General features: G+C 54.8%; 1 protein-coding gene across 8 annotated transcripts; it reads right to left on the bottom strand.

The window, feature by feature from the left end:
- Positions 1 to 13,927: 13,927 nt before the first annotated feature.
- TLE3 (TLE family member 3, transcriptional corepressor) lies at positions 13,928 to 61,280 on the bottom strand. Of its 8 annotated transcripts, none has more exons than XM_045810616.2 (20): positions 60,194 to 61,280; positions 59,522 to 59,622; positions 58,948 to 59,011; positions 57,876 to 57,920; positions 40,128 to 40,190; positions 38,214 to 38,318; positions 29,865 to 30,069; positions 28,346 to 28,362; positions 24,611 to 24,730; positions 23,769 to 23,819; positions 22,919 to 23,071; positions 22,385 to 22,526; positions 21,627 to 21,826; positions 20,810 to 20,886; positions 19,932 to 20,181; positions 19,442 to 19,689; positions 18,586 to 18,733; positions 17,696 to 17,846; positions 16,939 to 17,015; positions 13,928 to 15,945 (listed from the first exon to the last, which is right to left on the bottom strand). In XM_045810616.2, the coding sequence occupies exons 1-20, from the start codon at positions 60,215 to 60,217 to the stop codon at positions 15,838 to 15,840; spliced, it is 2,349 nt and encodes a 782-aa protein (XP_045666572.1). In that variant the 5' UTR covers positions 60,218 to 61,280; the 3' UTR covers positions 13,928 to 15,837. The 8 variants fall into 8 exon arrangements, with proteins under 8 accessions (XP_045666572.1, XP_045666574.1, XP_045666573.1 ...); XM_045810618.2 differs by having other exon boundaries at positions 21,642 to 21,826; XM_045810617.2 differs by having other exon boundaries at positions 22,394 to 22,526.
- Positions 61,281 to 70,046: the final 8,766 nt, after the last annotated feature.

Here is a 70,046-nt window from a genome sequence, read left to right as displayed (position 1 = left end):
CTAAAGGGCACTTGAAATACCTTACCGAGAAATCCTCCAAGAACAATCACGGTGACTTGCTCTGCGGGCTGCCTCCGACAAGGGGACTCACAAACCTCGCTCCATCTGGATCTGGAGAGGGAAAGGGGGGGCCAAGGCCAAGGACGGGGCCAACTCCTCCCATAGAGCTTGGCTTTAAGGCACTAAAGCTTCTACTTGTGAACGGATTTTAATATGTTGGTGTAAAAAAGTACCATACTCCATCATGGAAGGAAAGAGACGGCGTAGAGCCATAGTGCTTAGCATACACTAAGTCTCAAGAGATGTTAGCTATAAGAATTATTTATGGGACACCTGGGCACCTCAGTAGGTTAAGAGACTGCCATCAGCTCAGGTCATGATCCCAGGGTCCTGGGATCGAGTCCCGCATCGGGCTCCCTGCTCAGTGGGGAGTCAGCTTCTCCCTCTACCCCTCCTCCCTGCTCATGTGTGTTCTCTCCCTCTCCCAAATAAACAAATAAAATCTTTTAAAAATAATTATGTATTATAAGTATGATTTATTTATTTATTAATTTATAAATACAAGGATTATTTATTTACAATAATATTATCACACAGTAAAAATGAATGCCCCCTGGAAGAGTGCAAGGAGCAATCGGGTGACCCCCACGTTGGTCATCTTGGACGTGAGACCAGGGCCTCAGAGGGGAAATGTGGCAAGGTGAGACTTGCCCAAGTTACGCAGAAAGTCAAGGATGGAGCTAGCCCTGCCCTGCCCCTGCCCCAGGAGCCATGGCTGCACCCCATCCTGGCCTCGCTGTCTCTGGGGAGGGGGTGACTCGTGTCAGTCACAATAGAGCCTCCTCCCTCTGCCCTTGCTCAGGGAGGTCTACCTGCATCAGCTCCATTGAGAGCCAGGAGAGACCAGGGCCACACCTGCTGTCTGCGGGCCTTGCTGGGAGGGACCCCAAGGCCACTGGAAGGGACAGAGCATCCCTGGGGAGGGGGGCACATCCCTTTCCCCCTCACATACCCATGGGGGCAGCGACTTCCCTAAGGCCTCTGACTCAGAAGGGACAGCAGCCCCCAGGGCCATGTGAATCAGGGAGCGTCTCTGGTCCCAAGGCACCCCCATGGGGGCTTGAGGGCTACTTTCCCGGAAGAGGCCCGGTCCCAGCGCTTGCTTTCCCTGGATGAACACTATCGTGTTGAAATGAGAAAGAACATTCAAGTTCTGGAGCTAGTTTTGCTTTTCTATCGGGCGCCAGGGGGCTAGGGAAACTGTAGACAGAGGGGTGTTTAAAATCTATTTTATTTGTATCCTTAACAGGGGGCCACAACAGACTAAGACACAGCTGGGTTTGAAAGAGGGGGACCCACTTACCAGCTGCTTGAGCTTGGGAAGTCCTGCAAGCTCTCTGAGCCTCAGTTGCGTCCTCCGTACAATGGGGTGATTGGGCGTTAGGCATGGAGTTGCCTATGGCACGGGAGCTGAGGCTTCTCCCTGCACTTAGCACAGACTTCAACGCACAGTGATGGCTGGGGGGGGGGGGGTGAGGGGCGGAGGCGGGGCGGGGGGGCAGCCGCTGTAACCATTTGCCTGGTGAAAGTCTGAAAGAATATTCGCCAAAATGGAAGCGGGGGGTGGTGCTTATCACCGAGGGGCAGGATTTCAGCCCCTCAAGCCCAGTTCTTTGCCTTTTCTTTCTGCTTATCTGCGTTTTCCAAATATTCCACGACGTTCCTGAATTCGTTGTCCTTTGAAAATGGTAATAAAGTGCAAAGCAAACGGGCCGCCCGCGGCGGTGTGGGGCGGCTGGGAGCCTGGGAGCCGGCCCGGGAGCCTCCGGGACGCGGCGGGGGGCGACGCCCCCTCCCCGGCGGCGCGGACCCCCCACCCCGGCGGGGCGGGCCCGGCGCTCGCTCACTCGGCTCACGCCCGGCGCAGACAATGCGAGCACACAATCATTCATTATAACTCAATTACAGTGATTAAAGCTGGTGGCATGCAGAGGCAGGAGGGAGTGTTGCCAACAAAATTTACACTCCGTGTCATCAGCGAGAGATAACAGCAGCTGACGCGGCCGCTCGCCTCCCCTGCCATCTGCTCAGCGCGGGGCCGCTGAGGTTCCGAGGGCCGCGCGCAAACGGCCACCGCGCGCCACTGAGCCACCGCCACGCTGCCCCCGGCGGAGCGCGACCGCGGGGGATGCGCCTCTGCTCTCCCCACCCACACGGCGGCCCAGAGACACCCCTCCCCCCCCAATCTGAAAAGGGTGGGGGGGCAGCGATGGTGCGCGCTCTTCGGGGGCTGTCTGGGTTTTGCCCCCCCGTGTTCCAGATGAGAAACTGAGGCACAGATGCCGGAAGGATTCCGTACAGTAAGCCGGGAAAAGAACCTAAGCTCGGGCCTGCCCTAGCTCTCCTGGGGACGATGCAGAGAGGGAGGCTGGGAAGTTGGGGGTCACTTGGGACTGCAGGCAGATGGGAGGGGCCAGGCTGAGGACTGAGACCCTGGGGGGCCCAGAAGGAGGCAAGGATGGTGACAGGAGGGCGCATGGAGACAATGCAGGTGACATTGGGCACAGGGCAGGGCCGCTGGGGGAGAGAAGGGGGCAGGAGATCATCACTGATCAGCAGGCAGCAGACCCGGACATGGTGAGCTCTGGTTGAGGTGACCAAGAGGGACAAGAAGGAAGAGGGAGGCAGAAGTCCATGACTGTGGTCTGTGCCACCATGAGGCAGAGGGGTGGGGAGGACAGAGCCACTTTTCAACAGGCAGCAATGACACCAGTCATCCCAGAACACCAGGCCCCCAGCTTTGTCAGCCAGAGGAAACAGGACACTTGTGCATTAGCCCAGTGAGGGGAATGAGGAATGTGGGAGGTAGAGAGAGGCTTAGGTCTGTCTTCCCCTGGTTTTTCCTTACTCTCTCACCAAATACATTTTTCTGGGGTTGCACACCTCTGAGGCTGCAGTCACCATGGTAGCATCCACACTGCTCCCTGCCTGACTCTCCCACCCCCAAGGCCTGCCCAGTGCTGCAACTAGAACTCGTTTCCCAAAGCTCAAATCCCACCATAAGTGTCCTTTGCTAAACTGCCAGCAGCTCCTTGGCTTCCCCAGGACACTTCTTGACCCCTCAGAGGCTTTCCCTTGAGCCTCTGTCACATGCACCCTAGGGCCTTTGCACCTGCTAGTACACAGATGCGCCGTCCCTCCTCCTCTAGCTCCCTCATCCCACTTGTCCTTCAGAGCCCAGCTGAAACATCCCCTCCTCCAGAAAGCCATCCCGACCTCAAGGCCAGGTGGGCACCCTTCCTCTGGGCTCCCATACCCCCCTGCTAGTGCCTTTGGTGCACTGAACATGGAATATTGGGGTCATCTGGGGACAGGTCCATTCCCTACCTACAACCCTGACAGTAACTTGGGGGCAAGGCTTGGGTCCTAGTCCTCTCTGAAATCTTGGGACTGACTGGATAGATGCTGGATGTGGGGGATGGGTACATGGCCCAGGCATGCGCTGATAAAATGGCTGCCTCTGGAGGACTGGCTCAGGAGAGCACAGAGCCAAGCCCACAGTGGGGCCAGAGATCAGTGTCCTCAGAGTGGAGAGCAAGAGAGGAAAGGAGAAAAGACACAAGCTACACCCCCAGCTAGGCCTTTCCCATATCCCCTGGGGTCCCCCCACCCTAGTCCAGGCCTGACAAGCTCACTCTCCACTCCCCAGCGCTGGCTCCCGGGCCGGTCCGATGCAGCAGGGCTGACGGGCCGGGGTCGGCCTTGGTGATGCTGACCGCGGAGGCCAGAGAAGGCAGAGATGGGGGCCACTGCCTTCTCTCGCCCGCACATCACTGACCAGGCCACCTAGAGCGTGGGCTGTGACCAAGCCCAGAACACGGGGGAGCACAGTGCAGGGGCGTGGTCCTGGCGTGGCCACACCCAGCTGCCCTAGAAGCACAGTCCCTGGAATTCCCCTGTGAAGAACCGAAAGAGGAAGCCGCGACGGGTGGGCGAGTCTGCCACGCAAAGATGCTCAAAGTCCACAGCCTGGTTTTAGTTTCAATCCTGACTCGGGGCTGTGTGAGGTTATTCATTCGTTCATTCAGCAAACAGAGCTAAGCACACAGGGGGCCTAAGCCAACTTCTATCATAAGTCACTTGTGCTGGCTGGGCCTCAGTTTCCCCATCTGCATTGGGGGTATTAGACGAGCTCCAGTTTCCCAAAGTGGGGTCTGGGGGAGGATTTTTTACGTAAGACAAAGAGGCACATTAACAGTCATTGACTCACAGCAGGGAAGTTAATGCTTTTCCTCTTCTCCATCAAGGTTCCGATGAGATCCGGGAGCAAGTTTCATTTCGGTGCTGAGGGGTCCTCACACCTCTCAAATACTGCTTCACCTCCCTGTTGGTAACAAAGAGGGAGTGAGAAGGACTTGAGGCATGGCTAGCAAGCTTTGTTCTCATTGCCTTTAGTCGTATGGAGATGTTTTTAAAGGGGGGCGATATCCATTTAGGATGATGATACAAAGTTTCCCTTTTAAAATACTTACATTTAGCCTTAAAAAATGAATTTATTGAAAGAGAAACTATGAAGTCACTCAACAGGCTGGTGGGTTTAGTTAACCGGGGCAAATCTCCCTAGATGATAATTTACAAATAACTGGCTCTCTTTGATCCTTGGGTCCAGGGACCTTGCAAGGGTAGCCCTGTTCGTGTTGGGGGACAGAACTGTGACCTGACAGCTGTGGCTCCCGGAACTGGGCCAGCAAGGCCAGGGGAGGGAGCCCCACCCTGATAAAAAAGGTGATGGAGAGTTAAAGGGTCGAATCTTGGGTGACATGGGTGCTTGGGGCTTCCCAGGGACTAGGGAGTGCGTCCCCCAAACAAGCCTGAATGCAAATTACTTTCCGTTGACAAACAAGCTGATCTCTGCATGCACCACAGTTGACAGAGGTTTCGAATGGTGCTCTGCCGCTCTGCCGCTCTGCCGTGAGGGGGCAGCCGCTCTGTGTTCTGAAAAGTGACTCCAGCCCACCAGCTCCCAGCCTCCTCCCTTCTCCTCTCACTCTTACTGTCTGCCCTCCTGCATACCTCTCAGGGGAGACACTTGGAGGTTCTCCAAGGAGTAGACTCCAGCCCCAGCACAAAGATTTACAAAATCTTCAGCCATCCAGGAGCAAAATAGTTCAGCACTACAGAGAGGCAGGCAACTCTGGGACTACTGTGTCAAAATGCCCTTCCTTCTCTCAACCTGCAACTCCTATGCACCCTTAAACAGCCAGGACAAACCTGAGTTCTGAAAGTCTTCATGGATACTTCCCTTTCTGAGCCTTGTGAAAGGTGCCCGATCCTTCCTTCTCACAACTCTCACAACATGCTCTCCAGGCCAGTATTTATTAATAACATTGTTTTATCATTGTTCCGATCATTCGAGTTTGTTTTACTGACTTGAGTGCATTGTTTGAGGGCATGGACCATTTATCTCTAGATCCCTTGTCCTTAGCCTCCAACACTGGGTACGCTCTGTCTGTTTCTGTTGAACTCATGGATGGGTGAATAGTCTTGGCTTAAATTTCCAAGCTAGTTTTCAGATCCCATTCACATCTACTTTTCTATTTAAGGAGAGGAAAGTTTTCCTTGAAAGCATCGTTCTTTTAGGTATTCAGTAACTATTTATTAAGCAGCTAGCATGTGACAGTTACTCTGCTAGGACCCAGGAATACAGAATGAATCAAACTTGATCTCTGCCCTCAGGAAGTTCACCGTCAGGTTGGAGCATGAGGCGAACAGCAAATGGACAAGAGAAGGTTTTGAATGTCGTCACTTAGATGTAAACCACTCAGAATTTGATCCACTTTGTAAGAAAATTCAGATAGAAGATCAATGAGGTGAAGTGAAAACATGCAATCCTGAATTTGAATTAGAAGTATCAATAGATTTCATGATGTATTTTATCTTTAACAGATGTAAACACACACACACACACACACACACACACACACACACACACACACACTTTTTAGCTCTGCCACTGAAGGGATCTAAAAACAGTGACCAATCCATTAGCACCAAGCACCCCTAGCCCCCAGATTATGGTCTCTAAATACCACTTCCCAATAAAAGGCACTAGGGCTCCTTGGAGACATGGCTGACTCCAGATCTAGGACAGAAAATGTCCAAGATGAGTCAGGAACATTGTCTTAGAAAGAAAAATTATCAAAAGCTACCAAAGTCATATCAAAAAGACTCAGGAGGCATATTGAAGAGGATGATTTGAGAAACAATAAGGATAACTCCACTTGACTGAAGCCTAAAACGTATGTTTAAATCCACAAGTTCATAATGTTATTTAGAAAAGAAAGCCCTTACTGGTCAGCTGTTGAGGATACTAACTTACTACTTTAAAAACTGGCAAGTAAAGCAAATGAACCAAACATTTATCCTGCATTTAAACTATACTTCGAGATAATCATATGGTTGATGAGGGGCCGTTTCTCTTTACAGCAGCATTCAAGCAAATAGATGGAGGAGTGACAGAATTAAAATATCAGCATTTTGTGGCCCCTAATGAATCCAGGAATCTGAATGGTGATCATCAGTAACAGCTAATATACAAAAGGAGAAACATCTAGATTGTACATGCTTCCCCATGGATCAGTGAAGTATTCTTGACCCCCGCCCCCCAAAATTAAGCCCTGAGTTAATCAAGCTCTAAGATCTAACAATTTAACAATCAGCCAGATTCAGACTGAGAAGCTCTAAGGACAAATAATTTAGTTTCTTAATAATTAAGTGTGTGTGTGTGTGTGTGTGTGTGTGTGTTTGAGAGAGAGAGAGAGAGAGAGAGAGAGAGAATGAGATGTGAAAGAGGAACCTAAAAAACATATCAATTATAGTTGCTTTGTATAAACCTTACTTGGACCCTAATTCAAATAAACAATTTTTTAAAAAAATTCTGAGACAATTGAGGAAAGTTGAGTACAGATTGGGGATTTGATGACATTGGAAATTATTGTTCATTTTTTAGGTGGGATCGTGGCATTGGTTATATTTTTTAAATAGATCTTTCCTTGTGGAGATATTTAAATATTTACTAATTAAATGTTGAGATATCTGGGATTTGCTGCATAATACCCCACTGGTGGTGGTGACCAGTGGAAATGGGTGAGGTAGATAAAACAAGATTAGCCCTGAGTTGGTAACTGTTGAAGCTTGATTAATGGGCACAGAGAGAGTCTCTATACTGTTCTACTTTGTATCTGTTTGGCATGTCTCACAATGAAAAGCTAAACTAATTTAATTCATGTTGTCTCTGCATGAGATAGTTGCCCTTGCACCCCTACAAAATCATTAGAATCACAAACATCCAGGCTGGAGAGGAGCCAAGGATTGCTTATCCAGCCTTCAAGCATCAGTCCATAGACGAGAAGACCAAGTTCTGGAGAGGCCCAGAGATATGGCTAAGATAACATGGTGACGTGAGGGCTTTGCTCCTCCGCCACTGGGCATGTGCACCCCCAACCCAGCCCCATCCCCCCGCCTCGCCCCATGAAAGGTGGTTTCTTATCAGGTCCTGAGTTGTCTGGCTTTCTTCATTTGATCTCTAATTATGAAATATTCCAAGCATATAGAAAAGATCAGAAATTAATATAACACTACTAAGGTCACTACACAGATTTTAAAAATGTGAACATTTTAACATTTTCTTCAGATTTTTTTAAAGGTAATAAAATGTGATACGTATAGCTGGACTCCCACCTGACCCTCATTTCCCTTCCTTCCTCCCTCCCTCCCTCCCTTCTGTCCTTCCTTCCTTCCCCACAGATAACCATTGTCCTGGTAGCATGGTGTGTTCTTTCCACTCATGTTTTTATATTTTGATATATATACTCAAATTTAGAATTGTTTTATATTTATATTTGACATAAGTAGTATCATAGCATATATTTCCTTTTGCAACTTGCTCTTTTCACACAACATTGTGTTTTTGAGATTGATCCAAGTCGATACACAAAGATCTAGCTCATGTATTTTAATGCCCACATATAATTTCATTATAGGAAAAAGCATAGATTATTCTTCTTTATCCATTCTGCCAGTAATGGACAGGCTCTTTCTAGTAGTTTCTGCTACTTCAAATCATGGGGCAATGAAAACCTCCATGTACATCTCTTAGCACTTGTGTTTAAGAGCTTCTCTAGGGGACCTACCTGGAAGTTGAATTAGCAGGCCACAGGGTTGTGTTGCTTCTACTTTGCCAGCTATTGCCAAATGCTCTGCAAAGTGGGTGACGTGAGCGTGCTCCCACAAGCGGTGCTTGACAATGCTACTCCTTCGCCATCTTGGTGGAAGCTTTGTATCATTAAACTCATCAAAGACTCGCCGATCCAATGGGAATGATTGTTCTGTTCCCCTTTGGTTTGTTTCTGTTTTTGTTTTGCGGTTGTTGTTTTTTAATTTGCTTCTTGATAACGACCAAAATGGGACATTTTCACATGTTTCCTGGCCATTCGTTTCCCTCTCCTGAGAATTACTTGTTTCTGTCCTCAACCCATTTCTCTGGGTTGTTCACGCTCAGGTACTGACTTGGGAGAATCTATTACGTATTCCAGATACCGCTTCTCTGTCCGTTATGCATCCTGCATGTACATTTTTTCATGACTTCTAACTTTTTCATCTCTTGCCACGCAGGTGTTTAAAATTTTGATGTAATCAAGTCGATCTTTCTTTTTCTTCATCATAGCTTTTGGTTCCTGTGTCCTGTTCAATAGTCCTTTCCCTCCTCAAACCACGAAGGCTGTTCTCCAATATTTTATCCCACGTATTTGAAGACTTTAATTCCACTAGTTTATTTTTTTTTTTTAAGATTTTATTTATTCATTTGACAGAGATAGAGACAGCCAGTGAGAGAGGGAACACAAGCAGGGGGAGTGGGAGAGGAAGAAGCAGGCTCATAGCGGAGGAGCCTGACGTGGGGCTCGACCCCATAACGCCGGGATCACGCCCTGAGCCGAAGGCAGACGCCTAACCGCTGTGCCACCCAGGCGCCCCGCCCCACTAGTTTATTTTTGGGTAGAGTGTGAGGTAGAGATCCATCTGCCCTCCATAAAGGTGGGCTATCGTTCTAGAACTACCCGCAGATGCTTTTCTCCACTGAGACAATACCACATGGGTCATAGTTGGATTCTTATTTACATGGGGGTCTATTTATGCACTTAATTCTGTTCCATCGGTCTGTTTGTCTATGCAGCGCTAACTCGCTTTACAGTAAGTCTTGGTCTCTGGAGGACAAGTCCTCCTTTCTTATTCCTCTTCAAAATTATACTTGCTATTTTTTGGTCCTTTAGTGTTCAGATAAATTTTAGTGTCAGTGTATCAAATTATATAGAAAACATCCTAGTTGGATTTTGTTTAATATTCCATTACAGGGTTCTGGAAAAGACAACATTTGAAATAAAATTGGATTTTCCCATCAATGAATATGGTATAACATAGGATCCATGTAGTTCTTTTCAAAAATATTTCCTTCAATAAAATTTTATATTTTTCTTCATAAAGGTCTTGCGTAGCTTTGCTAAGATCTATTCACGGGTAGGTTCTGTTGCTACTATAATTGCATTTTTTTCTTTATATTACATTTTTCTAATTGGTTATTGCTTATGAATACAAATGCTATTGATTAATGAATGTTGATCGTGGATCCAGCAACTTGACAAAACTCTCTTATTTGTTTTGTTTATATATTTTCTACGTTATCTGCAAATAATTACAATTTTGGTTTTTTTTTTTTTTTCCATTTCACTCATTGTACCTTATTCGTTCTTTTATTTTGTGTTATTACATTGGCTAGAGCTTCCAGAACTATGTTGAATAGAAGCGGTAATAATGATTATTCTTGGCTTTTTGCTGACTTTAAACCAATGCTCCTGAAACTTAACCACTATCTGTTATTGGGCCACTGGTCTGGTTTAGCTGTCCATTGTCAGATTAAAGATATTTTCTTTTATTCCTAGTTTGGTGTGTTAGGAAGAGTCATGAATGGGGATTGAATTTTGTAAAATGTCTCATCTGCTCCTTTGATTGGTAAAACGAAGTCTTCCAGGTGTGCTGGAAAACAGTCTGTGCTCTTCAATAGTTGCTCTAGGGTTCGATGGCTCAAGCTTGGAAATTATGCTGTTCCAATCTTCTACATCCTTATAAATTACTCTTGGCTCGATCTACCAGTTTCTGTTAGTGGATGTAAAAGATTCCTCTTCCCCCTTCCCCTTCCTTCCTTCCTTCCTTCCTTCCTTCCTTCCTTCCTTCCTTCCTTCCTTCCTTCCTTCCTTCCTTCCTCCCTCCCTCCCTCCCTCCCTCCCTCCCTCCCTTTCTTCTTTTCCTTTCTTCTTCCTTTTTCTTTCTTGGCAACCTAGTAAAATTGTTTCAGTTTAATTTTATCCACCACGTCTCAGTGTCCACGTGGTTAAAGGGAATCCTTATTAGCCTGTTGTTTCACTTGCCAGAATTGAAAATTCCAGATCTGCTGTTTTTCAGATCATGTAACCTGTTGTCAGCGAACGCTTGCACCCGGCAGCTATAATATCAAGGAAAGACAAGGCCCCAGCCCCATCTGACTTTCATCTGGCCTCTACAGTCCAAGAGGTCCCAAGAGACCACTACTGAGCCATCAACCATGCCCCGTCTGATCTGCCTGGGAGAGAGCTGAGTCGAGGTCAGGGAGAGCCCACCGTGGAGTTTTCTGGGCCCTGACTGAGGTGCCCTAATGGACACGAGGAAGGTCTGAGCTGGGCAGGGGTGGGGTTGGGGAGGGGGCTCCTTTTCTTTCACTTTCCCTCCTATACTCTTCACTTTGAGATCACCGATCTCCTCCTCTGCCCTGGGATCAATCTCTTTCCCATCTCTGGCCGAGAAAGTTCTGCGAGGGTAAGCATTATGTCTTATTGATCTTTGCATTCCAGCACCTAGGACCATGCCTGTCATGTTAGATTCTCACTACATAAATGTTGGTTGGTTGGTTGGCTAGATGGGTGGATACAAGGGTAGTTTGACAGATGGGTGGATGGATGAGTGGATAGTTGAGTGGGTGAGGGAGGGAGGGATGGATGGATAGATGGATGGGTGAGTTCTAGGTTCTCAAGGGTGGAAGCTTTTCTGGGCTACCTCTTTTTTTCCTCATGGAAAGATGCAGGAGCCCTCATCCTTGGAGTCCAATTCTCTGAACATCATTCAGTCCTGCCCTGCCTGACAGTATGCTAGGGATTTAGGGGAGAGACAGATGTGATTTGGGTGACTCATGGTGAGTCTCTTGCTCTTTCTGGGCCTAATTGTCCCATTCATAAAATCAAGGGCTCAGTAGAGATACCTCTTCAAATACAAAAGGTCCAATTTTCGTGTCACGTTTAAAAATGTTGCATGGGTACTGGAATAGAGAGTGCATTTTACATGGCTATCATAAGAAAAATGAAATGGTGCATAACCATGCAAATTTTTAAAAGATTAATCATGTTTGTTGGCTCTACTTCACATAAATAATGTTCATTTTCAAGCACTGTGTTCTTGGGAAAAAAAGTACACTCCATCATCATGAAATATTTGATGGCCAGCTTCTAACATTGAGCGTTCTTGCTAAGGATCTGTCCAGCAGCAGAATCCAGAGATCTGTAGCTCTGTACCTTCTCACAGACGCTAAGATTAGGAGAGTCGCAGCCTGGGCTGGGGTGGGGCAGCTTCGGGGTGGGGAAAGGGGACGGGCAGTGACTCAGAGAGGCCAGGTGGCGCGGCCTGGTCAGCTGTGGCTTGGGATGACCTGGACACTTGCACACAAACTCATGTGGACTAAAAGCATGAACCCGCCTTCTCACAACCATTCCCTCCCCATTTTTAAAAACAGAGCTCCTTGCTTTGAGCAATGGCAGAGTTCAAAGAACTCCAGAAGCCAGTTCACGTCTCAGCTTCAGTTATGACCATCCAGATGCCCTGCTCCCGGAGAAATCAGATAATCTCAAACAGGGGAAAGTTCGTCATTTATTCCAGGACCACCCTGGGCCCCGTTAGTCCTGGGCGCTGCTCTCCAGGGAAGCTAGTCGAGCTGGGCAGACAGACAAGTGTGGTGAAATGTGCCCAATGCCACGGTGGACGGGGCCTGTGTTTCTGCAGGGAAAGGTTAGGGGTGACTTTGAAAATAGTTATCAAGGCCTTCTGCCCCTGTTGAGGAGGAAGCAGGGGAGACCTGGGGGTACTGAGGAAGGGAGGTGGGTCGTTGGCTGTGAGTGGGCCCCTCGCCTTGGACTAGAAGAGCCCTTCACAAACGCCTTGGACTAGAAGAGCCCTTCACAAACGTACAAGAGCCGGAGAGATCAGTGGAGGGGCCGGTAAAATGGAGATTCGGCGGCAGCAGGACTGAGCTTTGAGGTTTCTAACAAGCTGGGTGGGGAGTGGAGCGGAGTGGTGGGTGAGAGGTGGAGGAGGCGGCCCGTGATGGGGCCGTCTGCGTGGAGAGGCTTGGCCAGCTGGTGTAAGGGACAGTGGTGGTGACAACAGACGGGAGGCGAGGGGCTTGCAGCTGGGGCCCGGTTGTGTTGCCAGCAGCGCAGACACAAATTCGGGGCTGTGTGGTCTCCCCACCCTCGACTGTGAGCGTCCGTGGTTGGGACCAGATCTTGGTCGGCTCTACATCCTTGACCGTGCTCAGGACATCTGGGTACAACAGCCTTCCAGAGGTTGCTTCCCCCCTCAGAAATGGTCGTAGCCGCCTCTGCTAGGGCAGGACTGGACATGAGCCTTCTCTGACGGACGTGTTGCTCTTCCTCTCCTTGAGGCCTGCGAGCCCAACTCCTATCTTAGCACCGGTGGGCAACCCCCGGCGGGTTTGGGTGCATGCAGAATCTTCTGGCCAGTGCCCCCCATCTGGCCCTCTAGCCTCTGCTTCAATGCTTCAATGTGGACAGAGGAGTGTAATGTTCTAGCACAGTCCATGCCACCAATACGGAGCTGCTGGCCGCAGGGCGGCCTCACATCAGCATTCCTCCTACCTGCTCGACCTGCTGGAAGCTTCTCCTCTAGGAGGCTGGGCGGACATCCCTCTCCAGCAGTTCAGCTGTTCTTTCTAGGCTAATAAAGACTGTGCTTTATTCTAATGGTGACTCCTTTTTAAAAGGTTAAGTCATTCCCTTTTTTGTGTAAAAGGACAGTGGGCAATTGTGATGCAGGACTTTGACCAAATGAGCTGGAACCCATGTTAATCCCCAGTTTCAGAAGAGGTTTCTCTACTGGGTGCAGGAAATCCCAGGGCCTAGGAAGCACCCTAGGCCAGCCCTGCCTCCCTGGGGGCACTGGCCTGCCACACCTACCCTACCCCTTGTGCAAAATCCCCCTCCGAAAGCCTTCACACACACACACACGCACACACACACACACACACACACACACACACACACACACACACACACCATTGGGGACTAGGTCCCCCGCATAACATCTAACTTGAAATTAAGACGGTGAAGGGTTTCAGAGTCCAGATGTTCAGACACTTTACACGTGAAGTTCTTCGCATTTCGTTTTTTGCCAAAACGTTTTGCATGGACGGCTGTCTAATAAGACTCTGGCATAAATCTGCGGTCCTCCCCTCAGGGAACTTTATCCTGTGCATGCGTCCAGAGGAAATTCCAGCTCCCACCCACCACTCCCGGCGTGGAGACTGGAAAGCGGCCTTGGGAAGGCACGGAGAACACTCCCCTCACTGTCCTGCGAGATCAGACTTTTAGGGGTTGGGGGCAGCGTGCACAGGAAGTGCTTGAAATGAGAAGAGAGGAAGGGATGACAAGGGAAATCACCCAGAATCCAGGGCATGCGGGTGACAGTGGCCCCCTGTCTTCGGTGGGAGGACTGACAAACAAGTGGGGGCGGGGGGGGGGGGTAGAGGCAATTAAAACACAACAATCAAACCAACCTTTAAATAGCAACTTTTAAAAATATAAAAACAGCTCATTACAATGACTTTTCATTTTTTTTTTCTTCAGGAATCAACTTTCTCCTACCCTCACCCTCCCCTGTGGCTAGAGCCTTTAACGAGACGCGGCAGATGCCCGTGGAGACCCAGAGAAAGGGAGAGGGATCCTCCAGAAGGCCCCTCCCCAACCTCAGAAAGGTGCAGGGCGCCCAGCCAGTCTCCACGACCTCTGGGTCACGTCCGGGAGCCGCTCGTCTGGAGCAAGATCACTGAAGACCAGCAGTCTCCACTGGGCCCTTCCTTCCTTCTCACCAGACAGAATCGCACATTACAAAATAATCCATAAAAATGCAGTATCAAAATTATCTTCCATATGCTACATCCATGGAGAGCCCACCACCAGGACTCACATCGGCCTTTAGCTTTTCCTTAAAAGAAGAAGAAGAAAAAAAAGACCAAGAAGAAGAAGAAGGAAAAAAAAAAACCCAAACCCTAATACCTCGGAACATTTTGGTACCAAAAAGTGGTACCTGCAGGAGATGACTTTCTACCTGTAACCTGTTTGGGCTCCGAAGAGAGACTGAAAGCCGCAAGAAGTCGCCACAGTGCCAGGACCGGTGTCCCCACCCGACCCCTGTCCCCTCAGCCCTGCGGTGCCGCCTGGGTGGGGCCGCGGGGAGACCGTCCCTTCGGACTCACAACCCTGCAGGTTGATTACACTTTTCCCCTCTAGGGAGAGAGAAGGGGGTCAGAGCCAGGAAAGGGGGAGAAGGCATTTTATAAAGGACATTGATTCTAATTCTTTTTATTCAAATAAAAAAAAAAAAAGCACCCACATCAGTTGCTATTTTTCTCTGGTAGCTCCCTGAGCTGAGTTGCTATGCTTTCCTCTAACTTTTTGTCCTTTGAACGTGGTGTCCGAAGATCAAGAAGGGCCAGAGACGGAGTTCCTTCGCGCCTCCATCTCCCATCACCATAACCAAGTGCGCGCCAAAGAGAGAGCGAGTGAGGCGAGAAGGAAAGAGCGAGCAAGAGTTGGACCCCTGAGAGAGAGGAAGGCGAGCGCAGGCGGCCACAGAGAACCCGACCTTCGTCAGCCTGCCTGGCACCACGCAAGCCTTGCCCAGCCATCCGTGTAGCCCGAGTGGGCCCGACAGGCCCCGGGCTGCTCCCAAGTCCACGGCGAGGTGCGCTCATCCCAGGGGACCTCCTCCCCCCCCTCCCCCGCCACCGGTCAGTCTGGTCACCAGCTGCAGCTCCCTTCCTCTGCCCCCTCCGCTCCCTCTCCATTTGGTTCCCCCTCCCGGCCTCCCCTTCCCAGATGGGGATGTCCCTTAAAAAAAAAAAAAAAGCCACCACCACGAGTGGGTTACAAATACAGCAGGCGAAATACACGGCTAGCGTTTTCGGTGGGAAGGGGCCTCCTCCCCCACTGACCAGTCCAAGATAGAGGAGTCTGTTATTTACATTTTTCACAAACGTTGTGCGCTGCACAATCGGGAAAATGAGATCCCCCCCTCCCCCAGCACAAACACGTGGTCCACTCTGGCATCCCCGACCCGGGGCAGGGGGACAGAGCAAAAGAGAGGGGAAGGAAAGATGGAGATTCACGAGGGGGTCTCTGGGGGGCTGGAGCCCCAAGCCTCCAAAGAAATCTACTTGTAGCGTCTGCCAGGGTTGTGGACGGGGAGGAGGAGAGACATCCGTCGGAGTCCGTGAGACATGGGAGTCCATGCCCAGGGGTCCAGACCGTGACGGGCGCGCCCTCTTGGCCTGCCGGAGCGCAGCCCTGGACCGCTCGGCTGCCCACCGCTGGCCTCCGCCAGCCTCGGGGCCCCTCGCGGGGTGGCCCTATCACCGCCGAGTCTGTTTCTCCCAGAGTCTGACAGCCCTGTTAGAGTCCTTGTTTAGTAGATGACCTCATAAACCGTGGCCTTCTTGTCACCAGAGCCTGTTACAATATATTTGTCATCCGCCGAAATGTCACAACTCAAGACAGACGAGGATTCCTTGGACTGCAGGAGGAAGGCGAGGACAGGCAGGAAGGGGTGGGGAGAAAAAAGGCAGAAACTCACTTTCTTGGTACCCAGCACGATTTCCGCGCTGTGTCACACCCCCTCTGCCGGCCCCGGGGCTCTGACCCCGAGTGAACCCAGCAGGGCCTCCCAGCGCAGCCTGGAGACACGCTTTCAGGGACAGATGCCCCGACCTCCAGCTTTTCCACCGGGAAAGGCTCGTGAACAGGGTCCAGGGTGATCCTGGAGTTGTAAAGCTCCAAAGAGCACTGCAGCGCGAGCTTCTCCGTGGAGTTTACAGATAAGAAGGAGCACTTCTGACCAGGGCGTGGGCATCCGCGGGCCACAGCCTCAGGCTGCCGAGCTAGGGAGGGGACCTACGCCCAACCCGAAGTGTCCAGTGTAACTAGGGAGATGCTGGGGGTTTCCATGCGTGACACGCTGCCCGCCATACATTCCCAGCACGGATCCCGAAAGTGGCTTGTGGGCTGGGAGCACAGGAGCACCGTGTGTGTGTGTGTGTGTGTGTGCGCGCGTGTGTGTGTGCGCGCGTGCATGTGCTCAAGACGATGTACAAGTGAGAGCTGTAGGTCGGAACCCAGATCTTGAAAAATTATGAAAAGCCTCTTCCAGCTCTCCCATCTCTTTCCAGATCCTGCCCCCTCACTCCTTACACTGAGGTGTTGAGATGAGACACAAACTTACTGGAACATCAGGTAAACACTGTTCTGATAAGAGCTGCCCAGTGCCGCTGAAGCATACCGGCCAGAGCCAAGACCACGACTTGACTCCCCCTTGTTCTAGAAATCCTACAAGAAGCCCTGCTTAAAAGCCCTCGCCCTATGGGTCAGACGCCACCAGCCGCGGTGTGTGTTCCACTGATGTGTCCCAGGCCTTGGCTCTGGGGAACCCATCCCGCACCCGCATCAGGTAGGGCCTGGAAGGGGCCGTCCCCATTCCCAGTCCCCGGGGCAGCCGGGCGGTGGGAGGTACCTGGAATATGCTGGCTCCATACGGTGTCCTCCAAGCGTTGAGGAGATTGTCCTTCCCAGTGCTCACGAACCACTTGCCTGCAGGCGGGAGGCAAGGGAGCGTCAGCTTGTGGCTGGCTGCCCTGGAAGGCAAGGCCCGCCCCAGACACGGCCGGCTGCCATGGAGACGTGCCGCGAACTGCCAACCGGGCCTTAGTTAGACTCTCGGCTGGTGAGGGGCATTTCCTAAGCGAGACCCGTAACTGACTCCCGGACATGGCAGCCCGCTCTGCCAGGGCTCTGCCCATGCTAGCGCACTACTGCTCCCCAAAGCCTCGCAGGGGCCCCAGGCCACCCCCGGAGAAAGACCCCCTGGCGTGCAGAGAGGATGAGGCGTGTCCAAGGTGGCACAGCCAGTCAGGGGAGAAGCAGGTCCGACCCGGGGCCGGCAGCCACCAGCGCCCGCAGTCTTAGCCGCCTGCAGGAACGGCCTCGAGGCTAGCGTGCCGTTCCTCTGCCCCGGGCCTGCAAGGACTGGCTCTGGCCTGCTGCCAGGAGCGCTTGGTCCCCGTGGCCGTATCCACATCCAAGGGACATGGATGGGGGGTGGGGGGGAGGGTGGGACACGACAGTGGTCGGGATCGGGAGGCTGGATTCCAGGACGTGGCTGGCTCGGGGGCTCTGCCTTGCTATCAGCTCCGGGCCCCACCTCGGCGCAGAGGGCAGGGCGGGCTGCCCGGGCTCCCAGCTCCCCGGGCTCCCGGCTCCCCGAGGCTCACCGCAGTAGGCGAACTTGAGGGACAGCACGCAGCTCTCGTGCAGGTGCAGCTGGTACTTGTCCGGCTTGGTGTGGTGCAGGACCTCCACGTTGCTGCTCTCCATGCCCACGGCCAGCCACTCCCCGGTGGGGCAGTAGCCCAGTGAGAAGATCTGAGGGGGTGGGGGGCAGACCGGGCTCAGCTCCTCTGCCCCCCACCCCCACCGGGGCCCCAGGGGCCCACCGCTCCCACTCCCATCACGTCCCCACCTGCCACCTGCGAGGCAAAGCCCCCTCTCCTCTCCCTCAGCCCCGGAATGCCTTTCAGGGGTGAGGAAGTAGAGGCTCAGAGAGGTCGCTGACTCTAGAAAGTAGTGGTAAAGCCAGCACTCCAGCTCAGAGATGGTACAGGCATTTTACTGTCCAAGTTACTCTATCTCTGTGACCTTTGCCTTTCCTTAAGAAAAAAAGTAAACAAAATGCTAAAATATTAAATATGTATGGCTGATATATTTAAATGAGTGGAAAGTAAGGCTACCTAACATTAACAGAGTATCTTCCAGGAGCCGGGCTATGGCTAAGGCTTTTAAGAGGGATCGTTTCAGGTGCAGACCTACGAGGCAGCTACTATTGTGCCCATCCTGTGAGGGAGAAAACCAGGGCCAGAGTGTTCAACAATAGAGAAGCTGAGAATCAGATCTGAGCAGTTGGGTCAAGTACGTCCAACTGCAGGGCCTTGTCGATTCCAGTCTACTGCTGCCTCCTCCAGGAAGCCTTCCGAGGTGGCTGAGGTTGGTTAAAGGTCCATTTGCAACGACCACCTGTGAGGGCCCCGCGTCCCCCGACCCAGCCACTGGGACCCCAGAAGGGAAGGGCACATGCTGCCCTGGGGGAGGGGAGGAGCGCACACACCTGCGAGGTGAAGTCGTGCTGCTGCAGCTGCCGACCCTCGCGCAGGTCCCAGGAGCGCACGGTGTTGTCCAGGCCTCCGGTCCACAGCTTGGTGCCATCATGGGAGATGTCTATGCAGCTGGCCCCGTCCGTGTGGCCCTGGAACTGCCTACGAAGGCCAAGCAGGGAGACGGGGTGAGCCCTCGGGAACCACTGACTGCCGAGGCCAGCTGTGTCTGAGCAGAAGAGGAAACTGAGGCCCAGCAGGGGGTGGACCATGCACCCACGGGGCTCTGGTGAGCCCACAGCAGAGCGGGGCCCGGGCCTCCTCCCAGCCCCACTCCAGAGTCTCCGGCCCGGGCCGTCCTCCTCCTGCTGGCTATGGGACTGAGACCACACGCAGCTAGATGCCCCAACGACCAGCAAGGACAGCCGCTGTGCACCGACAGCCGACTCTGGGGTATGCACGCTGCCCTGCACTGCGCTCCCACTCCGAGGGCGGCCTTCACCACGCCTGCTTCACACGGGGGACACAGAGACACAGGAGCGGAGTGCCCGGCACAGGGTCATAATGGGGGCAGGATTCACACCGGGCCGCTGCTCCCGAGGCCCTCCTTCCTCAGTTCTCTCCCTCTGCTTGTCTCCAATGCTCGGAATTCCACGCTCCCCTCTCCCCAGAGCCTTGTGCAAGAAGCCCTCCATTCCCTGCCCACGCCGAGCCCCTGACACACGGCAGGCCAGGCCGTCTCCTCCCCCGGGTGTCCTCGCCCGCTCTGACGTGGCCACCCCACAGCCGGGAGCGCCTCGGAAGGGTCCCCGTTACGAGCCGCGCAACCCTCCCGAGGACGGGGCTCCCCCGCTCCTCCCACAGCCTCACCTGACCAGTGTCTGGTTATGCAGGTCCCACACGGCGATGTTGCCATCGCTGCAGCACGAGAAGCAGACTTTGGCGTCGGGGCTGATGGCCAGCGCGTAGCAGGCAGGAGCCGAGGACGTCAGCTCGGCCTTGATGCGGGGTGTGGGCGAGGCCAGGTCCCAGATGGTGAGCGTGCTGGCCTCGCCGCCCACGATGAGCGTGCGCCCATCGGGGAGCAGCTTGCAGGAGCGGATGTAGTTGTCCCTGTTCTGGAGGCAGAAGGGGCAACGTTGAGCTCTGCCCACCCCTCCTCCCAGGGACCGGAAGAATCACACCCCGCGCCACCCCGGCTCACATCCCGCCGTCTTGGCGCATTCCTTCACAGACCCCGGGAAGCTTGGTAACATCTCCACTTAAGGAAGGTAAGGAAACCCAGGGCTCAGGGGTCAGCCAGCCTGCTCGGCTGCCCCTCCCCCAGCTAGAGGAGAGGCCTGCGGTACTGGGGCCTCACCAGGCAGTCCAGCTGGGAGATGGGGCTCTTGCTGCCCGGCTGGCTGATGTCCCAGATCTTCACGCAGCCCTTGCCGCCTGTGTAGACGTGCCGCGTGGGGTTGCTGATGGTCACGGCGCACACCACCTCCCCGTGGCTCAGTGTGTTGATCTGCCGGGCGTGGCGAGGGATGCCGGGGCCTGCCAGGGCATCGTGGGGGAAGGGCACGGGCTGCATCTGCCCGTCTGCACTCACGTGGAAAGAGTACGCGCTGAAAGGGAGAACCGTCCCTTCCGTCAGCCCCAATCCTCTCAGTTCCCACGAGTCCTGCCCAGGTCAGACGGCACCACCCCGACTGGCCCACCTCGGGGCCCAACTCCCCAAAGCTTGGGGAACCCAGTCACCCCAACCTCGCTGGCCTGGCTCTATCAGGGTAGGGGACTGCTTAACATCCCAGCCTTGACGTCTGCTCCTGCTCTCAGACTCCTGGCTCCAGACCGCGTCACTAGGCCCACATGTGCCTTGGAACGCCCTTTCCCACCATCTATAAATCCCCCGGGTTCGGCTTGAATGTCACCTCCTCCTTTACAAGCCTGGGGGTAACAGGGAGGGAAAGAGGCGTGCCCCCTAGGCCGCATCATGGAGTGCACGTCGGAGCCGGGGGTGAGCCGGCACAGTCTGCCTGCTGTTTTAGGCCTCTGTGGGTGCCACCGGGGGTGCTTCCAGCGGCTCAAACCCAGAGTGTGGCCAGGCAGCCGTTTCCTGGGGCTACAACCTGGTCTGTGAGTACCCTAGAGGGGCAGACACCTTTTCGAGGGGCGCTCCGCCAGGGCCGGGCATAGGGGCGGGGTTTGTGTGCTTCCCCCAACCAGCATGCAGCAAAGCACAGCCAAACTTACGGTTTCCCACCAGGAATGGAGGCGAGGCTGGAGGGCAGGCCGGTGGCCCGCATGGGAGGGTGAGGGTCAAAACCAACCTGTAAGGCAAGACGGGCCAGCCCTCAGTGAGGGAGGCCGCCACACGGCCCCCGCCCTGGCCTCTTCCTTCACCACTCCCTAGGTCCTGCCCACAGCGCTGCCTCTTCAAAACCCAGAACACAGAGCAGAGCCTGTTGTCTCAGAGGAAAAACAGGCCCGGCCGGCCAGGTGTCTTGCCCAGGACAGTGGCAGGAACAGGGTGCCAGTCCAGACCCACCAATTCGGAGCTGGTATTCTTGACCCCCACACCCTCAGCTCTCCCTGCTCCACAAGGCAGAGCTGACGCGGCCCCACTTCATTCTCTCCCCTGGTGTCCAGTGGGCCCGTCATAGGGAGAGGCGGCCACCCAGGAGAGGAACCGTCTCCTGGAAAAGAACCCCTCTCTGCTGGCCCAAATCTGATCTCACTCTTGCTATAGCAAGCAGCCTCATTCACCGAATCCAGGCTACATGCAAGTCACTGGACTCCTTTTGGGATTCCCATCCCCACACAGCCCAGAAAAAGAGAGAGCAAGGAGCCCCAATTCCCAGATGGAAAATGACGGCCTGGGTCGGGGAGTGCTGAGTTCTATGAGGTCACATGATGACTAATGGGCCAAGTGGGGGTGGGGCCCCAAAGCCTACGTTCCTTTCTTTTTCTAATAAACGCTCTGCCCCAGAGGCAGCTGCCTGACAACCCCCACCAGCCCCCCACTCCTTGCCCAGTCCCCCCGCCAAAAGGAGCCAAAAGGTCTACGTACAGCTCCAAAGCTCACCATTGGCGATCGGCCATAGGCGGCAGCGGCGGCGGCGGCAGCCGCACTCATCTGTGGTGGGATGTTGTGGAGGCCGGCGTAGGCGCTAGGGCTGGTGAGCGAGCCGTTCATCTCGTGGTGGCTCATCATGGCAAAGGGGGCCGCGTAGGAGCTGGTGATGGAGATGGGCGTGCGCAAGGCCGAGGCTGCAAGGAGGTGGGCGTCAGCCGGAGGCGGAGACCCTCAGGGGGAGGGGGCCCACCCCTCCCTCCGGGATGAAGCTCAGGCCACCAGGATGCCTCCCAGCCCAGCAGCAATCCTTCCTGCACTCGAAAGCTGCCTGCTCGAGGCAGTCCTCTTGGATTAAACCCATCTAACTGGGATCCTGGTCTTCATGGTCCAAAAAGGTTGAAGCCGAGATGTGCCCACCTCCTTTTATAGGGCAGAACACGGGAGGCCCAGAGAAGGGGGTTGTTGAGAGTGTCACGGAACTATTGACACAGATGGGGACAGACCACGGGTGTCCTGACCTGTCTGAAGCTCCTTCCACACACTGAGTCCAACAGTGGCCCCAGTAAGCCCTTGCCATCAGTGTTGACACACCAGGTGTCCACATCTTCCTCAAACCTGACCACGGAGTGCCCCTGGAGGCAGGCCCTGCCCCACATACTGCCTGATGCTCCGGCCTAGCTGGGCAGCTCCAGCCCTAGCCCCGGGCAGACCCCACCCCTCCAGCGCGGTCGCCCCAGCCCCATCGTGCCTACCCATTATACCTATCGGGTCCATGCCTGGAGGTTTGCCCGGCATCGACCGGAGCCCTGGGGTCGTGCTGGTGCCTGGAGTCGGGGCATCGTTCCTCGGAGTAGGTGTGTTGGACTTGAGCCCAGGCGTGGAGGATTTGTCATTCTGAATAGGGAGACATGAAGATTCCTTTCTCTCAAGAGCTGGGCATTTGGAGCTGGCCACGACACCCAGTGCCGGCTCCAGTTCTGAATCTTCTGCCCAACAACCCCTCAATTCTTGCCCAACCTGATCTGGCAGGGACCGTGGTGATCATTCCCATTTTATAGACCAAGTAACCAACTCAGAAACGTTAACTGGTAGCACAGGGCCCAGCCAGTAGGTGGGAAAGCCAGCATTTGAACTGGAACCAAACCCCAATCCGTGTTCTTTGTACTCCACCCCCCCGCCCTCCAATTTTGACCACTCCAGCTTGTCCCTTCTCCAGAACCTTCTCCCTCCACCCCCACCTGCCCCAGCCCTCCGCTTCTGTGGCGCCAGTGGCAGACCCCACATACATGACCAAGGTCTTTGGTCTTGGAGGAAGGTGTGCTGCTGGAGGAGGCTACGGAGGCGGGGCTGGTGGGGGCATCCTTTTTCAGGCCTCGGGCCTTGTCCAGCCCATTTTCAGGAGGGGAGTGTGCCGGGCTGACCCGGGGCGTCGCTGGGTCCTAAAAGCACAAGGGATGCAGAGATGCACTGACAGCAAACACCAGCCTAGAATCTTCCCTGCACTGGGAACCGGAAGGGAGCACACACAGCTCCCGGGGAGAGGGGCTGTCCTGAGACAGACTGGGGGGCCCCAGGCGGGGACGACTAGTTCCCAATGATCTGGTCTCACCCCTTCATCCCACAGATGGGGAGACTGGGGCCCGGCGGGGGTGAGGGAGGGATGGTGACCAGGCCAGGATCATACACAAGGTCGGGGCTCAAATCCGGGCAATGGGGCCTCTTGGCCTCATGCAGCTCTCTCCAGATCTTCCTTCCCCATAAGGCGGATCCCAAGGGGCTCATGACCCCTATACCCTCAAGATCCCGGGGGGTGGGGTGGGGTGGGGAGAACAGAGCTGACCTGGAGGACCACGGGAAACAGGAGCTGGCCCTCGCCTGGGATCTTTGGGGCATGCTTGTGCTCTCTCCCCTGGACTCCTGTCCTAGGAACCCCAGCCACCATGCAGCCAAGCCTTGTCGTCCTCCTCCTCCTCCTGACCAGCCTGACGCCCCAACACCAGAGGCCTCGCTGCCCTGCTCAGGCCGCCAGCCATGCGGGCCCCGCAGCTAGAGACGTAACAGCTCCCAGCCAGGAGAGGAGCCGCCTCAAACCAGCCTAAACCGAGCACGCTGCTACCTGGGCCTGTCCGCGCTCACCTCGTTGGAAACATCCACCACCAGATCGTCACTCTTGTCCCCATCACTGTCCTGTAGCCGAGAGAGAAGCCAGTCAGGGGGCCACCCCCACCACACCCCCAGACCGAGTCTGAAGCAACCCCCGCTTCTACCAGCTGGAATCCGAACCTGGGGCCAAACCCCACAGTCCATGCACGCTCCCCTCTGGCCCACGGACATCAGCTCTCTGCTCACCCAGCCCCAGGGCCCTGTTCCAGGTCACTGCGCTCCATGCCCACTGGCAGCCTCACCCACACCTGCCCCGTTACAGTACTTCCGAGTCCCCTTTCACTTGGCTCCTTCCAGAGGCTTCATAGCCACCATCATGGACGAGGAAGCGAGCTAGCCCCATGTCACCACTTTCGCCACTGTGTATGGGAGGGGCGATCAGCCTCGTCTCCCAGGAATGTAGCCGAGGCACTTGGGTGACACGTCCGGAGCCACAAGCGGCAAAGCATCGCGTGGCCCCCTTCCCCCAGTCTCAGCTCTCATCCCAACAGCCTGGCCCACGGCAGATACCGTGACCACACTGGAGGCTCAAAGTGTGGGGGCGCCAGGGACGGAGCAGACCAGGAACTCTGGGAGGGCCGTCATGGCAGCATGGGGCCCCCCTGGCCTGTGGGGGCGGGCACCCACAGCTCTCCTTAGCCACTCCCCGTCTTGGCCGTGGCCCATGTGCTTCCAGTGTCTGTGTATGAACCTGCCCCCCGCCAGGCAACCCAGCCCGCCCCCACCTGTGCCTCTGACTCACCGGCGAGTCAGGCCTGTGGGTTCTCCCACACCCCAGCCCCCAACACACACCCAGTGGTGCCCACTAGACATACGTATCGGCTCAGGCTGTCCTTCTCCTCTGCTTTCCGCTTCTTGGCTTCCATGCTGTAGTCTGCTGAGCCCCGGTGCTTCTCGCTGGCCCGGAGGCTTTCTGAGGGCGACACGGAGTTATTCTGGAAACCGGAAGGAGATTTAGTGTGAGCGTTTCGGGCACACCGAGACACAGCTAAGCGCAGGTGTCTCAAGCGGCCAGTGGGGGTGCTGCGTGTGTCCCACAATCCCCCACTCCATCGGAGCCTCGCCAGGGAAGCCTCCCCAGCTCTCCAGATGGGGTCTCCCCGGCGGGGGGAGCCCCGTGAACACGATTCTCTTTTACAGCCATGATACTGCTATTAAGTAAAGAGGCCTGCGCTGAGCTCTCTGCCTTCTGGCCGGTGGGACCTTACGTTCTGAGAGCCGGATCACCCTCCTCCACCACCCACCTTGGGCCGGCCATGTGTATCTGCTCAAAGAAGGGATAAGCAAAATGTGCACCAAGCCTTGAAAGATGGGTCTCAGCGAACACACAGGGGCTTTCTCTGCTGAGCCCGACTGGAATGGGGAGAGTGACAGGGAGGGAGAATGTCGGTGCCAACAGGCCTTCTACGTGTAGGTGGGCGACTTGGCATTTTGTACGAGCGGCTATTCCTCCACTGCCGGGCCTCGAGCCACTTCAGAAATAGTGTTAGAAACAACAACTGCCAACTTCGAGAAGCCTTTCCCTCTGCAAGGTAGGAAAAGGCGTAAGGGCAGGTGCAATCGTCCTCTCTGCACCGACGGGAATGCAGGGGTCCTGAGAGGTTGGGAGATGTGCCCAAGGTCCCCCACAGGAGGCAACATGAAGGAAACCCGAGCTGCTCAGGCCTTCCCGCCTAGTACGTTCTCCCTTCAAACTCCAAAGGAAGCCAAGCCCAGCCATAGTTTGAAATTCAAGGCCTGGGAAGAGCGGGGCTGGGCCGCTGGACCACGCTGGAACAGCACTGGCAGGCGGAGGGCATCCCACAGACGATGGGGTCCGGCTGGCGCAGGGCGCTAGCGGTGGCCAGGACGGGAGCACCGGGCTGGGGAGCAGGTGGGGTGGGAGCTACCAGCAGCCGGACCTGCCAGCACACCTGTGCCCTTGGGGCCGGGACAGTATCTGAACCGATGCCCCCCTAGGGGGCCGCTGAGGTTTACTCCTTTCTAAGAGACCAAGCTATACCTTCCTTCATCCCTCCCCACTCACCCCTGCCTTTCCTGAGGACCCACCCTAGATCAGGCCCGGGGCTGGGCGCCAGGGGTGGAGGAAGCAGCCAGACACAGCCCCTGCTCTCCTGGGGTGCACAGCTGGACTGCAGGGCAGGGGAAGGCCAGCCCAGCCACACCCCCATGCAGTGTAGACGTGCAGGACACGGCCACACGGGGACACAGAGGGACGTGGGCAGAGGAGGACATCGAAAGGCAGGGGGCGGAGGGGGATAAGCCTCCACCTCCCGTCTCCCCCACGTTCCTGGAGGCCAGTGCTGGTGCTTGGCGGGGGGGGTGGGGGGGGGAACGGTGTGGGAACCACAGAACTTCATTTCCTTTCCTAAGCCGGTTTCTGGGCAGCCCTTCCCTGCCAAGTTTCTGCCTGAAGCAAATTAAAATGGCAGAGTTATCAAGCCTTGAAGAAGAAATGGAGGTTCTAATGGAAGTGCGGCTCAGCCTTCCCCACAGCCGTGCGGGGCGCACACACAGCCGCAATTCAATTAGCCGCTGCGAGCGCCAGCAGAAAAATCACGGCATTTCATTTCCTCCGACGGCGGCCAGCGGCCACCCTGCGCTCAGCAGCCAGGCTCCCGGCCCCTCTCCTCCAGGGCGGCCGGGCGGGCGGGGAGCGGGGCAGAGGGGGCGCACGGCTGCTCGGGTTTCTCCTTGCGACCCTGTACATGGCCCGGAGAACAGCGAGCTCTTTCTTCTCCTGCAGTCAGGCTGAAAACCCTCGCTGCTACTGGAGAGAGTCATGTCAGGCATTTAGCGGCATCGATCCAGCCCGCCTCTGGCTGGCAGGCGGCCAAAAAACTAAGTATTTTTTATTGCTTCGGCGAGGCAAGGAAATATGAATGAAGCTACCTCTAATTGGACTCCAGACTAACCCCTCTGGGACAGCTTCCAGCCCGGCCAGCCATCCCCCTCCCGCTCGGCCGCGGCCCTGTCCTTCCTGCGGGGGCCTCATCTGTTGACAACCTGGTTTGCAAAGGGCTGCTCGCTGCGGGCTGCAAGGCCTCCAAGGCCACGGCCACGGGCACACAAGCCCTGCTGCCTCACCGCCCCCCCCACTTTCCCACCCCGAGCCGTCCGGCCCCGGCCCCAGGATGGATGGCGTCTTTTCTCATTCCCACGGGACTCTCTGGGGGCCTGAGTGGGCCCCCTCTGCTCCGAGTCTGCCGTGAATGGGTGTGGACCAGCACTGCAGAGCAAGGAGCTCAGCTCTTGGGGGGGTTCCCCAGGGGATTCTTTGAGCACAAAGCTTTCACAGATCGGGGCACAAAGCCAAATGCAAACAGCAATGGGGAGGAAGATGATGTGAAGACAGAGGGCATCGGGTGTCAAACCCTCATGTCACTCAGCAGCGGGTCCTTGTTAACCGGGTCACCTCCCAGATGCTGGATGCTGTTGTGAGGGGGTTTCCTGACTAAGCGGAGAGGGAGGCTTGGCTGGCCAGGAATATGCCCATGTTACAGATACAAAACCGAGGCTCAGAGAGGCCGAGAGCCACCCAGTGTCCCATGAAGCCAGGACCAGATCCAGTCCTGGAGGGGTCCAGATTAGCCCCCGCTCCTATCTAGGCCGACCACCTCTCCAAAAATGCCACCTTTTGAGGATCAACGCTAAAGCAATGAGGACAGATTTTCAGCTTCGGTTTTTCCTTTCTGATATACCCAGTCATCGCCGGGCCCAAACGCGCACCCAGATTTCCGAGCACGTCGGCAAGTCGAGAGGGGACGAGAGCACTGTTGCTAACTGGGAGGTTTAAAAAGTCAGCCTGGTGGAGGGCCGGGAGGGAAGGGGGTCGGGATGGAGCTGCCCGAGGAAGCTGCGTCTAGATGGTTAGTTAACTGCCTGACCTTCCAAGTCCTACTTAACACGAGGTAATAACCAAAGCCATCCCCACAGATTAGATGGCCCCAGATACAAGGACACGATGAGGAATAAAATAGCTTTGCTAATCGCTGGAGGATTTTTTTTATCCAGACTCCACTGCGCTTACTCAGAAGGCTTATTCACTTGAAACAGAACCTCTGAGCCTCAGTGCGCTCAGAAAGATTTACAGCAAATCTCAGAGCTGGCAGACACTCAGAATGCCTGGCCTTAATGCTTGCTCGCTAGCACTTTCTTAAACCGAGTTTAAGCCCAGAACACGGAGAAACCTCAGGCGTTTGGAGGAAGGGAGGAGGATACAGGATCAGACAGGGGGCAGCCAACTTGGGAGGAGGGAAGCGACCCCGCCCAGGACACAGGACCCCTGGGTTGCTTGCAGAGGCCCGGTGACTCCACAGACTGGCCAGCTGACCTCTCTGGTTAATCACCTCTCATAAAAAAAGAGGGCTAGCTCACTAAAAGCTACCCGTTTGCCAAATGATGGGCGGAAAGCCTGGAGAGATGACCGCTTCCCCAGCTGAAGGTCCTGTGTCGTGACAAACCCTCCCCCACCCCCAGGATCCCGCGTGGTCCCCTCCTCCTCCCCCCAACACCCCACACTCCGTAGGCTCCAGAGTGCTGACACTTACCGCACTGGATTCTCTTTCTTTGGGGATGGAAGGCCGGGACAGGAGGAGGGTCAGGCCCCCCAAGAGAAAAGGACAAAAAAAAAAGGAAAAAGGTCAGTCTCATGCAGCTGGCTTTTATGCTTTGCTAGTTGATAGGTTTTAAAATGGGCAGCAGGCCTAGCTCTCTGAGTCACTGTGGGTCAGCCAAGGCAGGGCCATTAGGTGACATTTCCCACTTTGCAAATTAACCGTCCCAATTCCCCATGTTCCCTCTGGCCACCAGTCCCAGGTGGGGTGGGGGCTGTGGCCCTGCTCTTCCTGACATGCCAAGAAGGGCACCCAGATCCCTGCTCAGCACTTTTCAAAGCCACCAGTCTGGAAAGGATCTGGGTATTGAGTACATTATTGTTTAAACGAAACAGATAAATAAAGGAACTACGGGAGTGTTTTTTGTTGTTTTTTTAACTAACACCATTCCGTGTGTCTTTGCGGAGAAGCCCCTGATTCTTCTGCACAGCAGCTGAGCCCTAGCTCCCTGACTCTCCCCTCCGCTGTGAGGACGCCCTCTCCCTCTGCCAAGGGCACCATCCCTCTGCAGGGACACACAACTTAGTCTCTGCTTCCAGCACTCCACCGCCGCCCTAGCGACCTGGCCTGGGCCGGATACCCTGGTCCACAGCCAAGGGCCAATCAAATCATGGTGTGCGCCTTTAACTTACAGTTTTGTATGTTAATTATATCTCAATAAAACGGGGAAAAAGTAGCTAAGGGCAGACAGACCACACGAGGTGGGAACTTTTGAAAAGGGCCTGCCAGGGACCCAGGACTTTTCCTTCCCCAAAAACTAAGCCCTCTTGAGCCCTAGTGGGTGCAGCTTCTGGGGTCCACACGGTAAGGGCCTGGTAAAGAGGAGGGGGTCTCATTCCAAGTCTTCCCGATCACCTCCCTGCAGTACTGTGATCGCTACCTCTGTCTGCTTAAAGACAGTTGACTGGCAAGTCTTTACTTGAGTGCCAACTGTGTACCTTTTCCAAGGCACCTGCATTGGTGAGATACACGCGCTAAGTTAAAAGCCAGGAACTAGGCCCCTGTTCTTAAAGGACTAATGATCTTGGTGAGGACAAAACATTCTCCAGGGGTAGGCTACAAGAGGACAGCAACCAAGGGCTCATTCTTGGGACCCCAGCTCTTCAACTCTCCTGGGAATGGGAAAAAGGCCGCCAGTGCAGACCTGAAGGCATCTTGAAGGAATGGGCCTGGGCTGGCCCTTTAAGGATGGGCAGTGTGTAGCGGGGACGATGGGAGGATGCACGAGAGGTCTTCTGGGCCCGAGAATACCCGGTACACAGCAGGGATCGAGGGGCAGTCATAGAAGGTGGGGCTCTGTCTCACATGTACCAGGAATTCGACAGATGGCACCAAATCTTTTGCTAACTCCTGGCCCCAGGGTGACAACATTTGCTGTGTCCCCTCGCAGTCGGACCTACAGGGCCCCCGCCCCCAGCCCAGCCCTGCCCTCTGCCCCAGCTCTGGGCCGCACCTCTGTGGTCCAGCTCATGGTGGTTCTTCTCGTCCTTCACCGTCAGGTGGGCCTGGCTGCCCAGGGCACCAAGTGCCAGCAGCCCGGAGCTGCTCCCCGTCACCGGGGGGATCCCTGGAGGCTGGAGGCCTGACGGGTGGGGTGGCAACTGGACCGGGGGGCCATGCGTGGCGTGGGAGAGGTGCTGGGCCTGGAGCTGCTGTTGCTGTAATGAAGTGGGTGGTGAGCACAGCTGAGCAGGGACGGCGGGGGAGGCCGCCGGGGGTGGGGAACACCCTCCAAAACCTTTACCCCCAGCTCAGTCCTCATGCGGTCGGGCTGAAGAAGTCTGTTAACGGACGGCAATTGAGGCACAAGACTTTTGTCTTCAAACTCTGCACCCATCCCCCGCCCCCAGTTTCAGGACAGAATTCCTCAGTGCACATTTCCAAGCCCAAGATAAATAAAGCATGCATTTAAGAACCAAAGAATCATCAGGGCTCCCTCTCTATTAAGGGGGATGCATTCTGAAGCTAGCAGTCACACTTGGTCATGCTTGCGTGCCTTCAAACATTCACAGCCAGGGGCTCCCACCCGGAGCCCGTATCCTTGGGAAGCCTCCCTAATTCTCAGGAACTCCAGGCTGGCTGACTGAGCCAGGGCCAGGCCGTAGAAGAAAATTCCCGAGGTCAAGAGGGGCTTGGGGCCAGTGGAACGAGAGCTGATGTCGCCGGACATCAGAGCGGAGAACAGTCAGAGGGGAGACCAGAGTAACAAGGGTGGAGGTCTGGAACCTGAGGGACCAGGATTCAAATCCGCACTCCGGTACTTCCTGGCTGTGTGACCTCAGGCGGTTACTCATTAAGTGATCTCACAAACAACAACAGCTCCCATGTGCCAGAGAGCTTAGCGGCCCCCACTGATCTAAACTCTACATCTGCGTTCAACAATGTACAGTCACAGTAGCAGTGTGCGCAATCCCCGGTCAAGGTCTCTCTGTGGCTCCCTGAGGCCCCAGGTACCCCTACCCAGACTAGCCCCAGGGTATTCTCTTTCCCCTTCCACATCCCACACCCCAGGGACTGGCCTGGGCAGCCTGGTCCCCTCCCCAGCAGCCACTACAAAACACCCTTTATCTTATCATTCCTACTTTGTGCCAAGAACCAGAGGAATTGTGGGGCGGGCTACACCATGGCCAAGTATCTCTGAGGAGTGGCTGGGGCCTTGGGTATGCTGATATCCACCTAGGCCGACATCTTCTCCACCAGCACAAGAGAAGGGAACCAACATTTACTGAATGCCTGAGTGAATGTGTGGCACTTTCCAAATATTCTCTCTGGCCCTTCCAGCCCAGGTCACAAAGAAGGGTTTGTGCCCATTCTACAGATGGCAAACTGACCCTTCAGGGGCTAGAATGGGTGGCCAGTAACTAGCCAAGTCGGACCATTAGTGAGTGAGACCTGGACTCAAATCTGTCAACCACCAATCTTATCCAAAGAGTGCTCTTAAGGAGAAGCCCCCCCCACCCCACCCAAAGCAAGAAGAGCTGGTGGGGGTGACAAGGAGCAAAAATCTGACAAGCTTGCCTGTCAATACAAACTTGGCTTTCGGGCCAGGCTGACAGACAACAGAACACAGGGGAAAAGTCTACAGTTCTGGTTGGAGGTGAGGCTCTAAGAGGCAGTAAGTGTTTGCAATCAGGGGGTGAAGGGCCCTGCTGTCCCCCAACTAAGCTGCAAACTGCAAATCTGGCTCATCGGGAAGTTAATGGAAGTTAATGGTAACCACGGCCACCACCACGTGGACTCCTGGCCCCCAAGGGATTTTTTTCTCAGCTCTGGGTCAAAGGCTGGGACCAGTGGCCCTCACGCAGAGCTGGGACATCTACTGTTGGATGATTTATGGAAGCTGCTGGTGGGCCCTGGTCCAGGGCAGCCTGACTCCAGATCTAACCCAAGGTACCAGAGCAGAAACAAAGCCCGGGCAGGGGACCCCATGCAGAGACCCGACCCAGCCCAGCCCAGAGACTCAGGATCTCCTTGGGACACGGGACCCTATATCTGAGCTCTCTTACCCTTTCTTTTCAAAGAAATTATAATTGTTAGGTGTTATTAGAAGAAAAAAGAAATACATGCATCAGAATATATGAAAAATAAGTATGGATTAAAAAGTTGTTCTTAAAAAATTACCCTTCAATAATCCCACTCTCTAGAAGATTCCATGGTTACTCTCTCTAGAATTTTCCTTTACGAAAATCTACACATTGTAAATGTATTCCTAAATCATAGGCTCTTGCTGACCTCGCTCCTACTACACAACTGGATTTTAATTGAAGACTGCTCTGTACCCATCAACACGTCCTTTCCAACGGCTACCCATCATTCCTCGGTGTGGGCCAACCACCCAACTGTATCTACACGCCCGGTCTTAAAGTGGGTCTCCGCCAGCAGCCCTGTGGTTTTAGACCAGTTGCTGGCAGGCCCTTTAATTTTGCCAGTGTTAACTATTTAGTAAAATCCCAGAAAGCAAGGAGTGAGATATTTAATCCACTTTTTTACAGGGCACAGCCAGTGAGATCGCTGAAGGGAGCAGAGAGGGGAGGGGAGGAGAGGGGTTCAGGGAAGCAGCTGCATGGGTCCAAGGCTGGCTCCCTTCATGAACAATCTGGAGAAAGAGCTTCCTACAGATTTGTGCCCAGGGAGAGACGCAGCTGAGTAACTCCAAACACCCCGATTCCTACCTTACCAGGTAAGCTCTGTCTTCTTTACCCAACCTTCTCGGCTCCCTGTCCAGTTCAAATGCTTCCTTCTCCTCCAGAAGCCCTCCCCATCACCATCCGCCTGGTCAGCACGGAGGTCCCCCTTCTGAGTCCTCCCAGCTCAGACACCGGGGCCAGACCGGCTAAGGCGGACGTCCAGCTATGAGACCTTAGAGGAGTCAGCGGACTGCTCTGGGCCTCCGTTTTCTCACTGTGCAAGGACCACGCGCGTGAAACTACACGTCACGGCAGAGCAGGTGCTCAGGTCACGTTAGCAAAAACTACGAACGGGTCACCAAAGTAACCGTTTCTTTCATCTTTATGGGACGCTTGCCAAATTGTGAGTTCCAGGAAGACGAGGACCTTGTTTTATCCATCCCAGCACCTCTCACGGTGCCTGGCTTGTTAGCTCAGCGTGCATTTGCTGGGTAAGTGATTGTTGCAAATGTTGCAAAACGGAGACATGGAGCGGCTGGGAAGGAGGTCAGCACAGGGGCTCTGTCCGGAAGGGACCATCCACCTTCCAGATCCGTGCCTCCTCTCCAAGGCCCCGACACACAGCTGGAACAGTCCGTGGGGACAAGAAGCATCCATCCAGTGTGTCCTGCTTCCTGGAAATGCGAACCCATGAACTGGCATCAGAAACTCGGAACAAAGGCTATGGTGGCCGTTTGGAGAACGGCAGCTTCCAAGCCCGGGAGGGTGATTTTCTGCCATAGCGTGTCGGACATCCGTGTCTTCTTTGCAACAGAGCAAAGGCCATTTCCATATACTTCTCATCTTCAAGTACAAAAGCATCCCCTGTGCAGCCAGAAAGTCCCCTGAGGTGTCCTTTGCCTGGTTTGAAGGCACAGTCAGGAGTGGCCCGGCGGGCTCCAGGAAGCGAGGACGTAAGCGCCGACCTCCAAGGCTGGTCTCTTGGGGCGAGGGCAGATGCCAGAGCTTACTGGGCGTAGGGTCTGCTCATCACAGTGTTGGTTGCAACAGAGAGTGAAACAAAATTGTCTCCCCAGCGGGGAAGGGGGAGCGGGCTGACAACGATGAATCGGCCTTGCCATCCCATGGCGCGGCCCCAGACCCTCCCAGGCAGGCAGGGAGCGGCCGGCTGGCCTCTGGCTGCGCTTCCATCCCCTGTGGCCTGTCCCTGACTTCAGAGGACGATGTGCTGAAATACAGCGCCACGTGAGGGAGGGGTGGTGACAAGGGGGGAGACATGGAATCAAGTCCACCATCCAAGAAGGGATGGAGATCACCACTTCGTTGCAGTCCGTCTCCAGCTTCTACTACTCCTTCCAACACTGGGATGTGAAAGGAAGGCAGCAAGCCCCCCCATTCCTCTGCCAACCCCCAAAGAGGGGCTAAGTGCCCGGAACCAAGCCTGCTCAGGCGTACTCGTCCCTCCTGTAACAGTTCATGCCAGAATGCAAGCATGTCAAAGCAGGTGTCCCGTGGGCCCTAAGTGTGCGCCTGTCTTCCACGCGTGGGGGAAGTGCCCGTGCCCTGGGCTCAGAGGGTAAGGCCACTTACAGGAGAGGCTGGCGGGGAGGCTCTTCCTCGAGGAGTACGTCTAATTGGATTACGCACATCACGCTTTAATGCCTTTGCTGGCTGATTTAATGCTTCACTTCTCAGGTTCATGATTTGGGTTAAACTTAGTGAAGTCTCTAAGCATTTCCAGAGCCAAGACCCACTGAGGACACCGACCAGAGGAAGCCCAGGGTTCTGACTGCATAAAACGAACACTTCCCGCCCTCCCAGGAGGGAGAGAGCAGCCCTGGGCCTTCCCTGTTCCTCCTACCTCACGTGGCTGGTGAGCCCCGCAGTTCTGCACGGGACTGAGCTTTCACGCTCTGTAATAGCGTTTAGAGCTCCCAACAACCCTTGCTATCCTCTTTCGGAGATGGGGACAGGCTCAGGGAGGCACGCAGAGCCAGAGCTCAGAGCCAGCACGCCCTCTCCACCTTCTTCCTTGTGGAAAACTCAGTCAAGTGAGTCTTACACATCTACATCCGCGGCGAATGCAAAACCTTCAGGGAGGGCTTCAAAATGCCGTGTAGTCGGTGACAAGCTACGATCCCCCTCTTCCTCCTCCTCACCACCCCCCCAAAATCAAGTCGACACATTATAACATGCCTTCCACTACTAAATCTCCCAGGGAATGCAGACCAAACTGTCAGTGGGCAAATGGGGTAAGAGCTCCTCCATCCGTCCGGTTCAATGACCTTGGGCCAGCACAGAGCAATGGAAAAGAAGATTCTGGAAATGGCTTCGAGGTCAGCTCACAGGGTCTATAATCTGCACAGGGATGCCTTCCGCTAGATGCTGCTCCAGGGACAAAGCCCCCCCGCCCCTCCACCCCCCCCCCACGCCCCCGCACAGGGATCTTGACACTCTGAGGATCCCTGTCCTAGTAATGTGGATCCAAGAAACAGGGGCTAGCACAGTACGGGGTGTACGATACCTGGGCCTGCCAGGCCCCGGCTGCCACAGGGATGTCTTGGCGCCCATGTTCCCTCGGGGGAATACTTGAGTTTCCCAGAGAGGGGGTGTGCCGGGCCAGCAAGCCTAGGCTCCCCCCACCTGTCTCTCTGTCCCCCTCCCTTCACACCAACCTGATGGTAGTTCCGAGTCTTCTTCCCCAGGAGACCCTAGAAATCCTCTACTCCAAGTGATAAATAAGCCATGACAGGCACCACACCAGACATACTAAACTGTTGAACCAAGACACGACCTCAGGGTCCTCCAACCCCATGCCCAAGACAGCCATGACCACCAGACTGAAGCAGGCACACCACAGGAAACTTACCTAGCCCTCCTCCATCTTTTCACAACTGGAGAAACTGAGGCCTGGAGGAACGGAGTACCTTGCCCAAAGTCCTCCTAATTCCTGGACCAGGAGGCCAGGCTACTTCTCCCTCTGGACGGGCAAATGCAACAGCATGATGGGGGGGTGGGGGGAGCCACCAGTTGCTACTGAGACCCTCCTGGGCCCTTGCCTTCACCGCCCTTTACCGCTGGGGCCAGGACCCCCACCCTGTGGCCACCTGCCTCCACCCCACCTTCTCCAGTCGGCTCCCCGGCGAGCTGAGCGGCCCCTTCTTCCTGGAGTGCTGTCAGGCCTGGCTCCCCAGCGCGAGCAGGCCTCAGCTGTCTGTAATTCCTGCCTTGCGAGGCTCTGTCAGGCGCAGCGATTAGACGGCCGCCTGCTTAATGACAGGGCGACGGCTGCATTCACTCAGAGCCGGAGAAGCAATTACCTTGGAAATGGGGGTCACAGGCCCCACTCGTTGGCTTTAATTGAATTCCAATATCTGCCTCGAGCTGCCTTGACCTAACTTGTAGCTTCCTAAATACTACTTAAAGGAAGTGGGGCTAATCCGAGCAGCACTTCCTCCCCAATCTCACTCTTTTCTTAGAATTCAGAAAAAAGTTATTTTCATAAGAGGATTTGAATTCCAAAGAGGGAGGCAGGAGCGGGAGAGCAGGCCCACTGTGGTCGCTGCGCGGAGGGGAGGGCTTGGCCTGGAAAGGGGACGGGACAAGGAGCTGGAAGAGGAGAAATTTCAGAGAACAGAACCCACAACGGTGCCCTTCCCACTGCCGGGTCCCCTCTCCACCACTATCAGAGAGCCACCAAGCTGTGAGCTGGTCACTGATCACTGAGACCAAGGCCTCGCGCCCCAGGTGGGCTGACCAGGGGGCAGGGGGGGAAGAGCCCGGGGCTGGGAGTCAGCCCCCAGGCCTCTAGGCTGACTCTGGGACCATCCTTGAATCACTGCCCCTCTCTGTGAAACGAGGGCATTGGCGAGGTCAGTGGTTCTCTACAGGCAGGCCAACCTGCCCGCCACCCCCGGGGACATTTGGCAATGTCTGGAGACATTTTTGGGTGCCACGGGCACCCAGTGGGTAGGAGCCAGGGTTGCTGCTGGACATCCTACGATGCACAGGACAGGCCCCACAACCAAGCATCTGGCCCCAAACTTCCCAGCGTCAAGGCTGAAGAACGCCGGGCTGGCTGATCTCAGGGAAGACAATCAACATTACGATACTATGGTTTCCCCATCGGGGTGCTGCCTCCCAGCTCAACCGCTAAAGACACTGACCACTTACTCACAGTCCCCTTTCCGGACTCTGCTTTGCTCCTCCCACACAGTAGGTGGGGTCTGCTCGTCCCCGGCATCGCCGGGCTTCAGACCCAGCGAACGCTTCCATGCCCTGCAGCAGAGCTCGGCAGCTGCCACGGGGCTGAGACCAGGACAGAACCGTGTCACTGTCACAGGTCCCAACAGCGGGACGACGGAGCAGCAGGAGCCACCAGCATCCCTCTGCCCTTCTGCCCCCAGCCTCCCAGCACTTCTGGCCCAGGGAGATGAGCTGGCCCACTCCCTCCTTTAACACATGCAGAAACTGAGGCCCGGGAAGAGGCAGAACCTGCCCAGCTGACATAGGAAAGAAACATAACTAGAACACACATCTCAGGGTTTCTGCCCCCGGCCAAAAACCCAAAGAGTTATCATTTCTCCCACGAAGCAGAACATTCTGGGGACTTCGGTTCCACCTTGAAATAATGACCTCACCTAAGAACAAAAGAGAAATGAGGACCAGGCAGGGTCCCAGATTGTTAGGGCTGACGGGACCTCAGCCATTTGGGCCACTGCTTCCCAAGCCTGACTACACCCTTTGGAATGATCTGGAAAACTTCAGAAACACAGATTCCCAGCGCCACCCCCAGACGTATAAGAAAGAGCTCCGGGGCGAGCGCCCTGGAATCTATAGTGCTTAGAAGCCCCCCTGACCCAGCTGTCTGGGGATGGGGGCAGTGATCTCATCTACCCCCTTCATTTTAGGGACAAAAGATGGACAGGAATACCTGAAGCTAAGAGCTTTGCCCAGAGTCACATGAAAAAACTGCTTCTCCTCAGCTACTTATCTAGCCTCACACCAAAGCAGGAGAAAGACCCTCTGTGAATCCAAGAAATGCATTAAAGATGCGAGCCAGATAGGGACGCAAAAGAGGAGAGATCTGGCTTCCTCCTTTCAGGGAGGGGTCCAACCGGAAGTGGACCTCACAAAGCACTCTTGGGTATTTTCCCCGCTCCCGGTGAGACAGGACCCCCAGGGTATCCCGGCTGGAATTCACAGGGATGCACGATCCACACTCAGTCAGGCATCTCAGTGCACGGCACAGTAAGGCCCAAACCCAAATTCCACAGCACATTTCAGATCAACAGTACAACAGAGACAGTTCTGACCCCAGCTGGCCAAAGAAGGGCAGACCTTTGCCAGGGAGGGGACCCAGGGCAGATAGGCCAGCCCTGGGGAGGCTTGAGGACGCTGGGTGTGAGGATTATCTCAGAGCCCACCCCCCTCCATGGTGGGGACACCAAAAGCCAGGGGAGGCTGGGGTGAGTGAGTTTAGAGGTGGATTCGAGGCATGTCAGACAACCCTTCAATTTGGGGAGCAGGAGGCAACTGGGGAGCTGGCGAGAGCCCCACATGGGTCCAAGCCCATGGGAAGCCGGAGCCCTGCGGCTGCCATTCTTGGAGGCCAGCTAAGGTCAGGGTCGATCTCTGGTTATGGTAAATGAGAGGAATAAAAGGGCTATACACACGGTGAGAGGCAGATTGGGGAGTCCACGTACCCCGATGATGGCGTTTAGTTCCGTCATGGTGACCTGCTTGGCCCGCTCCACCGCCTGTGCCACCTGCTGCTGGTGCTAGAGGGAACAGGAGTAGGTGAGGTGCACTGCCCTTCCCACCAAAGGGGGCACGGGGGTGCCGCTGGGGACGGGCAGTGACACAGCCCCCACATGAGCAGAGGAGGTCCAGCTGGGACAGGGCCTTTCTACCTGGTGCTTTAAGCGCTTTTCAATGAGCATGTATAATTTTTGCAAGCACAACTTCCCATATAGTGTTTTAAATTAAAATAGAGGGGTGCCTGGGTGGCGCAGTCGTTAAGCGTCTGCCTTCGGCTCAGGGCGTGATCCCAGCGTTCTGGGATCGAGTCCCACATCGGGCTCCTCCGCTGGGAGCCTGCTTCTTCCTATCCCACTCGCCCTGCTTGTGTTCCCTCTCTTGCTGGCTGTCTCTGTCAAATAAATAAATAAATAAATAATCTTTTTAAATTAATAAATTAATTAAAATAGAAATGAGCTCCTAAGATGGCTGTTAGTCACCTGCTTCCCTCTACCACACATACAAAAAAAGTCCTTCCGTGCCTTTGAATATGAGCTGGAGAGGAGAGGATATTCCTCATTATTAATTTTCTAAACGTGGTAATGGTATTCGTCACGTAGAAGGGTGTTCCCATTTTTAGGAGATGCAGCTAGAGGAGGGAGGGCCGAGTCAGGGTCTCTGCAACTTACATTCAAGGAATGCAGAAGAAAAGTCTGTGATCTATAGATCCTCAATCCCTAGCTAAGTGAAAAGAAAAATGAAAATGTGTGTAGAAAGACAGAAAGAGGAAGTGGCACGATGAACCCTCATATGAACCAGGGACTTGGTATAACAATGATGTGTGTATGCAGGCTCATCGACCGTGAGAAATAAACCACTCTGTGCGAGATGTTGGTAACGGGGGAGATCTCTGGACCTTCCACTTGTAGGTTGCCATGAACCTAAAACCACTCTAAAAAATAAAGTCTATTTTTAAAAAGGTATTTTTGTGGTGCATTCATTCCCTTCGGCCCTGGGATAGCACCTGCTTCACAGGCAGCTGTCTCCCCTACTGGGCTGGAAGCTTGAGGACCTTGGGCTGGAAGCTTGAGGACCTCACGATATCGTGGTTTCACACGGACTCAATCACTTATGGATCGCTACTCTGACTCAGAGACCCAGGAGTCCGGGAGGGAGCTGAGGTGGTCCCATTCCCTGAGGGGGCATCGAGGCCAGGGCCTGCGCCAGCTGGAGCAAGCTCTGCTTGGACAGAACCAGGCCCCTCTCAGGCAGCTCACCTGTCTGACCTGCACCAAGGGGCCCCCTTGGAGGCACTTCCCTCATCTCACCACTAGCCCAGTCCAGGCCTCAGGTGGCTGTCCCCTGGAAGGTATGCTTGGAAGGCAATAAGATTGACTGGTCATGGCTCTAGGGAGGACACTCTATCCTAGGGGCTAGGGTCCCCCTTGGGTACTCATTCCCTTTATAGGGTCTGCCCCTTAGCACTGTCTGGCCAGGCTTCTTGCTCCCAGATGGTTCCAGGTGTGGGAGATGGGGCACAGAGAAGCAGAAGCTAGGAGTGGCCGTTGGGATGGGGAGGTGGGGAGCAAAGAGGGCACCCACTGCCCATCGCTAGCCCCACCCCAGGCCAGGATCCTCCTCTTTGATCTCAGGATGTGGCAGAGAACCAGTTCTACCAGAAGAACGAGCAAATGCCCCCTCTGCTGTGCTGGGGCGTTTTCTATCAAACCCAAGGCTGCTACCTTCAGTCCTCATGAATGAATAGGGACTGGGGCTCCAGGGGGACCCCGCCAGCACCGGGCTGCATGGCACTGGAAAGACAAGGAGGATGCAGTTAAAGAAGGTCTTACCTCTTGTGACAGAAAAGGCATGATCTGTGCTAAAATCGTGTTCAATCTCTTCGCAATCTCTGTCTGCAAAAGAAGAGAGACGGCGTGAGGCACAGATAGATTCGTCAAGTCGCTGGTATGTCGCACGGGTGTCCATGCACAGTACCCTCCCCCCAAGCCATAGACCCCCCCCATGGGCTCCAAGCTTCCCCCCCTCAACTGGCCCCCTGCCAGGAGGCCTTGTTAAATGCACGGCACTCCCCCAGCCAGGCTGCCTATGCTTTGGGGGGCTCCAATGTCCTATCAGTGGGGGGTCTACATGTGTGCTTCAGACTAGAGAGTCCGCCAGCTCTGGATGGAAGCCCTAATTAAAAACAAAGCAAAACGAAACAAGAACGAAACCCCCCTCCCCGCCCCCCACCACACCCCCCAGTAAAACCTATTATCTGAGTGAAGCACATGGGGGTGAGGAGGAGTCCCTGTGCCCAACGGTGCTCAATGGCAACAGCAAGACATGTTCTCTGGCTCTCAGACAACACAGGTGACAGGAAGCCCCCAGGGCCACACGAGGGCCTCCTTCACCCCTTCTCCACTTTTCACTTTGCCTCTCCCCAACCAGACGGATCCCTCCCCCACCCAGCCTGAAATCCCTCCACTAAGGCTTCCCTTTTTAGGGTTAAAGCACTGCGTCCTTGAAGCGGCTCAGGAGGGAACTCATTGGAACCCCAATCCTTCCTAGAAGTTGACCATGAGCCAACCAATTCTCTGCTCCACCCCCAACATGCCAGCCAAGATCCTATTTAGATAAGTACTTCTGCCACCCCTGTCCTATGTGAAACTCCCGATCTCAGATCAAGAGTGGTTTGAAAAAAAAAAAAAAATAGTGTATGGGGCACCTGGGTGGCTCAGTCAGTTAAGCATCTGCCTTTGGCTCAGGTCATGATCCCAGAGTCCTGGGATCGAGCCCCACATTGGGCTCCTTGCTCAGCAGAAGCCTGCTTCTCCCTCTGCCCTCTGCCTGCGGTTCCCCCTGCTCGCTCTCTCTCTCTGTCAAATACATGGATAATATCTTAAAAAAAAAAAAAAAAAGAGTAGTGCTAAATGGTTAACTGTGTCCAGACAGGAAGGCTTAGGCCCCCTGACAGACAGGGCTCACGATTCCCTTCCTTATCTCCCGCTGAATGCTGAACGAGGCTGAATGCTGAATCCTGAATGCTGAATCCCGAGGCCGCCAGGACTGAGGTCCCCGTGCAGGCTTCAAAGCTCTCATCAGCACACAGCAATCTTCCAGAGACAAAACCATGACAACAGCCTTTAAAAATCTCTGATCATCTGCATGTCAAATGGTTCTCCATGAGAAATCCTGGTGCACTTAAAATAAAAACAATGCTGTCTGAAGGCTTACAAACAGAGCCTGGACCTTGGGAGAATTCCTGGGGCTAGCACCCCCACCTCCCTGTAACCTCCAGCCACTAATAAGGAAGCCTCTGGCTGGTGAAGAGACAAGACAGGCCATCAACTGGGAACCTGCTGGGCTTGTGTGGGCCTACATCCCGGGGCTGCCGGCCACGTGGCAGGCTCCAACACGGACAGTCTGTCTACCGCATGGGGGCATCCTGGGTGGGGACCAAGGATTGCTCCTCTCTCCTGGAACACCCCGATCCTCGGACATGGCCAGAGTTGCCCACTGTGGGCATCCGGGTTAGAACAATTCTTTGTTGCAAAGGACCAAATGACCCACTGAATGCCAATAATGGGTCCCACTTCCAAATTCCAGGAAGGAGAGGCAGTGTTCCCCGAGCTGAGACCTCTGGGCCTTACGGCCCCATCTGCCATTTGGATATGCTCCAGTAAGGACATACCAGGGCTTCTCAGCCTCCGTGCGGTTGACATTGAGGCCAGATACTTCTTTGTTGTACGGAGCTGTTCTGTGTATTGTAGGGCTTTTAGCACCATCCCTGGGCTTGACCCATCAGGTATATTGTAAGGAACCTAGGAAGATGACTAAGTAATTACTATATAAACTATTGATCTAAGTAAGTGGGAAGAGCTCTTCTCCCAAACAGGGTCCTTTCTCATTTCTGTTCATCTTTCCCTCGATGTATAGTGGGGATGGGAAAGGAAACAGGATCAGGGTTGTATATGGCAGTTCTAGAATAATCTGCCAGTCTGCATCTCAGTCCAAAACAGCATAGGGCAACATGCCCTTCAACTGTCAGATGTTCATGTGCCACATCAGAATAGAAGGATGTATCAAAAACAGAAAACAGACATAAACTCAACCAACCAGGCTCACTGGTCCAAAACCTCTTACCACCAATGACCAGCACAGCAGTGCCTGGCACATAGTAGGTACTCAATAAGTATTTCGCCAAAAGAGTCTCACTAGCCTCCCTGCATTTATTTTCCAAGGCCCCCCTGGCTGCAGACCTGGGCCTGGCCCAGGGTGGGCAGAATCTGCGGGAAGGGTGCGGCGGATGAAATGTTGGCATGCAACTGGGAGGTGGGGCTGGCAGCAGCCCTTCACCAATAGGGTGAGGCACTGCCAGGGAGCCAGACCAACCACAGGGCCTCTCGGTGGGTCTCGCGGCCCCCACCCCTGAGCCAGGAAGGCAGGGGGCAGGCAGGTTGTGAACCCTCCCAGTTACTGTGGCCTACGCTGCAGCTACAGTGCTTGAAACCGCTGGGGTGGGTGGTTATAAAAGGGTTCCCATCTGTTGCTTACTTCCTCTCGCAAATAGGTCAAGTGTCAGGGTCTTGGCGGTTCCAGGCAAAAAATGAAAAGTAGCTGGCCTTCCCCTTCCCCATACCCTTTAGCAAACATGTGGCCACAGGCTTCCCACAGGTGGGATCTTCCTGCAGGGCTTGGTCGGGAGCCCAGCATCCTCTGGTTATGAGGAAAAGGGACCTGCTGAGATTTCCCGTAGCTGTGCCAGTTCCAGGCTCGGCATCCAGGCCACCAGGTGACCACCGCTGGCCGCTCGGAAGCCCTGTGGGTGGCTCTGAGCAAGTTCCCAGTCTCACCCTTCCAGTCCTCTGGAAGCAGTTCCTGCCTCCTTCGCCCATCTCCCAACACCACAAACATCCACCAAGGGCCATCAGAATCATTCCACACAGACAGGGAACCTTCTGGATGCCTCGGATATGGGCATTCAGGCCCTGTCCTGGGCCTGAACTCAAGGAAGGCCTGGGTGCGTAAGACATAATAACACAGGGCTGGGGGGGGGGGCTGCGCACTTGGAGGGCGTTTATAGTAAACCAGGGCTTCCCTGTTCCTGGGTCTGGAGGGGGTGGATGGAGAGCACACCCGTTCCTTCCCTCCCAGCTGTCACTGCATGGTGATCACCTGCCTTGGAGTGGCACTCCCCTGCTGGTCTCCCCAAACAGCAGAAGCAGGGAGTGAGCCTTACCCATCTCTCCTTGGGCTGCTCCACCCATCCTGGGAATGGGCTGGGCTCACCGGTGAGTCAAAGAATGGACAGGAAGATGATCCCCCACAAGGACTTTCCCTTAACATTGATTTTTTTGGAGGGTGGTGATCCCAGAGGGGCAGCTCCTGGAAATAACAGCTGGCCGGACAGAGCCACTCTTAACAACAACAATAATAATAACGATGGCTACCATGCACCATCCCAGCTGTTCCCAACCACTTCCCACGTGCGAGCTCACAGTAACCTTCCAGGGAAGGCCCTTATCATGACCATCTCCACGTCTCCGATGGGGAAACTGACGCTTGCCGAGCCATGAAGCAACCCCACGAAACGACTTCCTACCAAGAAGCCCAATTTCGACATTTTGAGAGAGCTCAGAGAAGTATTTTTGAAAGAAAAACTACCGTCAGGGTTAATCATTGACAGCATTTCCGATTAGAACAGCTGTTAAAACAGCATTTGGTCCAACTCAAACAAGCCCTAAACATTCAGTTCCAAGAAAGGGGGGAGAAAAAAAAATCAAGACATGTGACTTCCACAATTGGGACAGGTCACAAATCACACACTGGAACTAGATCACACGCTGGAAAACTCCTCTTGGCAATCCAGGGCACCATGTTATCAATAAGGCAGCCGTGGTCCGCGTGAGGCTGGCCTCCATCCTTCCCTCTGCGTGGGTCGCGCAAAGCCACCATCGCCTTTGAGCCAGATCCTCAGATGCGGACCTGGGAGAAGGTAGGTGCCGGCGGCGGGGAGACCGCTGCCTTTGGAAAGAGGTGTTTGGGGAGGCGGGTGCGGCCTTTGAAAGTTTCTTTTCAAGTGTGGTCCAAAGAAGGCAGCTTGGCTGGTGGGAAAACATTGTTCCTCAGAAGAAACTAATCGAACAGACGCAGACAGAAGCAGCTCTGAGAAACGTGCCCAGAGACCCTGCGAGATTCGGAATCTGTGCTCCCAACTGGGCGCGGGGAGTAACATCTGCCCCGCGTCTCTGGCGAGACTGTTAGGCTAATAAATGACGGAAAACAAGATAGTGGGGGGCAAGTGTAATTTCCCAAGGAGCAATCTGCTCAGTGCGCCTTCATAGCTCCCGTTCTCATGACGATGATCTCAGGAAAGCAGGACCTGCCACCATCTTGCTTGTAAACCGAGGGTCCTCGAGCATCCTCGAGCTCTGCCTCTCCCATCACGCTCCAGCATGCACGGTCCGGCCCGCCGGCATGGGCCCCAGATCCAGGACGCCAAAGGAGGGGAGCTGCCACCCGCTCTTGGTCCTCGCCCCACAGCCTCCTACTCCTGGCCTTCAGCAGCCAGCCAGTCTTTGGCCCCTTTTTCTTTTTTTCCTTGAAAACGTAGCTGACTGCTCAAGACAGTCCGCAGCCCCCTGAAGGCCTCCCTACTATTTATTTTAAACTGCCCCGTTGTGTGTCCCCGCTGGCTTTCGGGAATGCACACTTCATTTCAACCTCAGCCCAATAAAAACAAGGAGAGGGAGAACCCTGCCACTTTAAAGAACACGTTACCACCCAAAGCCACGCAGAACCAACCTGGCTTCCACCCCAGCTCTGCCTCCATCTAGCTGTGTGGCTTTGGGCAACTCGCTTCCCTCCTCCGGGTTCCAATTTCATTGTCTGCAACACAGACTGGCAAAGTGGTAACTTGCAAGATCCGCGAGCTGTCATTTAGTCGTAGCCTGTTAACCATTCCTGAATGGCGCTGTGACATGTCCTTCCTCCGTACAGCTCCGTAAAAGAGAGCACGGCGAGAGTTTAAAGGGTGATGAGGAAGAGATGAGCCACTGCAAGATGTGGCTGGGCTGCCGCTGGCTGGGGCTCGGTCCCCAGGACCAGGCTTCATAGCGCAAACGGTTCGAGAGCAGTGACATCCCATCTGTCAGTGTAGCCATGGTAGGAAGGGCTCACCCTGCTCGCCGGGACCACAGCTTACTCCTCAAGAAACATGCGTGTTTGGGGTGGGGACTCGGTCCATGCCAGGGTTCTTGAACTTTAATCAGGTTTTCCCTGGTTCTCTGGCTCAAGTCCTGGGGTGTTCCAAATGAGTCTGCTTCATCTCGAATTAAAATCAGAGGGGCACAGGGGGGAAGTCAGGGGCCACGCAGAAGAAGGAGGCTGCAGCAGCCGGATGCCATAACCACGAAGCAATCAAACATCAGAAGATTCTGGAACAATGTGTCTGAGTAATTTTAACTTAAAATATCCCATTGCATGTCCCAGGCAATTCTAAATTGATAGGCCCTCAATTACTGGACTATAACATGAAATTCCTTGCCAGGCAGTTTCTCCTCGGACCGAGCTTGGACAGCTCTGAAATAAAGTAAGTGGTGTTTTATCACCAGCGGGAAGGAAGTCCAGGGACAAAGAGGGGTGAGACCTCCAGCAAAAGCCGGGATGGGGTTCCCCAGCCCTGCTCCAGCCCCACCACGGGCTCTAGGGGAAAGCAGCACCAGTGTCTTGAAGAAAGGGGCAAATAAATGATCCACTTAGCAGCCTGGGGAGATAATGGCCCCTGCTTCTGGAGGGTCTGGGAGGGTTTACATCACAGATCACTCAATGATAGGTGAGCCTCCGTAAAGGCCCTTTTAGCACTGACATATTGATCAAATTATATATAACTACAATGCCATTAAATATTTATGCCTTCTGAGGAAGCCTGCTGAATTCTTTATGCTGGGAGGGCTGGATACAAGAAAAGGCCCAGCCCGGTGTGACCCTGAGGATCTGGCTCCCGAGTGAGGGAATGGGACACTGGCTGGGGCCAGCCTGGGCCAGGCATTCTGTGCTAGCCCCTGGCCTTTCACGCAGGTAAGGACAGCAGTGAACACACAACACGCTCGCCCCCACCCAGCTAAGACAGATGAAAGGCAAAGAGAGGCCGGGGTGCCGAGCTTGGGATGTGACCCTCTTTGTGCCGCCCTGGAAGGAGTGCTGCCTTCCCTTCCTCTGCCTACCAGAGATCTCTGGCACTTTCTTCCAAGAGTCTAGGGAGTAAAGGAACTGGGAATGGTGAAGCTGCCCAAGGAAGGAGGAAGAGCGTGTAGGGGGAGGGGAGGGAGAGGAGGCATCGAGGCCACTGACCCCGGAAAGAGTTGGCAAGGCAAAGTCCCAGGCCAGGCCTGTCCTGCGCTCGGGCCTCAGTTCCCACTGCATGGAGGAGGAAGATTTGGGTGCAGTATGATCAGCAGAGCTCTCAAAAATGAATTAGGTGCTGTGTGAGAGCGAGCACCCCATCCTTAGGAGCATTCAACGGCCACCCAACAGGGACACAGGGTTAGACACCACTCCATGGGAGGCACCTGGGCCTAGGTAACAGCCAAATCCCTCCCTGGCTCTCAGATTCTACGACTTTCATTTCTCAGACTCTCAATTTCCATCCACCCGGCTTCCTGTTAACAAGATCCAATAATCTTTAAATATTTGTTCACTTTAATTTCTTGGTTCCCAAACACATTAAACTCCACTTGCCTCCCACCCCCACTCCAGGGGATGGCCCTCAAAGAGCTTGCTTGTGTCGACAGAACAGGGAAAGCCTTTGCAGATTAGACCTTCCCCCAACACTGCCCATTCATCCCAGGCGCCACTACCCCCCCATCCCTTGAGCCCTCCGTCCCCCCTCCCTCCCCTCAGATAACCCTCTGCCTCCCTCCCCCACCTTCCCAGACTCCATTGGCCAACTCCCGCCAGGAGGAAAAATTCTCAATTCATCCCTGTGGGGTTGCCATGGCAACCCCCAGCCACCTAATCCCCCTTGGAACATTATGCAAATCTCCCTTTGCCCCTCAACAGGCTGTAAAAGTCACATTACCCTTGCAGAGGCAGCTCGTTAAATTTTGGGGGTCTCCCTGTAAGGTCAGCACTACAAATGAAACACTGCTATGACTTTTTAAGGACTGAGGCTCGCTGGGAAATCTGGGTGGCAGGAAAGGAAAATGAGGTGTTGGGGGAGGGGACAGGCTGACTGTGGGCAGACACAGAGCCCCATTCTAGCCGCCCACCATTGAGTTGACAACCAAAAAGCACGTCTATCCCTCTTAGACTGAAAGGGTCAGAGGGTCCTCTCTCCCCAGACAAGGATGGCAGGAGCGGTGGCATTTCAAAGGCCATAAAAATCAGGATCGGTTATTTAGAAACTTGTTTATGGGTCGGGATGGGCCCTCTTCCCAAACCACCACCACATTCAACATCTCAGTTTACAGAAAAGGAAAACGGGGCCCAGAGAAGGCAAAGAGCTGCCCCTACATCACAAAGGCAGATAGTGGCAACCAACACTCCCAGCTCCTCCCCAATCACCAAGGGTTCACACCCAAGGGGGCAGTTTTGCTCTCCAAGGGACCCTTGGCAATGTCTAGAAGACAGTTAGGGGTGTCCTGACTAGTGGGTAGAGGCCAGGGATGCCACTCATCTTGGGGAACACAGGACAGCCTCACCCCAAAGAATTATCTAGCCTCAAATGTCAATAACGCCTAGACTGAGACACCCTGATCTGCACACAGCTGCCGCACATGCTACCGAATTCTTACTGCCTTGTCTGGGGCCTTCCCAGCCCTGGAATCAAAGTCCTGAAGTACAGGTGGGTCCTGGGGCGGGCATGTAGGAGATCACACCTTGATATAGCCTGGGGAACAAGTGGCCCATGAGTGACACAGACCGAGCTTCTAGTTGTGAACCTGTCCCCGGTCCACCGGAGACCACGAGCCAGTCACTCACCCTCTGCAGACGTCAGTGCTCCCAGCACGGCAGTGCTCCCGGCAGGCAGTGCCCACGGCTGGCATGCGGGGCCGACCAGCAGCACGTGGGAAGGGTCTGGGAAGTCCTACAACATCCGCAACCCCAGGGATCTTGGCCTCACTCTTTGAAGCCCTGGCAACTTTTGGGACTCCGTCCCACTGGGAGAATACATTGCTGAGGCCCTCCTACACACAGGGGACTGTGCTGAACAGTCACTATGCATCCGTCACCCCACATACTCCTCCTAGTGCTGCCTGTAACTGCGACGTCAAACTCAGTTCCTCGGTCACAGCAGCCACGTCTCAGGCAGCGCTGCTCTGGCACGTAAGGGGTTCCGATTCTCCCCCCAGTACAAACTGAAGTTCACAGAGGTCCCACGGTCAGCCCCAACTCACACGGCCAGGAAGTCCCGTTGGAGGACTCAAACCCAAGGTTGTCTGACTCCTAGGCCTGTCGCTTAGCCACTGGGACTTAGCACCTCCCAGCTCCAGGTGCTCTGCGCGTGACTGCCCGGACGCCCCTCTGAAAACCAGTGACTTCAGAATCCACCCCCGGCACAAAGGTGCCAGGAAAAAGTCTTATCGGGGACAGGCCCCTCTCTCCACCGGGGGCCTGGGCAGGGGGAAAGTGAGGGAGGGCTAGGTAGAGGTCCCTGCAGAAGTGGGGAGGACCCAGGTGAGAGAACAGAGAAACTCAAACAGGCTAAGTGAGAGAAGTATCTAGACAGGATCTGTACCCACCCGTCCCCTTTAAGAAGTTCTTACAGGCTGCGTACCTCGCATAAGTGGCGGGTGACACGGAGGCCAGCATCAAGCCCACAGTGAGGAGACTCTGGGAGGGGCAGAGCTGCTCTCTGAGGGCTCTGCTGCTTCTCCCCATTTCAGGCTGGCCTCATGGAGAGTCCTTGTTCCTCTGGGATGAAGCGTGAGGGTGGGACACAGGGCAATACCAACAGCGAACTTCAACTGCTCCCGTCTTTCCCTTAGGATTTCTGCCCTGAGGCCAAGCCAGGTAAGCACTGGACTGCTGCCCTCTCCAGTGGTGAGGGGCTCAAAGGAAGGGGCCCCTTCCAGGAAAGCAAGGGGAAAGGTTTTAAGGAAAAGCTAAAGCCTCTCTGAACCCATCAGTCCTGGCCGACTCACGGCCTCCACCTGCTGGGTCACATGCTCACTCTGCTCCCATCGGGCCACTGAGCCCCTCACTCTAGACCACTTAGGATCACCTGTGGCTGCTCCCGGGCCCACTGAGTCTGTTCTACCTCTTCCTGGACAGGAAGTCAGATAGTTCCTGTCCCCGACCCCAGACCAAGGATTGACTCCCATCCCTCACCCACTGGTCTCCCCCAGACTGCCCGGCTCTTCCCAGCAGAAATCACCACTGGTTCACAAAGCATGCCCTTGACAGGACAATCAGTTTCACACTCAGGGTCAGGACAGACCTGTCGAGGGCTCCCCCTAGGCAAGTTATTTGGGGACTGGGTGGAAGGCCTCCTCCTCCAACCGTCTGGTCAGAGACAGGCTGGGTGGTGTAGGAGTCCAGAACCAAAGCCTTCACACCCAACCAGGAAGAGTCCCCTCCCCTGTCCCCAAGGTGCTCCTGGTATCCCCAGGGCTGCAGGACTGTAGGAAGGACTGTGGCTCATCTGAGTCTCCTTATGAGGGAAGATGTCGCTTTTGGGGGGAAATGAAAAAGGAACTTCTACCATCGGGCTAGACTAGATTTCATTCCGTTTTTTAAAAATGACAACAAAAAAAAAAACCAGTTGAAGCATGTGAACAGTGGTCACCGAGGATTTAAAAGGGCATAGCACATGGAACTCCATGCCCAAAGAGACAGCCAAGGCATGACAAGCACAGTTTACCAGTTTACCTCCAAGCCACTGACTCTCACCTTCCTGCTACTCGGTTCCTTCTCGGAATCCCCAATTCAGCATGTTTTCTCTTCCTCATTCCTTCCTCCCCATCTCTGCTTTATCATCTTCCTCCCCACTACCTCTTTCCTCACCACCTCCTATCTTCCCTTTGTACGTCTGAACTGTCCGCAGACTGAGACGAAACACAAAAACAAAACAAAAATGTTAAACTATATGAAAGACGCTTTAACATAAAAACTCGTGACACTTTCACATTTCTTTATCCAGTCACAACTTTGTGCCCAACAGATCTCTCCCAGAAAACCTGTATCCTTCCAAGAAAGTCCATAATGCTCTGCAGGGTCAGGGAGGTGCCACCCTCTGTGATTCCCCCCCGAAACATACACTGTGCACCCAGTATGGGCCCAGGCCCACGCAGGGCTCAGGGGCCTCAGTGACTGCAAAATGGTCCTGTCCCTCAGGGAACTCACAGAGGCGCCATTCCACACACACCCCAGCCCCTGCCGCCCTGGCCAGTTTAAGAACACAGCCCTCTAGTGCCCCGGATGTACACAGGTATCCTCACACCCCATGCTCTGATGCTTTCCTTCCGGGGTGTGTCTGTCCTGCACCCAAGTGCCTGTCATTTTGGGTTCCTACAAGGAATAGGTCTACCCTGTTTTGCAAACAATCAAGTGATACAGAAATACCAAAGGTCGATTTACAATATTTGGAAAAGAGCAAAACTTTTAAACTCTTTGTCCTCAGTAAAGGCCTTCTGCTGGAATTATGTGGCAGTGGTGGTGGCAGCTGCCCCAGGCTCCCAGGCCCCTGTCGGGGTCACTCCCATGGTGGGTGGAAGGAGGAGGCTCTTTGGACACACAAGCCAAGCCCATCTACACTCCCAGCCTTTGCCACAGCCAGACTCCGGGCCCCATCCTTGCTTTCCTACCTCTGGGGACCTGGTTCTTTCTTCGCCCTTCAAAGGATGCCATTGGTAAAAGGAAGCTTTGTGATAGTGGGGTGAGGGACCTCTGCCCAAAGGGCTGTGTTGCAACTTCAGATTCAGAGTAAAGAAGCCAGCTGGGGTGAAGGGGAGGGAGGTTTTGTTCTCAGGCAAAATCTCCAGGGCTGAGTAGAGGGAACCCCTGGTTAAGCCCCTAAGCCCTGCAGGAACCTCCACTTAAGAGTAAGTCCCCGCCCTACGGACCCTCGGACCCTCGTGCTTTCTAGAGGGGCCTCTGCACAATGAACGGCCTCCCAGAATCTGCTTTGCAAGAGGCCAGGGGCTCCGAGGTCCCTCATCTGCCTCTCCCTTAAGTGGAGGCTTCCCCCACCGTCCCCCCCCCCAAGAGGTGGCCTTCCCAGAAACATCCAGAGGGCTCCCTGGAAGCCCACCCCACCCTCAGCCTGTGACATCCTTAGCCAACCAAAGAACTCAAGAAATCAATTCATGGGGGAGAATACCACTCCCAGTCCCTCCCCCAGAAACACTGGGCAGGGCTGGGGCTGAGGGGGGGGCAGGCAGCACTGGGGGGAGGCCTCACAGTAACCAGTCCACCGGACAGTCCTTACTTAGGTGCGGGCAGGAAATGCCCCCTTCCCCAAGTTTCTCTTCAGCCCCAACCTGGGGGGGAACATTTCTCGGGAAAGGCAAGAGAGAGGAAAGAAAAAGCCAGGGGAGAGGAGAGGCGTGCGAGAGGACCCAGCATCTTGGCTGTGAGTCTCAGAAAGCATTTGTTGAAAACAAGATATTGTCCCTTTAAGCATATAAAAACAAGGCCCTCGAGCACGCAGTTCTCACTCTGGTACACAATTATGGGTGCTTTCAGCTGTCTAGCACTGCTTCAAGTGCTCTCTTAAACCAGACTGTCAATGGCATGTTGAAAGCTATTTTGCGGCTGCTATCATTAATAGCAAAGTGGAGAGAGCTGGCTGATGAGAATTAAATATGGGGGAGGGGCGGGTCAGAACCAGTCATTACAGAATTACCCACCCGGGAGAGGAGGCAAGGCCACTTTGGGGAAGAAAGTTCAAAGAGGCATGCTGGGGTGCCGAAGCAGGCGCGGGGGAGGCCTCTGCCAGCCCAGGGCGTCCCCCACCGTCCCCCGCCCTCCACCTCCAGCCCACCGGCCCGCCCCGGGGGCAGATGGCCCCGGGCCAGCCCTGCAGAGCCATATGGGGACAGAGGGAGCCGCGGAGTCGGAGTGTGAGAGCAGAGAGGCCTTGGAGATCACTTTGCTGCAAAATGTCACCACCTCGCCTCACTCCCCAAGTGCAGCCCCACCCCCTGCCATTCCAACTTGTGGACTGTGCTTCCGCTGGCCTTTCCAAGAGTGGCTGCCACTGAGAGACAGAGAGAGAGGCCTCTCTCCTCTCTCTCCTCTCTCTCTCTCCTCTCTCTCTCTCTCTCTCTCTGTGGCTGGCTTCTGTCTCATCAACCCCTGCCCTCCCTTTAAGACTCAGCTCAGGTATCAGCCCTTTGGTGTAGACTTCTCTGACCCGACTCCCCTTTCCCTCCCCTTTCCGGGGAAGAATAAGTTGTTCTGTCCTGGGTGCTCCTCCCGTGACAGACACTGGGCCCTATTAGCACTTACCTCACTGCGCTGCCATGACTTATTTAGATGCCAAATCCCCAGCCCAGGGAATGGTGTCTTATTCGGCTGTGTAACCAGCCCCAGCCCACACCCAGCACATCCCAGGCCCCTAATAACCGTTCTGGCATGCATCCAACCCCCTCATTTTCCTGATGAAGAAACTGGATGCTGAGCCGTAGGAGGAAGCCTGCAGCGCTGGTGGCCAACCCACAATTAAAAACCCTCGCTTCCTACCGCCAGAGCTCAGGGAATCCAAATCCCACCCTCTGACAACCCGAGTTAATTCGGAGTAAAGGAAAAACCGGCGTGTTTACTGAGCACCTGCTTCGTGCACGTAACAGACCCCAGCCGAGGGGCTTCCTCCACCAGCCCCTCCATCGCTACAAAAAACAAGATGCTCACGGGTGAGAAAGGGCAGCACTTGCACGCCGGATCACAGGGGGAAAGCCCACTGAGGTTTGGCCTCGACTACCTTTTCGCCCCAGGTGTCCTGGTATTTTGTGCAAACAGATCTGGATAAAAAACACTTGTCCATGCAGGAGGGAAAAGGGAGCTCATTCCTTGACCGACTCACTCCTAGGACAAAATGGAAATGAAGGGCCTCTGACATAGACCAGACCCTTCCTATAATAAGTGGAGGAGGAGGAATCTGAAGAGAGAAAAGAAGAGCTCTGTGCCCTCCAGGGGCCTCTGGTCCAGGAGAGTTCGCGGAAGGAGTCTTACTAAGAAGCCAGGTTTCCCACCCAGGCTCCGCGTCCTTGAGTAAGAGCGGGAGCTATTTGTGTGACCATCTCCTGGGTCATCCCCATGATCACACATATGAGAAGGGAAAGAGCCAGAGGACCACACCAACCCCGCGTGGTACAGCTCATTCCGCAGTGAAGAATGGGGTCCGGAGAAGGCTGGTGTGGAAGGCAGTCTGGGGCAGGGGCAGGGGACTTTGAGCTCAGCAGACCCCAAAGCTGACCACAGCAGGGCCCCAGGGCAGTGAGAGGAGCTGTGGGATTGGAAGACTGTCCTCGGCAAGAGTGACCAGCCAGGAAAGGTGAGGTGCAAACCAGGGCCCAGGAGGGGGGCTTGGGTGCCACCAAAAACCACTACTCCAGATCTCTTCTGAGCTCAACCCCAGATGCCACGCCAACAGGCACTCCTGGGCCGGGTCTTTGTAACCTCGCCACCTGCCGGTTCCCTCTGGTCACCCGCTATCTGCAAAAGTGATGGTCACAGAACTTCAACTCCTACCTGGAGATCTTCCAGCCAAGCCCCTAATTACTCAGGGGATGAGAGGGGAGGGGACGGAGATTTGCCATCTCCTTCTTCAGCCCTGTGTTCGCGGCTTTCTGTATCCTTGGGTAAAAAGGTCACAAGTTTTACCACTTTACCTCGCCAGTGAACCTTACCTCTGGGGTTGCTAGTTATGCATTCGGTTTATTATTACGCACATCGAATCATTGGTTGTGCAAGTAACTGGCAATTCGGAAGAGGGCTGTGGGCAAAAAGTGTTCAGCTGATATGGTTATACAACCCGAAATGGGGTACTTTGTACTTTGGCATAGCCGGGTTTGTAGCCTTAGCCTCTTGAGATAAAAAGGCAGAAAGAAGCAATAAGACTTAAAGCCACAGTAAGACTGGTTAGTAAACAAATACGCTTCACTTCTTGAGTCTTGCTAAACAGAGACGTGGGGACAGGCTGAAAGGCCACAGGAGTAGCCCCAGCACTAACCAGCGGGACTGGGTTAGCTCAGCTCCCCTCCCCGGCCTCAGTTTCCTCATCTGTAACGTGGAAGGTCTGGATGAGAAGCCAGAGGGCTCTCCCAGTTCTGGGATGCCGAAAGAAACTTGGAGGAAGGGTTGCTCCCTCTGGGTTTACAGAAAAAGTGTGACCTCTTTGGAAACCTTAGCGCTGACCAGGGAAAGGTGAAGACGGCCTGACCCAGCTTCTCCTGCCTCAAACCCCACGCCCAACAGGTGCTCTGGGGTGCTCCTCTCTAAGCCAGCTTTGTCACTAGTGGCCGACACTGGAGAGCCCCAGCAGGAACAGGATGGGAACCGATGAGCTGGGCAGCCACCATCGCCTCCCTGGCCTCGCTGAATCACCCTTGACATTCTGCCTGGAAGCAGGAGCTTGGAGGAGGTGGGTGACCCCTTGAAGGCTGAGGCCTGGCCCGTGATTCTATAATCTTTGCTTTGCCATAATTAGGGCGGTAGGCAGAGGAGTAGGAGGAAAACCCATTTATTACTTCTCTGGGATTTGACAGCTTGGAAAAAGAGCGAGAAGGAGACAGAGAAAACAGCCAGGAAAGGAGCCAGCCACGGTGAGTTTAACCTCTCCGTAAAATAAAAATGGGCTGGCCGTGCCTCACCAGCTGCCCTCTGTCAATAATCGGGGCCCATCTGGCAGAACCTGAGGTTCCCATCTAATAGGCATTTCCCATAGAGACAGCAAAGGAGAGCCTTAAAAAAAAAACGTGGTGGTGGCTGATGGAAAGAGGGGGTGTGGTGCGAGCGAGCAGGCTGACGACCCCCACATTTCCCAAGGTGCTGGCTCTGGCGCTCACCTATTATATAAAGGTACAGCTAGTCCCCACCCCCCACCCCTAAGCTTAAAGATGAAGAATCCAGCCTGTTTGTTCCAGGCAGATGTAATCACACGAACAGTCAAGTCTAGAGGGCAGGACACTGCATGAATAATTCAAGCACTCCAGTCACTTGATTGTGTGTGCAGATAAAACACCAGTCAACCGCTAAACAGGTCAGCTGATAAACTTGTTTGCTCAGGCCTAACCACCATCCGCCAAATGCACCCAAGACCCACACTACAATTAGTGGCTGGGTTTTCTTCTGCAGAACCCTCGCAAGCCTAGGGAGTGGCCGGCCCCATTAGGTCAGGGTTGCATTTCTCCGCCCCGGTTTCTTCACCTCCTTGCCTCTTTGTTCCTCCACAGCCACAGGGCGATTTCACCCAACTCAAGACAGTGCCCTAAACCCTGCAAAGGCCCTGGCACTCAGAGCACACTCATTCATGCTGGGAAGCCAAGGGGAACTGGCTGGAAGGCAAAGGTGAGTGGCAAACGGGGTCAAAGCGCCCAGTGGAGGAATCCAGAGGCCTGGACTGAAGTCCCATCTCTGCCCCACTGGCCTCCCCGAAGCCTCAGTTTCCTGGCCTATCCAAAGGGCGCAAAGATCCCATCTGTCTGCCTCTGGCAGCTGGGAGGATTGCAGGAGACTGTGTCGCCAAACCTCAGGCATTCTCCCCCTAAGAGCCCCGGCTGGGGACTAGCCAGAGGGTCCCAGATGCACACAGCTGCTCTTGATGCCAATGCCACCACCAAAGGCGTTAAGATGGTTAACTCTTCCAGAATTCAGAGTCCGCCCAGGACTCCGGGAACACCTTTGCTCCACCAGCCAAGGTGAATTCTTTGTGCCAAAGAACCATTCACTCACAGACGTGGGGAACACCACCCATGCAGACCTCAACATGCAACGACGTATTACACCTTAATTACGAAGCTTTTAGAATAACTGTTGCTATAAATTTTAAACCTGGGTGCAATTACCCTCTTTAGACACACCCAAGATACTAAGCACTGAGGGGAAAAAAAAAAAAGAGGGGGCGGAGAAAGGGAGGAGGTGGCATCGTCCATAACACCTCCAGGTCCTTGAACACCTGGGACTCCAGGTCCGAGGCATGCATTCTAACTGGACCAGTCAGACTCGGCTGGTACCACGGAAAGCTGGGCAGAACATGTCTCCAGTTCATTCTTTAGAAGAGAAACATCTCTATGGACAAAGCCATGTCTGCTTATGATTTCCGTGAGTCAAAAAGTAAAAACCTGGTAGCCTTTCTGCGCCTTCCTAAGGAGCTCATAATCCCTCAGGAAGCCACAGATGGCTTGCCACAATGCTCCATAAACTCAGGCCCCTTTCTGGCCGCCCTCCACCCAACACGGGGGCTCCTCCAGTACAGAAAAGAAACCACAGATTCAAAAGGTTCCATAGGAAGCCGCTGGAGCAGGCGGCAAGCTACAAGCATTCCTGGGTCACCTGCCCGGGTCCCTGCCCCCTGAAAAAACAAAATTTAGACCCTGTAAACGACTCTTCATTTAAGGCAGAAAATCCATTCAAGTCACGGTCACCAAAGGCTAGAATGAGTCAACAGCTTTCTGAGATTTCAAGAACACCAATTGTTAAAAAGAACAACCGGCCTGCGCCATTTATTCGTGCCAAGTCACTTCTAATCGCTGGCCAAGCCAAATTACAGGCAGCCTCTCCTTGGAACACAAATACACAAACAGGCCTCTCCCACAGCCCAGCCTAGCACCCGGGACTAGCTAGATATGCACGGAGATAAAGGCTGTTTGTATTTGCTCGGTTGGAGGTATACTGTTATTAGAAGAGTGACAATACGAGGTAGTTTACATATCCATCAAACAGCACACTCGTTCAACTGGTTTGACTTCAGGATTTCAAAGCTGAGCTCAACTACCAGCCATCTCAAAAAGTCCTGGCGAGGCTGCCCCTGGGCAAGTTACTTCACCTCTCCGCTTCGGCTTCCTTCTCTGTAAAATGGGAACCCGGTCGCCTTCAAATTAAGATAGAGAGGAGAAAGCGGCCTCAGAACTGTAAGGCATTCCGGCTGCAGTTCATCCCAGATTCATATATTTCAGCAGTTAGTGGCTTGTGCCCTTAAATTCTGACAGCTCAGCCTGGCTTTTAAGACTCTTGAAGTTTAATCTTATCAAGGCAGAACATCAATTTTTTGCACACACACACACACACACACATCCCTCCTGCGTTTCCTCTCGAGAATTTTACATTAAAACATTTAAAAGCGGCCAGCCAGCCCCCTCCGGGTTTCAGGAGTTTGTAAAGCAGATCCTGAAGGTACAACTTGCCCTTTGCTCCTTTATCTTCCACCAAGATCCAAGACCAGGACTAATTTCACAAGCTCGATTACTAAAAGCTCAATATGTCCAAGAAATCAGCAACGCTTCAGACCCTGCATTTGGGAGACTGGCTCCATTCGCTCTTCGAGGAGGAGGAACAGAAGGACCAGGCTCATTTTCAGACAGGAGGGCCTATCAGAAACCCATGTATTTGTATGTTTTTAACCATCAGATAGATTTTTTAAGTAGAAAAGCACTCACCTGCTTGTGCATTTCAATGTTCAGGCCATAGGACATCTCATAGTACTAAAAGTAAAAAGAATGGGCCATTAACGGGCAACACACTTGATCTGTTCACTTTCCAAAATCAGCTTTGGGGGCAGGTTTCTGGCCAAGCCATACTTTTATGATAACATCTGCTCAAGAAGTTCAACCCAAACCCCCAAGCCAGCTACAGAGAGGGTTTTAAGAGCTGACGAGGGGCGAGTGCTGTTCTCGTCTCCACAGACCATTATATATGCAGTAACGCGAAGAGCTGAGCCCTCCCTCCCACAAGCACCGCATGTGCCATATATCCTGTTTATACAAGGTTCGGGTTCAACAGGGAATCGTGTGTACACTGGGACCCTCTTGTCCTCTGAGAGTTATTTAGCAATGTGTCGAAGGCCTCTTATGTGGAAAGCAGTGCAGGGAGGGCGCTTAAGTGCCTTGCATGTCCTCTCACAAACACAAGATTGAAACTCACTGGAACAGACACTGGGAAAAGGGCGAGAGTCTACCTACTGCCCCAAGGCTGACAAGATTCTCAGCTGGGGTATCCCTGAGGAGGGAGGGGAATGGAGGCAGAGGGCTTTACAAGGCTCCTCCAGGCTCACAAAACCCAGGGGGAGGCAGGGGGGAGGGGGAGAGGGCTTCTGTCCCACTCTGGCTAGATCCCAGGGCTGCAAAGCAGCAAAGTTTCCAAACACTCCCAGGAGGTCTCTAAAAGAGATTTTATCCAACCCTGACGTGGGCTGATCCAATCCTATCTTACTAGCCAAGATAGGGCAACCAGCCCTCTGGGAAACCTTGAAAACACAAATGAAAGGGGCAAAGAGGTAGCGCTCAAGCGTCCCGCCTGGACTTGGGTTTCTCTTTCTGCCCCTCCTCTCACCCACCCTCCTGCAAGTGGCCCGGGCTAAGGAGGGGGGGGTGCTGGTGGAGGGTCGGGGCACAGTCGGACGACACCGGCTCCCAGGGCTGCCCTGTGGCGGGCTGGCCGCGGCATGTGGGGGACCCCGCTTCAGGGTCCCGGGACTCCCCCCTCCGCCCCCGGCCCGCGGCCGCCTCTCACCATCACGTAATGGCGCTGCATCTCCGTCTTCTCGTTCGCCAGCTTGTCGTACTCCACTTTGAGGCTGCGAGGGCAGGAGGAGCCGGCTCAGGCCTGGTGCCCGCGCGGCCTCCTCCGAGGCTCCAGCTCCAGGGCCTCCGCGAGCCACTTTTCCCCTTCCTGACGCCCCCGGGGGTACCCCGGTCATCCCGCAGCCTCTGGACTGAGGGGGCTCGGGTCCCCGCCGCGGGGAGGGGAGCGAAACAACTTGAAACTTCCCGCGGCCGAGCGCGTGGACTCCTCGGGGCAGCGGGGGGCAAGAGGGGGGCCCAGCTCGCGACCCCCGGAACCCAGAGCGAGCCCGCCGCGACCCCGACCCTCACCCCGCGGGCTCCGCGGGCGGCACGGGGAGCCGGGAGGCGGCGGGCAGCAAAGGGTTAAAGCGCCGCGTTCGGAAAGGGGAAACAAAAGGCGGAGGCCCGGGCTGCCCCGCCGCCCCGGGTCTGGAGCCCCTACCGTCCCCGCGGGGGGTGGCAGGAGCCGCGGCGGGGACGCCCCTCCCCGCCGGCCCCGGGGCGGCCCCCACCGGCCTTACCTGTGATATTGAGCTTGCAGGAACTGGAATTCGTCTTTGATCCTGTCACAAGACTCAGCCACCGTGAATTTAAATCCCGGCTGCCCGGGTTGATGGGGAGCCTGGAGCCCGGGAGGACAAGACAGGGGAGGGGGCGGGGGCGTCAGACCTGGCTCCAGGCTGCCCCAGACCCTCGGCGGCTTCTGCCGGCTCCCCCCGCCCAACCCGGGAGGCCACCCTCACAGCCCAGAACGTTCCCAGCAAGTTTCTTAGCTGCCCGTCGGGGCGGGAGGGGGGGGCGCCCCAAATCCCTCCCCATTCGCGGCCAGGGCTCGCATCTCTTGCACGAATGGGCTCCCATTCCCAAGTAAGACAGGGACTGGGAGACAGCCGGGTGAGTAGGGAGATTTGGGAGGGGGGCGGGGGACAACGTGAAAACAAACAGTTCCGCTGGAACACAGGCAGCCCCCCACGCCACTCGGGCGGAATTAACAACCTCTCTCAACGGCGCCCCCCCCATCCCCATCCCCTTTGTGTGAGCGCGCGCGCGCGCGCGCACACACACACACACACACACACACACACACACACACACCATAAAGGTAGCAACAAGCAAAATGGAGGTGCCAGATAAACTGCCTCGTTTACCCTGCCATGATAGATGCTTAAATAAACCGAGTTGCAATTACTCACCGGATGTCTGCCTTGCGGATACATGGCAGGGAGGGGTCGTGATTCCGAGAGCGTGGAAGCGCCGAGAGCTCCGGCCGGGGACGTGCGGGGAAGGGGGGAGCCAAGCCCCAGCGGGGGGCGGCCGGGAAACCGAGAGCTCGCCCCCGGCCCCCCCAGCCCGCTCTCGCAGCGAAATCCCAGAGTCGGGCGCCCGCCCCAAGTGGAGACAAAGAGCTGCGGAGCAGGCGGCAAAGTCGTCGGCGGGCGCCGAGGCCGGGCGGCGGGCGCGGGCTTTGTGCGCCTAGGGCTCGGCGGGCTGCGGCCGGCCGCCTTCCCCCCGCTGCGTGGAGCGCGTCAGAGCCGGGGGCTGCGCGGACATTGTCGTATCCCCGGTGGCTCCGGCGCGGGGTCCCGAGGCCGGGGTCCCCTCCTGGGGCGACTGCGGGCCCCCTCCGGGATCACTCAGCGCCTCGCGCAGTGAGGGGGGCGCGCCGAGGCAGCCCCAGCATCCGGGGCGCGCGGGTCCGATCCCAGAGGCGGCGCTCCGGGAGAAGAGGAAGGAGGCAAGCACCGAGGTGGCGGCTGGGGGCCGCAGGAGCGCCGGAGGGTGAGGGCGGGAGCCCGGCGCGGGCGCTTCGACGCCCCCCCTCGGAGAGGAGAGCCTGCTGTTCCGTCTGCTACTGCCGCCGCCGCCGCCGCTGCAAGCCCTTCCCAGGGCCGAGGAGGAAACTCCAGGCTCAGTAGGTGCAAATCAGCCGCCCTGGCATCGTAACTCCAGCGGCCACAGGAAGCCTCCCTCCGCAAAGGGGTCCTCGCTGCTCCCAGCTCCAGCGCCGCGTCCTCACCGAGGAGCGCTCGGCGCCGCCGCCACCGCCTCGGAGCGCACAGGCAGGAGAGCGCAGCCCGAGACCGGGTAGCTCTGCGGCTTCCTTCCTTCCCCTCGGCCCGGCTCTCCTCTCCGCGCCCCGACAAACCCCCCAATACACACCCCAAACACACACACAGCCAAAAAAGTGCCCGGGACCTGCGGATACCACACACAGACAGGCGAGGGGGACGAGCACGAGGTCTGAACTGCCGCGAGAGCAGTTCCAAATAGGGACTGAAAAGTAACAAAATAATGTGGCAGCTTCGCCCGGCGCTGGCCAATGGGAGCGCGGGGCCCCCACGTGGGGCTATCAGCCTCGGCCTGCGACTGGGCGCCGCCGGGCGCGACGTCACAATGCCCTCTTGTGTCTAAAACTATGCATGAAAAGTAGCAATCAGGCCCTACCCGCTGGTGACTTTCGCATGGGAGTGAAAAACAGCGCTCCTCAGATCAGGAATTAACCGAAAGACATATAATAAATAGATATATATTATAGTCCTGGGCTGCTAGACTTTTTTTCCCCCGCCTCTCTCTTTCCTCCCCCCCCCCACGATCTACTAGCAAATAATTATTTGGCGGGAGGGGGAAAGAGAGGAAACAGAGAAATAACAAAAGAAAAAAAGACAAGCTGTACGGTCCTCAAAACCTGTGGCTGGTAGTAATGTATCAGTTTATTCTGCAGTGGCGGCGAACGATTCCTCCCTCGAATCTCATTAGGTCTGCAAAGCAGCCCAATTAGATACTATAAAACAAACAGAATCACTTTGTCACTTCAATGTTTTCACTTCGCAAGATTTAAGACTGATAAAATGGTGGGTCCCAAAGTTGCCTCCCACCTTAAAAAATTTGTTGGGAACTGAGGGTGCCCCTTTCTTTACCCCTTCTCCTACCCACCCCCCCACCCCTCACTGGCCCCCAGCTTTTCTCCTTTGTTCATTCGTCCTTCTTTTCAGAAAGCCAAATAAACAGCGTCTTTGATGTGCGGCGGCTGCCTGAGAGAAGTCGGGGGAACTCTTGCTTGGCGGGCAGCGCAGATGGAAGGGCCGGCTGCCGGCGGACAACCGGCCCAGTTCGCGCTTTCCCCATTCGGGGCTCCTTCTCGCGGCTCCTCACCGCGCGCTGGGGCCAAGGGAGCGGAGGAGGGGATGGGGAGGCGGCCCTGCCCCGGCCCGGTAGCTCCCCGTTCCCACCCGGTTTACCAGGCCTGCTCGCGGCGGTGTCACCGCGTCGGCGGAAGCCTGCGGAGGGGCGCGCGTGCCGGCCCGTGGGTGTCTCGGCCGCCAGCCTCAACGCCCCGGGAGGCGCAGGCGTTCGATCGCCCCCGTGCGCTCCTCTCGCACCCCCACCGCCGCGCCCCGGGACTCCCCGCGTGGTCGCACAGGCCACTCGACTCCAGGGGCCAGTTTGCCCGCAAACCGGTAGCCTCGATCTGCCGATCTGGGCAGATGGGCCCGGTTGGGGGGGTGGGGGCGCAGTCGCGCCCCAGACCCCCGCGGGCACCGCCGGTGGACGGGCCCCGGGGTGGGGGGGGCCCTGGTCCCTCCCCGGCATCTCCATGAGAGCGCACGCACCCCGGGGCCGGTGGCGGGCGCGAGCGAGCGGGCCGCGCGCCCCCGGATCTATATTTTCCCCTCATTAGGATCTGGAGTTCGCTCTTGCATCTTAATGAGGAGCTGAGAGCGAGCGGGCGCTCGGAGGCCGGTGCGCAGGGAGTTACACGTGAGCGCCCGCCTCGGAGTTGAACCTCCCAGCGCCCGCTCCGGCCGCCAGCCCTGAACCGCGCTCCTCTCTTCATTTATTTATTTTCCTAAATAAAAACATAAATCGTGTACGGCGCGCACCGAAGGGGGGGTAGGGAGAAGCCCAGCTCGACAGATGCGAGCATCTGGCCGCAGCATTCATTAGACACAAAATGGCTCCTCTTTGGAGCTTCCTTTTCCCCTCCCCCTTCTCTGCCCTCCCCCTTACGTCACGGGTGGGCGCACCCGTTTCCTACCCGCCCCGCCCCTTTCTCGCTCCTGCCCCCACGTGGGAGCCGTCGACCCCGCCCCCGAGCAAGGCCCGGAAGACCAATCAGAGACCGCTGAGGGGGCTCTCCATTCCTGATTGGTGGAACTGCAGGGAGCTGTCAGTCCACGGCCAGAGATGTCAGTCAAAACCACGAGGGGTGGGGGAGCGCTGACAAATGCCGAGGCTTCTGAGCCTCCCGCTTGCAAATAGTGCTTGGAATGGCTGCTTAATTAGCTTTGAATGGCTTTTCCTTCCAGCTCAAACAATCTGTCACTACCATGTGGTATAAAGGAGCCATGCATAAAAAAGTAAGCAGAGGCTAAATATCAATTTGATTTTGTGTATCAAAGGAATATTTTATTTTTCTCCCTAGTAATGAAACGTATCAATTTAAATAATAAAAGGTAAAAAACACACACACAAACCAAAAAAGAAAAAAAATAAAGAAAAAAAGAGAAAAAGAAAGAAAAAACCCCTAAATTCCACGGTTCTCTGACTCCTGCGCACGCCTGAAACAGGTAATTTCTACGGCCCACGTTTAGGAGGAAACCTGAAGATTTCTCCCTCTCCTCCCCTCCCCTCCCCGCCCCAAACTTGCGTTGTGTTTTGTTGTTGTCCTCCAGAAGTCTAGAAGGAGAGATGGGGGAGGGGTGGCCTGTAAAAGGGAAGGTGGGGGCAGGGAGGGGGCAAACTTTAAAGGGAGCTCTTTGAAGCTGCTAATCAAAGTGGAGGGGGTTTTAAGACCCCGTAAACTGGGGATCCCACAGCAGGTCTCGATTTGGGAGCCAAGAGGAGGGGGAAGTAGAGGGTGTGCGTCTCGCCTGGATTTATTAAATACAATGCTTTCAAGATGCGCCTCGTCCGGCCTCCCTTTCTCGATCTCATTCCGGGCTGGCTCCGACGACGCCCGCTCGCAGTCGGCCGAGTACTCCCGGCCCCCAGGTCAGGTCTACTCGGATTGCGGACCGAAGAGCCAGCAGCTCTGTCCCCGGCTTAAGCACGGTTCTTGCACTACGTTGGCGATCCGGGAGACCCCACCAGCCCGGACACTCCTACAGGGCGGACTCCCCTCCAGTTCACCTGTGAGCCCCAGCGCCTGCGCGGGGCGCCACACCTTGGAGGAGTGCGCGGCTACATAGACGGACTTGGTTTTGCAGAGCGCCGCCTCCTCGGCAGGGCGCAGCTGGAGGGCCCGCCACGCAGTCAAGAATGGTTAGGGCACTAGAGCGCTTGCTATGCACGAGGCAGGACTCTGTTACCCAAACGAGAACTCTCTTCGTCCTCACCTCACGCCGTAGAGGGAAGCTGCCTGGCTGGTAGCCCCATTTTACAGAGTAAAAAAGAGAGGCTGTGAATGCTCCGAATTTGCCCCAAGCTGAACAGAAGCTTCAGGATTCGAATCCAGGGCAGCCAGCTCAAGCGCCTCCTTTGCTTGCGGGAGGAGGATCCGTGCAAGCATTTGCCGAAGGAAAGGCATTGATTCATTCCTATTCATTCACTGTTTCATTCATTAGCAGCCCTTTCTGAGGGTCAGGCTGTAGAGTCACAGGCCCAGCTCTCCCGCCTCCGGAATCCTACTCGCTGCGCACCCAGCATCACTCCCAGCTCTCCGGAGCCCAGAACAGGAAGAGGGGAGGGAGGTAAGTAACCAGGGCAGCACCCCCTTAGGCTTGCCACCGCTCTACCCCCACCCGCGCAACACCCCACAAATTAGAAAAAAAACAAGGAGAAATATACACTTCTTTTATGCTCGAGAAAGAGAAAATAAAAAAACATGTATACAACACCATGTCCAAAGCGCTTGACAATTATTTTTAAAGAAGGAGGGGAGTGGAGAGAAAGAGTTCAAACGTCTCTGTCTCCAGTTCTAATTGGAAACGTTTCAACTGTTTATGTTACAAGAAGTGTCAGGGTCATTTGCTACCGGAGAGCTGACTTTTCATTGGCTGCTTAATTGAGTACCTCGGAGTCCACCCCACGTGGGACAGGAATTCCTGGCACATTAAAAAAAAAAAAAAAAAGTCACCCGGGTGAGACAGAAAGCCCGGCCTGGATTTGCCGAACAGAGTCTCCCCAGCCCCTCATTTGGGGTGCAGGGTGGTTGGTGGGCAGCTGTTGGCCAGCTCCAAGAGCTGCTGTTCTGGTTCTTTCAAAATAATTGTCAAACACTTCAGAGAGAGTTTTAATATATGTTTTCTCCCTTTCTCAGAAATTAAAGGGTCTGGCTCAGGTCAGCCACTAGGCTGTGGCCTCCTATTTGAGGAACTGATCCCAGTGCCTTGGGTGGAGTTTTGAACCTCTCCCTGTCATCCCTTCTACTGCCTCCACTGACTTTGATTTTTTTTTTTTTTTTAAGACCTCTCCTTTGGACTGCCGCGAAGGAAGAGAAATCTCCTTTACTGGTCTCCCTTTGGTTGATTTTGTCAGGCTCCTCTGATTATTGGCCTTTGGCTCCATTGCTAAGGCCCCTTCCTCCACCCCCAGGCATCCCAGGCCTTCCTCTGCAAGCAAGCACCTGGCCATAGAGCAAGAGGAAAGAGGATTTTTATTTATTTAACAAACTCTTACATAGTGCTTACTTTGTGCCAGACACTGTTCTAAGCACTTGACAAATATTAACACACTTAATCCTTTCACAGTGAATGAAGTGGGTGCTATCAGGGTTACTCCTATCTTACAGGGGGGGCAAGTGACACACTGTGGTACAGTGACTTGTCCAAGGTCACTTCAGTGGCTGTCAGACTTGAACCTGGGCAATTCAGCGCTGTAGTCTTCACCACCACCTGCCACTGGCTCTAGGAGCTTGGCTTTCTTGGGAATGCAGATCAGGCTTCAGGACACACCACAGGACACTAGCAGAGCCCCAGGAAGTCCCAGAGGGAGCCCCTATAGAACACATCTGGGAGCCACTTCATTTCAGGGAAGGGGACTGAGCTCTGAGAGATTGGGGGGGGGGACTTCCCAGAGTCTCCCAAGCCCTCTTCCAATTCTCTGGCTGGTCCAAGTTATGGGACCTTGGGGACTTATATAATCGTGCAGAGCCTCCATGTCCTCATCTGTAAAGTGGAGATTATAATCTTGTCTACTGCAGAAGATTGTTTGGAGGATCGATGGAGAAAATGCACGCTATGTACTTAGTACTGAACCCGGCTCATGAAGTGATCAATACCGCTATGGTGGCCGCGATGATGATGGAGAACCCCGGAGTGATTCAAGTCCTTGTGCATTTTCTGGGTGTCTGCAGAGACAGGAAGGTCTAGTGTCAGGGCTCTTGGGGGAGCAAACCAGGCAGTAAGCATGCCCGAGTGGAGACACCCAGTTCCCTTCCGCTGAGCTCCCCCAATGCCCTCCTGACTTCATTGGGTGGTCCCCTCCCTCTCTGGAATTCCCATTCATTATCTTGGCCATCAGGTGACTTTGGAGATCCCTACTGCCCAAGGCCCCCTGAGGGGTGTGTCTGTGGGGGGAGGACCGGGGAGCAATTCAAAGCCATGCCTTAGGAGGGATGTGTGTGGGGTGGGGGGAACGCAGGCAGAGAAATCTGACTACAACAGCAGTGGAGTCCTTAGCATTTCTGAGCAGGCAAGGCAAGGCGATGAAGCATCCGCATGTAACTGTGCAGTCTGGTTCTGTGGGAGAACAGGAGTTGTGAAGGGGCGGGGCGTTCTCAGAGGACTTCCAGGAAGGGCAGAGCTTGACCCCAGTCCACAAGGATGCACAGAAGTTCCAGTGGGTAGAAGAGGCCAAGATGAGCCAAGAGTTCGAACATAAACCCTCCCCTCCCCCTCAACCTGCACCGGGGTGCTTTCTGCTTCTTGGATCCTTTCTGTGTTTTGCCACCTGACAAGGTGCCTTTGTTCCCTGAGGAAGGGAGCTAAAAGCTTGCTTCCTGAAGACCTCTGCCCTCGTCCCTAATTCCGTCTCAGGTTCCAAGGGCATCTGTCTCTGAAGGCTCCAGCCTGAGTATCAGGAAGCCTGAGGATCTGCATGGTCCTGGGCAAGACCCTGAAACTCGCAGGGTCTCAGTTTCCCCATCTGTAAAATGGGAATGGAACAGTGGCATCTGATTGCTTACCTGGCGAGAATTGACAGAAAGTTTACTCTATGCAAGACCCCTTCGGAGGTACCAAAATCTACGGGAAGCCCTTGCCTTTGGGCTGTAGGCAAGGCCAGACAGCTCCTACTTACTTCAAGGCTGCATATAGGCCCTAAGAGCTACGTATATAGAGTCTGCGTAGGGAAGCAGTATTGGGTAGAGGATGGAGCTGACAGTTAGGGAAGCTGCCTGTAGAGCGTGGCTGCTAGCATGGCTAAGTGGAGAAGAAGGGGAGAGTTCCAGATTGGGGCAAAGGTGCTCAGCCGGACACTCTAGAGAATGTGGGGGGTGGTTTGGTTGGCTTGATGGCCCACCTGGCAGAGGAGGCCACCAGCTCTCTCCAGAAAGCGGAGGAAGCCAGGCAGTGATTTACGATGAGCCCCCCATGTCTGCCTGGGACTTTGTCGGGAGCAGGTATACAGAGTAGGCCCGGAATGTGTTTGTTCACCTGTCACTACAAGAGGCATCCTCCAAGCCGCCATCCAAAGCCGAGCTGGACGGCATCCCTCGGCTCCCAGGGTGCACTTTGCTGACCTCTATTGACTAAAAGCACGGGGTTTCCATCCTCATGCTGGAACCGGGTAAATATTTATCGAAGTGATTGGGCGTCCTAATTAAGAGATTTGTGCTGTTTCTTTCTTTCCTTTTTAAGGATTCAAAGCTGAGGCTTAGGAGATTAAGAAATATTTTGCTGGTATTAATGCATCCAGCTTCACAAGGGTGAGGCCCACGCTGCAAGAATTACCCAGGCCCGTGGAGGGGAGTGCTCGGGGTTAGCCAGGATGATTAAGGTAGGGCTCTCACACAGCACACCTGCACTTTGTTGGTGGGGGTTGGGGGGGAGTGGAGGGAGGATTTTGCCTGACAGCTCTGACGTTCACTTCCAAACCTGCTCTCAGCTTTACGTCCTTTCGGCAGATGAATTTATAAATGTGTGTTGGTCACATACGTGCGGCAATCGTGAAGAATTTGTTTAACACGGTGTGTTCGCATACACCAGCGGTTCTCAACAGGGAGCATTTTTGCCCCCAAGGGGACATTGGACAGTATCCGGAGACATTTTCGGCTGTCACAACTCGGGGTTGGGGTGCTCCTGGCATCAGTAGGTATAGGCCAGACACACCCCTAAACATCCTACAGAGCACACAGCAGGCCCCACAGCAAAGAATGATCTGGTCCCCAATGTCCCCGGTGCTGGTTGAGGATCGCGGACAGCACTGTCTACCTCCCGTACTCTGAACAAGCACGATAGTTCCCTACGTCACCATTTGCAGATGAACAAACCAAGATACAAGAAGGAAAATCTCGGGTGTGCAGGGAGGGAGGGAGTGGCTGTGCAGCTCGGCCCCTCTCTCTCCAACCTTTTTATCGGGGTCTTCAGACCCTCTTCTCTTTTCTCCGTTCTCAGTGCTTTCTCTACGTGGAAGTAATTAAAACCAAGCAGCTCTGGGATCCTACTGTGCGTGGGTTTAAGCCATTTTAAAGGTTGCCCTGTGCATTTGAAATTATAAAGTCTGTCTATGAGGGGCTGGCTCTAGACAAGGTCCTGGGATCCCCTGGTAGCTTCTACAAGCAGGGACAACAAGGCTGGGCCCACTGAGTATCTGTGTTACACTGGAAAACAGTCCTGGCTCTGAAAGACATCAAGGTGGAAGGAGAAGCTGCATTAGGTTATGGGCGGGAGAGGTGACCCAGAAATGGCATATGTTTTGGCTTCTTTGGGAGTGCCTTTTCTGGAAGGGGTTTCTGCTGGAGGGAGACTGAAGCAACCAAAGAAGTGTGGGCTAGGGCAGGGAGGAGGGGGCTGAGAGAAGGGGGAGTTGGAGACTCTGGAGGTCCAGGCTGCAGGTAGACCTTGGAATACTGGGAACATGGGGCGGGGGGCAGGGGAAGAGGAAGGGGGCTTCCGTTGTAGGAAAGGAGGAAATCAAGCAGATAGACCGTTTCAGATTTTGAGGTTGGAGTAGAATTACGAGAAAGACTCATTTTGAAAGCCCAGAAGTCCAACTTATTCTGCCACTACTAACCCCCAACTGCAAAAAATCTGCAGAACTGTGTATATATATGTATACACACACACACACACACACACACACACACACACACAAGCAAGTTATAAACAAAACCAACACCCCCTTACTTCTGTGTTTTTAGCTCAAAGTACTTTCCTATCTATGGACTCATAGCCAAGAGACAGCATACAGAGCGGGGAAATTATTCCCATTTGATAGATGAAGGAACTGAGGGCCAGAGAGAGTTAAGCGGTTTTGTCCACCACTACGCAAGCCAATAATAGTGAGTTTGGGACAGAAGGCCTTTTGGCATTGGAATTCACTGTTTCCATAGGGCCCCAGGGATCCCCTCTGCCACTTTACTCAGACCGGCTCCAGTTTCTTATCTCTTTTATAGGTTAGGCTCTACAAAATATTTTGTTTGGGGGAACAAAAGGGGGAGGTTCTCGCGCCAAAAAAGAAGTCTCGGGATTACCGAACTATGTAACATCCATCCGTCCACTCTCAGCTGTGACGACAACATTTTCTCCTGCTCAGAAGTGGGGGCTGGAGGGGCCGGATGGTGCCAGAGAGCAGAAGGCCTTGTGCCATCATCACACTCAGGGAGCCCTGTAGCTCTGAGCCAGCGTCCCACTGGCTCTTGTGAGATGTTGCAGGGGGGAAAGGGGAACAAGAGGCCCAGGGCCATACTCACCTCCCAGGGCAGGTTATTAGAGTGGGAAGACTAAAACTCAGGTCAGAAATGGCTCCGGCAGCCCAAAGGAGAGCTGCAAATTATTCTGGGCTACCCACCCCCTACACTCCTTTTATAGTGGAGGGGGAAAAAAGAGAGAGCGAGAGATAAAAAAAAAAAAAAAAATCTCAGTGACCTGCTCAAGTCACACAACT

This window comes from Ursus americanus, chromosome 28 (assembly GCF_024610735.1).
Source record: "Ursus americanus isolate L20-20 chromosome 28, mUrsAme1.1.p, whole genome shotgun sequence".
In the NCBI taxonomy this organism is placed as follows: Eukaryota; Metazoa; Chordata; class Mammalia; order Carnivora; family Ursidae; genus Ursus; species Ursus americanus.
The sequence above is the reverse complement of the archived record's forward strand: the minus strand, read 5'-3'. Positions and strand labels throughout refer to the sequence as shown.

Bases quoted from the DNA above. Each gene is read 5' to 3' on its own strand.
- TLE3 (XM_045810616.2), bottom strand. From the start codon at position 60,217: ATGTATCCGCAAGGCAGACATCCG. The intron at 38,319-40,127 runs GTAAGACCTTCT...TGTTCCCTCTAG, and splicing joins TGCCTTTTCTGTCACAAGAG to CACCAGCAGCAGGTGGCACA. The intron at 17,847-18,585 runs GTGTGTGCGCTC...CCACCCCCTCAG, and splicing joins AGCACGACTTCACCTCGCAG to ATCTTCTCACTGGGCTACTG.